At 37.2% G+C, this 72,089-nt stretch overlaps 2 protein-coding genes and 2 long non-coding RNA genes across 7 annotated transcripts; 3 read left to right on the top strand and 1 right to left on the bottom strand.

Moving 5' to 3' along the window:
• The first annotated feature begins 7,712 nt into the window (after positions 1 to 7,712).
• Positions 7,713 to 10,376, top strand: LOC130460991 (uncharacterized). 2 transcript variants are annotated; one of them, XR_008921272.1, is made up of 5 exons: positions 7,713 to 8,214; positions 8,325 to 8,370; positions 8,493 to 8,590; positions 9,102 to 9,165; positions 10,122 to 10,376. It is a non-coding gene; the product is annotated as an uncharacterized lncRNA (long non-coding RNA). The 2 variants fall into 2 exon arrangements; XR_008921273.1 differs by having other exon boundaries at positions 8,325 to 8,590.
• A 5,048-nt stretch (positions 10,377 to 15,424) lies between these two features.
• LOC130460987 (uncharacterized) lies at positions 15,425 to 18,095 on the top strand. Of its 2 annotated transcripts, XR_008921265.1 has the most exons (5): positions 15,425 to 15,927; positions 16,038 to 16,083; positions 16,206 to 16,303; positions 16,815 to 16,878; positions 17,835 to 18,095. It is a non-coding gene; the product is annotated as an uncharacterized lncRNA (long non-coding RNA). The 2 variants fall into 2 exon arrangements; XR_008921266.1 differs by having other exon boundaries at positions 16,038 to 16,303.
• Positions 18,096 to 18,883: 788 nt separating this feature from the next.
• LOC110795553 (uncharacterized) lies at positions 18,884 to 19,768 on the top strand. Its single transcript, XM_022000571.2, has one exon. The coding sequence runs from the start codon at positions 18,884 to 18,886 to the stop codon at positions 19,766 to 19,768; it is 885 nt and encodes a 294-aa protein (XP_021856263.2).
• Positions 19,769 to 21,202: 1,434 nt separating this feature from the next.
• On the bottom strand, positions 21,203 to 41,867 carry LOC110795546 (uncharacterized). Of its 2 annotated transcripts, none has more exons than XM_022000563.2 (18): positions 41,486 to 41,867; positions 39,503 to 39,690; positions 38,989 to 39,093; positions 38,756 to 38,827; positions 38,371 to 38,518; positions 37,335 to 37,417; positions 35,697 to 35,752; positions 34,763 to 34,899; positions 33,362 to 33,452; positions 33,195 to 33,260; positions 32,863 to 33,046; positions 31,793 to 31,894; positions 31,155 to 31,240; positions 30,943 to 31,065; positions 29,095 to 29,164; positions 28,873 to 28,964; positions 21,940 to 22,044; positions 21,203 to 21,842 (listed from the first exon to the last, which is right to left on the bottom strand). In XM_022000563.2, exons 1-18 carry the CDS (start codon positions 41,794 to 41,796, stop codon positions 21,729 to 21,731), a joined length of 2,133 nt encoding a protein of 710 aa, XP_021856255.1. In that variant the 5' UTR covers positions 41,797 to 41,867; the 3' UTR covers positions 21,203 to 21,728. The 2 variants fall into 2 exon arrangements, with proteins under 2 accessions (XP_021856255.1, XP_021856254.1); XM_022000562.2 differs by having other exon boundaries at positions 32,824 to 33,046.
• Between the last annotated feature and the right edge of the window lie 30,222 nt (positions 41,868 to 72,089).

Consider the following 72,089-nt stretch of genomic DNA (forward strand, 5'->3'; position numbering starts at 1 on the left):
TGTTAGACATATAAAATACATAAAAAAGAGGAGAAACAAAAATAAATGAAAATGAAAAATAAAAATACGCCTTTATTGAGAAATAATAAGAAGGAAAACAAAGTGCTAGGAATAAAAACAAACACAACTGAAATAAATAAACGGCACCTACACCCTAGCAAGAACTACACTACTCTTGTTCTTCCGGATCATCAAATAAAGTCTTGTAGAGGGCAATGTTCGCAGGATCCACCCCCACAGTCTTCTGCGCTGCCCCAATATCAATCTTCATAAGAACCGGCTCCTGGACACTGACTTCCAAAGATGCCAAGGCTTCAGAAATATTCTCAGTTATAGCCCGCTCAGCCTCAAGGGCACAGACAATGGTGGGAGAAAGATTATTATCAACCAGACTAGCCGCTGTTTCTACAGGTGGCTGAGCCTTCCTAACTCATACATTGTTCCGGCGACGATCTCCGCGAGAGCCTGTATTTCTTTTAACAACAGCAGGCCCCTTCATGTTAGGCATCTTTTTAGGCCTGAAACTGGAACGGGGAGGAACTTCCTTTCGCTTTCGATCAGGACGAGCTTTCACAGTCTGAATACTATAGGTACGAGGTTTGGCAGAATCAAGACCCTCATACTTAAGACGAATACGAGGTATCAAAAGCTCAGCCGACTCCCCATTACAAGCCTCGGTCCTCACATCTTTATCATCGGAGCTCATCCACAACTTGTAGTTTTCAGAAAGACCCACAAAGCCATTTGTAGCTACGGCCCAACGCGGGAGACCATCATAATACTTAGCCCACGCTAGGACCCGTGTTTGTGAAAAGGCCGCTACCTTAGGTGGTACCGTATCAGAAAAGGGGATAGTCTGCCTTAAACCATATTGACGCATGACTCGGTAAGGGAAAATATAAATGGGACGAGATAGCCCCAACAAAGAAACATAAACCGATACATCAGAACCCCCTGTCATATTAGTCAAACCCCACCATGGTACCACCCACTTAATAGAACAAATGCCATAAGTAAAAAAGGAGGTCCATTCGGCCTCGTCCTGGCCTTGGTGCAAGTATTTTCGGTTACCCAAGGCTATAGGGCGATAATGTTTAGGATCGGCAGGAGCTTCCAAAAGTCTAAGCTGTTCCGCAAGCCAAATCTGCAAAAACAGGTACGGTCGAATCAAAAGAATGAAAAGAAAGAAAAAAACGGTTCCTGGGGCGCAGTTTCAACGCCCAGGACCAGGCGCCGAAAATTCCAGCGCCCAGCCCTGGGCGCTGAAACTCAGCCCCAGGCAAAAATAAATATATGCAAAAGGGACGTATACGTGCGCAAGGAAAAAATCGATTACCTGCAGTAATAGGGGGCTTCCCTTAAAATGTTCAGATTTGGCATCCTTCTTCAGCTCATCCGCACTCACAAAGTCTCGGCAACAACCAACGGCATAATAGAATAGCAACTTTCCATCTGGCTAATCAAGGGGATCAACCTTATGTCATCGAACTCACCATTGTTATTCGACAGCAAATAATGATTCAACAAGCAAAATACAAAGGCTCGGATATTCAATTTCTGTTCGGTCATATTCTTACTAGGCCTAAAGTGATGTTTTACAAGTTTTGCCAAGTTAACCTTATCATCTACAACAATTTCAGCAAACATGTTATCATCTAGTCCTAGGAAAGCCCTTATGGTTGTTTTACCCTCTTCAATAGTGCCAAGGGTAACAGGAGTAGCATTAGTAGGATAACCAAGGATCGCAGCAAATTCATCGGGCAAAGGACATATTTCGTTGCCCCGAAAGGCAAAAACATGATGATCGGAGTCCCAAAAGCTTAGGGCAGCATGCAGAAAGTTATAATCAATATTAATTTGTTGTAAGCCTAAAAGTGCCTCTAAGTGGTATTCTTTTAACAAAGCCTTTTCTGTGGGAGTAAGGGCCCGTAGCCAACGCCTAACAGTCCGTTGGAGTGAGAAAGTAGGGATCGACATGGCAAAAGCAATGAGTAATTAAAACACAACAAAAAAGAGAGAAAGAATTTGAGAGTGGTGGAAAATAGGGACGTATCTAGCCCCTATATATAGCTGAACGCACCTAATGACATCCTGATCCCATTCGGAAACGTGTTAGGAAATCCGAAAGTCAAATATCACCAGGAAAAGACTTTCAGCGCCCACGGCTGGGCGCTGAAATGTTTAACGCCTGGCCTTGGGCGCTGAAAATGCAGCCCAAGGCCCAGATTTCCCAAAACACGGAACAGGAAAGGACTTAAAACCGTGTTGCTAAACACGAGGTCCTATTGCAAGTAGGATCGAGCCCAAAGCACCTTTAGCTCCCAAATAAGCAAAAAAAATAAACATTAAAAACTCGGTCGAAACTTAGACTCGTCTCAAAAATTGCTTATGTACACTTTTCAAAAAACAAAGTTAAATATCATGGTCATTCTTCGAAGCACCAAAAATATGTATCGTTAAGTCGTTGGTTTTCCAAATAAAAAATGATTGTCTGTCAAAGGATTAATCCGGGCCAAGCTAAAACTGGATGTCGCCTGAAAACTAAAGTCGCACTCCACGGCTTCGCTAAAGTAGCACACTACTATAAAAGGTCGCTCGCACACACGAGCATGACCCCAAACATGATTACAAGATGCGAAAAACGACCGACAAGCCCCAGTGCTTGGGGGCTCGCGAAAAATAGACTCCAACAAGGAGCGCACGATCAAAATCACATTCTCGGACTGCGCCATACACCATATCATGTTTGGATATCTCAAAAAAAAAAAAACAGGTTCGACCTCAGGGAAAGGTCGTTATTGACACTTGTGCACGGTCCTCTGATCAAAGACCAAGTAGTGGCAAAATTGAGCCGTAAAGTCTAGCTCAAACCACGAAACCAGACGGTCGCAAGACAAAGGTCCGTCTGAACACGTTGTCAGCCCACGTTCAGGTTACAACTAAATTCGAGCATCCCTCGAAAGAATTCGCTCTTGCAAGAATAAAAAATTCTCAAAAGAAATCACAAAAAACCAAAGAAATAGAACTTGCCCATCTTCAGTCGGCAAGATCGCGTCACAAACCGCGCGAGTTCCCAAATCAAAAAAACGAATTCAGGGACGTCCACCCTTAGCGGACAGGGCTCGCCCACCTTCAGCCGGCGGGGTCTGCGTCACTAGCCGCGCAGGTCCTCAGTTTTCGAAAAAAGAATCTTCCAAAACCAAAATGAAATAGGCTCGTCATCTTCAGCCGGCGGGGTCTACGGCGCAAACCACGTAGGTCCCTATTTTCAAAAAGCACAAACAAATTTCAAAATAGATTCGTCCACTTCTATCGGACGGGGAGTCCACCCTTAGAGGACAGGTTCGTCATCTTTAGCCGGCGGGGTCTACGTCACAAACCACGTAGGTCCTTATTTTCAAAAAAAAGCAAACAAACTTCAAAACAGATCCGTCCACTTCTATCGGACGGGGTGTCCACCCTTAGCGGACAGGCTCGCCATCTTTAGCCGGCGGGGTCTGCATCACTAACTGTGCAGGTCCTTAGTCGCTGCAGCGATAACTTTTTCTGGTTTTCCCTTTTCCAAAAATTAAAAGGATTGGTTTTCCGTTTTTTCCAAAAAAAAGAGCGATGTGGTGGATTTTCCTTCGTTTTACGTCCCATAAAAACAAGGGGGTTTTCATGTTTAGCTAGCCCTGAAAATGAGAATCTTTAAAAACATTTTTACCTCGTGATTGGGCTTGGCCAGGCCCAATTACACTTTATAGCTTTGATTTCGAAAATATCTGTAGCTACTCCCAATGACAAAGTGAGGGAGTTTCTACGCCTCTTTAGATACTTCCAATGACAAAGTGAGGGAGTTTCTACGCCTCTTTAGATACTCCCAATGACAAAGTGAGGGAGTTTCTACGCCTCTTTAGATACTTCCAATGACAAAGTGAGGAAGTTTCTATACTATCAGTTGACAATTCCCAATGACACGTGAGGGATATGTCGACACTTCAAGTGATGACCCTTAAGTCAAATGTTATCACTCGGGGGCTCGTGAGACCCTCGCAAAACAGGTCACATACACCATGGCTTGTGTGACGCACTCCGTCCAATACTTTGACCATCGTCTTACTCCAAGACTCAGTCAAAGTGGGGGCTACCTGTAGACACCTACTTTTGTCCTCATTCCCGAAAGGGAAAGGTTCGATGATGAAAGCATAAATTTCCACTTGACAACGCATCTCCTATAAAATAAACGAATCTCAATTCCCCTTTTCATTTCACCCGAAACCTGATATTTATAGAAAACTGCTATTTATGGAAACCTGCTAAAAATAGTAACTGCCGTAAAAGGTAGCTTCTAAAAGTGGCAAATCATAAAAGATAGAAACCTGTCAGAATTAGGTGTTTCATTCCAACATAAATCCTAAATGAGATAGAAAACTACGAGAATCCTATTCCTAATATGATTCGGAAATAAGAGTTACGTATTAATTAAAATCCTAACGAGCCTAGAGTTCGTAACGGGCCCAGACGCATTCCGTCATGAAATTGATACGCACTAAAAGACTCGATTAAGTCTCAAACACTACGGATTTCAGGAATCTGAATCTGACTAAGAAAACAGCCCAGACCCTATTTTCAACGCCTGGCTCTGGGCGCCGAAATCTTCGGCGCCCAGGCCTGGGCGCTGAAAATACCTGGGTACATGTTTTTTCCTAATTCTTTGTGGATTAGAACTCTGCAATTCTATCTTTCCACGAACTCTTCCCTATAAATACAGCCCTAAATTCGACGTGAAAGAAACACACACAACACAATTATATTCTGAGTATTGACTCCAACCCTTAGCCTAAGCCTCACGCTGCGAAATTGTTCACGCGTTCTGTCGCAATCGATCCATAAATCGAACAGAACGTATCCTGTCCCATAATTGAGATTCGTTAAATAAAAAGGAGAAATAGCAAAGTCAAAGTGGTTAGTTTTCTGAGAACCGTGACACACCTCTCAAGGGTGCGTCGTAATGTGTCCCTTTTTGATGATTTAATTGCTTTCCTCGCCCTTTTCATGAACTGTTAAACTAACTAAATCTGATTGTTCTATCACGCCTAACAAATATAATATTTTCGGGAAATTGGATTATCATGCTAGGCCCCTCAATGCTACTTAAATCAGATAATCGCGATCGATCTAGTATTATATGTTGCATATTGTTAAAATCAACTCAGATTAGTTTAATAGTTAACGCATGTCCCTTCAATTATTTATGCTGAGCTAGTAAGGATATCCTGCCTCTGGAGTTATCGACGAGCGAAGTACTCCTCTCGGTAGTTACAGTCCCCCGAACCCTCAATCTCTACCTTGCGGGTATATGTTGAGATATCCCCACACCAGGGATCACAAGGGAACCTACGGCCGTCGTGGTCAAACATAATTGCACTCCCTTTATGTCACGATAACCGGGTTTTGTCAGTTTTTCTCATTGTCGTTAAAAACTGAATGGCGACTCCTATATTACTAGTCAATTGGGTGTAAACTCACAGGAAATCCAATTACACTTGATTGAATAAAAAGAATTGTCACACCCACGAGGGACGAGGTCACGCATTAGCCTCGTGATTTTTCGACCCCCTCACAGTGCCCTCGGCCTCTTGGTGGAAACATTTCTGGGGATTACACTTTTTTCATAAACTCAAAGTCTTCTTTTGGAAACTGCTTCGTCATGGCCTTCCAGTGGCCTCGATTCTCCATTACCGGGATAGGCCTGTGGATCCTTCTTGTTCTTTTTGTCATCATCTACCAGAGGATAATGAAAATTTATTCCGGAATTGTTCTTTGATAAGTCAGGTTTGGTCTTCCTCTCCGCTTAGGCCTTTCTTGCCCGCTTTGTTGGGTTCGATTGAGAGTTGGTGTCTTGGTTTTATGACCAACTGTTCTTCTTCGTCTGCTTGTGCAGACCTTTTGGATCAATTTATTTCCTTGTTATGGTCTATTTGGATTTTGCGGAATAATATTAGATTCCTTCATGCGGTGTGAGATCCTGGGGCTTTGAGGGTGTTGCAGGATACCTGGCATTTAAGATGTTCTGAGGTCCGCTCAGTTCATTGGAGGTCTGTGTATCAGGTTGGCCAGGTTTCTGTTTTGCCTTTGCCTTTGCCTGATAGTTTGCAGGTCCCGACGTGCACCTTGGGTTTAGTAAATCCCAAAACCGTCTCCCTCATTTCTGATGGGGCTTGGTTGCCTACTTCTAATGAGGCCAGCCTGGGTTGGATTATACAGGATCCTTGGGATCTTCATCACATTGGTGGTGGGGCTGAGGCTTGCGTTCTTGGGTCCCGCTTGTCTGCTTGCCTCTGGGGCCTTAGGATGGTTATAAGACGTGGGTTTTCAAGAGTTTGTGTGTTTACTGATTCTGCTTTACTTGTTCGCTTGTCATTCGGGTCCAGCTTCGACTACTTGGGCTTTGCATGATCTAAGGTCTCTTCTGAGGTCCTTGGATTCGTTTGCCATCAGGAAAGTTTCTCGTGACTCCATTCTCCCTGCTCATGTGTTGGCTACTTCTGCTCGTCGGCGTCAGCTCATTCGTCATAGGTTTTAGTTGGTTTGTTTTGTTTGTTTTGCTTGTTTTGTTTCATAGTCTTCCTTTCAAAAAAATAAAAAAAATAATTAAATCAAGTTTTCCCTTTTCTGGCTTTCATAGCATGCAGAACTTAATTGGCAATGATCACATTGGTTTCGGCTCCCCTGCCCGAAAGGAAAAATATCATTTCACTTCCTATGTTTTGTAACTGGAGTAGTACACCATCTAGGTATCTCATTCTTCATTTAGTACTAATAAGTTAATCCACCGTATCTAGAATGGATTTGTATCACAATACTACTCCGTATTAATTAAAAACATTCATCTTAATTAAAAGATATTATCGGTGGAGTAATTAGTTAATTGATTAATTACTTGAGCTTCTAATGATTCGTGCCTCTTCACTACGGAGTATAATTCTAACATATTTTTTTTTTCTAATTATAACTTTTTTTTCTAATTGAAATTACTTTTAACTATCAAAAGTTTATTTTTACAGATTTTTTTTAATGTGATAGAACATTTATGAATTAAAAACAATATAAAATTCATTTTCACATTTTTACGAGTAATAATAATATTAAAAGTTAAAATTGTGTTATTTAGTTCTTCTTCGGTCCAGATTGGTTACAGGACTTCGGTTAGGATCGATTCGAGTTCAATAAAAATTCAAAGTTATTTGCGGTTCGACTTAATTCATTTTGGGTGAATATCGGTTCGGGTTACTTCGGTTTTGCGCGATTTGGGTATCGGGTCATTTCAAGACGTCAAATCAATTCTCGTTCGGTTTCGGTTTTTGGTGGGGTTAATTTGGGTTTCGATTTGATTTTAGTTCGTAGTTTTAGGTCGAAATCGGGTTACAGATCGGGTTAATCAGATCAATTTTTTGAGTTCGGATCAGTTTTTACAAGGTTTTTTTTAAAGCCAAAAGAAGAAATAAAATGGCTAACCGCTAAAAGTAAAATAGGAAACTGGATGAGTCGTGGCTACCGAATAATCTAACAAGAGCTAAGGGAATATCCTCCAAGATTATAATCTCGTGAGTTTGAGCTACCGGTGCTTGGCAAGCCAGTCTGCAGCGCGATTTCGTTCTCGATAGATTAGTTTTGCAAGGTATAATACCAAGTATATGTGTAATCCCCCCGTAATTTTATACATTTCATTTATATATTTTACCGTATATTTAATATATTTAAATAAGAATTTATGAATTTTGGAAATAAATATATAATTAACATATATTTATTTATTACATATTAATATTTTCAACGATTTACGAAATCGAAAATGATTTTAGAATTTTAAGTAGAAAAGAATTTGAATTACGAAAATTGATTGAATTTAGAAAACGATCCTATTCAGTTTTGGATTCGAATCATAAAAGCTAAATCCTAATTCTAGCCCACTTGGGAAAGCCCAATATTAAAACCCAAAACTCAAACCCTCCCTTTACTCTAATTCACGTAAAACAAAAATAAAAAAATAAACAAAGCCAAAACCCCATTTGAACTTCACGTGAAAACGCAAAAGAGAAAAAAAAAAGAAGCAAAACCTATCTCTCATTCAAACTCACGTAAACTAGCAAACCCTCAAACCTTGGTACTCTCTGCCCAGCCGCCAGCCACCATACACCCGCCGGACCTCCACCGTCCTCGTCACAGCCGGTAAGCTCTTCTCCGTCGTCCTTCCTTTTCTCTTTCGTTCCCCTTTTCTTTTCGTTCTTCTTTCTTCGTTTTCACCCCTCCTCACGTGATTATGCTTGAACCTCGCACAGCCCCAGCCGCCGACCACCTACCGCCGCCGCGACCGCCAGCTGCACGGTAACCTTCTTCTTCTCCTTCGTTCTTCTTCCTTTCTCTTTCGTTCGTTTCTTGCAGCTTCGCTACCCTTCTCACGATCTTTTTCGCTCTTGCTCTCCTCGCTCGTTTTGGTTTTTGCGCAGCAGCAACCGAGTCGCGCCACCCTCTCCTTGCTGTCGCCGAGCAGTGCTGCCGCCTCCGGCCGCGCCTCACCGCCTGCCACCGTCGTCCTCTCTCGTCGGTTAACTCTTAAAACCCAAAGCTAATCTTTTTATATCATATGTATTAATTTAAATATTGTTGGAGTGAATTAAAATTATGATTTTTAAGATTTATTTACTTATTTCAGATTTTAATATTTTATGATTAAATTATTAATTTTCAGATTTCATACATTGATTGAAACGAGAATTTAAATTAGTTAAAGCGGGAATTCTAAGTTTTTAATGATGTTGGATCATGGTAGAATGATTTGGAATGATTAAAACTATTATTTTTATATTCTAAGCGTGGTAATTTGGTGTTGGGGAAGTTTTTAAACAAATTTATATGCTTGAAATTTAAAGTACGATGTTTGCAAAGAATTTTCAACGAATTTCAATCACTAATTCAATAATTATGATGCTAAGAAATCAAATACTCAAGTTTTGATATTGGGGAAAGTTCTAAATATGTTTAGGATGTATTTAGAATGCTTTGTTATTGTTGTGAATGTTTAGAAGTTGATTGTGAATCCTTGTTGGTTGTTTTAGGCGGAGAATTCTCCTTAGGCGACTTTTGAATTATTAAAGTGGTCTTGCAGTTTGTTTACACAAGGTACGTACATACCTGTGTGCTTGGAATGTGTGCTAATTGTTGAAACCATGTTGAATTATTGATGAACTTGGTTATGTTGATGTTGTTGATGAACTTAGTCAGGTTGAAATTGCATGTTTGATACTGTTGGATGAACATATTAAACCTTTATTGCATTTTGAGGATTATAACATGTTAGTATGGAAGATTGATGCAAACATGTTTGATTGGGAACACTAGATTATTTAGTATATAATTCAGATCAGTTAATTGTTGTTCCCTTTTTAGCTTTTCACTACTTTATGAGGGCGGAGGACCTTATTTAGTAAGTTGAAACCTTATACCCATATTCAGGGGTTGATCAGTATTAAAGAAAAGATTGGAGTTAATTGGAATGAGTCTTGTTTGATGCCTTTGTGGTCACTTACTCAATTCCAAGATAAAAACAGTTATAAATAAATGTGAGTTGCATGCCTTATGTGATTGTTGAGTCATAACAGGGTGTCAATTTGTAAATCATGTAAAGTGAAACTGAGTAGCAATAGCTTTAGACTGTGCACGTCTAAAGTGACGGACAAACAGGAGTTGGGGTTCATGGTGGTAGCCCATGGCCTTTCATTCGGACCGGATTGATCACCGCGTCCTATTTTCAGTCAAACGTTCCTCGATATCGCAGGTCACTGAGGTTACGGAGTCGCGCCCGTACCTCGCTTAGCTAGAAAACTCGGTCCATTGCCTATTTCAATTAAAATAATATTATTGTTATAAAAGTCTAGTCCAGTCTAGCCTAGTCTAGTTAAGTATGGTCGTCAGATTATCATGCTTTGTCTGCCCTTAATTATGTTTAATAGTATCATGTTAGGATTATTATTGTTTTAGTATGTAGTACTCAGCTTTGCTGATTACGTGCTTTGTTTGTGTGTGTTGATCATGGCTATGCCTTATTGATCCTGTGATGACCCAACTTTGGTGAGCAGTCTCTAAGGATCAATAAGCGTTGCCCATCTACAGGTTTGAAGATGATGCATCATTGGGATCGGGATTAGAGAGCTTGTAGTTATATTTGTTTTATTAAGTGATTTGGGTTGTTAACTTATATTTGAAAGTTGTCGTACTATTCGTATTTCCTTATTTCCGTTAATTGGTTTTGGACTTAGTATGTAATCGATTATTTATGAACCTAAAAGTTAGTTTTATGTTTTCCGCTGCAAAATTCTGAATAAGCCGTACGTTTTCACACGGGCAATAATGCCTTAATAATTCTCTATAGTTATATTTATAAAAGGGTTGTTTTAGAAAAAGGGAATTGTCGGGGTGTTACAAAGTGGTATCTAGAAGCTAAGGTTTTACTTAACAATTTTTTAGGCGCCTAACTATCTAGTTATTTAAAATAAACTTCTTAAAAATCGAGCTTCTACGTATTATAGTGTTCAAAAATTGGTACTTTTTTTTCGGGGGCCGATTTCCTTTTATCTTGTTTGAAAGTATATAATATTTCTTATTTAAGTTCAGAATTAACTTATTTATTCGAAACTTTTCGTTTATGTGAATTAAGTACGTTTTTCGTTATTTTCGAAATTAAATTAAATATATTCGGAAAAAAAAAAAAAAAATCTTATCCCTTAAGTATATTTATTCGTTTAATATTTATTCGTTTAATAAAAAAAAATTCTTATTAATTATTCGTTTGAAAATAAAAATAATAATAAAATTTCTTTATTTTATTTATTCGTTTATTATTAATTCGTTTAATAAACTTTTTCTTACTAATCGTTCTTGTTTTATTCTTTAAATTCTTCAATGTTTGACCTATTATGATTTATTATGAGAGATGGGTAATATAGGAAAGGGCATATAGGATAGAATTATATGTGCATTAGTAGTTAATTGCTAGCATAAGAAGTTAATTGCTATGTGCATATGTTAAATGTTTAAGTGTTGCATGTAAATGTGCATAAAAATTGTGTGATTACACCAAACTTATTGTTTTATTGAATTCTGATTATGCTTTGGTTGGGAAATCGTTAGTAAGATCTTAAGTTGTTTGTTTCATGAATAAAACGCTTCTTTCCAAGTACACCAACATAGGATCCTTTGAGAAGATCGACGAATACTGAGGATCTAGATTTCACTTCACAAATTTCCAAAGAAAGAACAGATAGACAAGATGCCTTAAACATTTGAAGTTGTAATAGTTAGTTTGTTCTTAAATGTTTTGGAGAATAAGTAGCAAAGCTACAACAGTTTAAAGTTAAAGCAATAAGAGTTTGAGTTATTCTTTATTCTTTTCAAGGATGTATTAAACCTTTATAGAATTAGCAATAAAAGTTAAGGCATTCGTTTCCAATGTGAGAATTCTATAATTCGCCAACAATAGTTTATGTTTATGCCATAGAACTTTTAATTTTATTTTGAGGACATGTGTGTTGTGGATATTTAGGATTGTTATTAACATTCTTTTGAGGAATAGAGTTAGATCATTGATTATCCAAAGGATCAAGAGTTTATTTTGGGCACGCAAAGAGAATGTTTTCTTCTTTTATTCTGCCTTATTATTCGTGATGATTGAATTTGTTCCTTGTTTCTCAGTTGAATGTCATGTATGCGAATATCATTCATAAATGATTGTTTATGTATGTGAATTCTGGATGCTGGTGTGATATTACATTGCTAGGATAATGTTAAGTGAAGTTTTCGAACGTAAAATAGAATATATTACGTACAGGTCGCGCTTTAGGATGGCCAACAATAATGACCTAGCTGCTGCTATTCGCCTCTTGGCGGAAAAACTAGCTCAGGAAAGAACTGAGCGCCCCAATTCTGCAGGGGACATGTTTGAAAGGTTTGCGAAAGTTAAGCCACCATACTTCAAGGGGCAAGCAGACCCGACCTTCCTAGAAAACTGGATTAGGGAGTTTGAAAAACTATTTTGGGCGGTAAATTGTCCTGAAAATATGAAAGTAGGCCAAGCTGTCCTTTACCTAAAAGATGAGGCCGATCTATGGTGGAAAGAGAATGGAACTAGGCTAAGTGTTGTTGAAGGATTTAATTGGGACTCATTTGTCGTTGCGTTGAGGGAAAAGTTTTATCCTCCTTTCATAACAAAACGAAAAGCGCAGGAATTCATAAACCTGGGGATGGGGAGTATGACCATCGCTGAATATTATAGCAAATTTATAGCGCTGTCGGAGTTTGCACCTGAGGTTGTAGCCACAGAAGAGATAAAGGCTCAGAGGTTTGAGCAAGGGTTGACCGATGAGATCCAGTTAGGATTAGGTGGAGAAACCCTTACACCTTTAGATAATGTGTATTAGAGAACCGCTCATATTTATGGTTTTCAGTCCATAAGGGACAAGAAAAATGTTGTTGGAAAGAAAAGAAAAGTGTTTAATGTCCGGGAAAACCAAGGGAATTTCAAAAAGAATATGAATGAGAATAGGAATGGGAATGGAAATGGAAATTATCGAGGAGGAAACAGTCAGGGGCACAACAATAGGAGTCAATCCGTGAGAATGTATCACTGCAAGAGGTGCAACAATAATCACCCTGGTAAGAATTGCAAAGGAGAATTAGTGACCTGCAACTATTGTCAGAAAAGGGGGCATAGGGAGTATGAGTGCTTCACTAAGCACAGAAAGGAACAAAATAGTAATGGAGATGGGAACCAAGTGAGATTTAACCAGTCTGGAGGTCAAAATTCAAAGCCTGGAGGGGCACAAAACAATCAAGAGAACTATAATAAACCTGCAAATGATAACAACAACCAGAATAAGGCTTCAGGAAAACCGTTCATGATGACTAGAAATGAAGCTGAACATTCTGCAGACGTAGTTCATTGTACTTTTTCTATTAACTCCGTGCTAGTTAAAACATTATTTGATTCGGGAGCAACCTATTCTTTCGTTTTGTCATATGTTATTAAGAGTCTGAAGTTAGTAGATTTTGAAATGATTGATTTACCTGTTAGTATACCTACTGGTGTAACCTTAAGGTGTACCAAGTTATTTAAGAACTTTCCTTTGAAGATAAAAGATTGCGTTTCTGACTTGATAGAGTTTAATGGGAAACCTAGATGTAATTCTGGGAATGGATTGGCCAAGTTTTTACAAGGCTAAGGTAGATTGTGAAATTCCGAAAGTAAGTTTAAGGAACCCTATGGGAAGGTTGACCTCATGTGAATGTTTTGAGAAGTCCAAGAACCTTTAAGTGATTTCTATAATGCAAGTGAGGAAATTGATGAATAGAGAGTGTGAACTATTTTTCTGTATTGTGCTAGATGTGAGTAAAGAAGTTGGAGTGAAGATCGAGGATGTTCCCATGGTGAATGAATTCGTTGGTGTGTTTCCGAGTGAAATTGCGAGTACGTCACCAGCTAGAGCCCTTGAGTTCACAATAGAGTTGAATCCCGGACCGACACCTATACCCAGAGCACTTGATAGAATGACACCTCCTGGAATGAGTGAATTGAAGACATAGTTTCAAGAATTGTTCGATGAGGGGTATATTAGGCCTAATGCATCACCACGAAGAGCCCTGGTGTTGTTTATTAAGAAGAAAGATGAGAGTGTGAGATTGGGTATCGATTTTAGGGAGCTAAGCAATGCAACCATCAAGACCAAGCATCCTTTGCCTAGGATAGATGACATATTGGATCAATTGAATTGGACGAGTGTGTTCTCGAAGACTGATTTGCGTTTAAAGTACCACCAATTGAGAATAGCTGATAAGGGCCTAAGACCTCATTAGGATTCGTCATTGTCATTATGGGTTTAGAGTAACGTCTTTTGGGTTAACCAATGCACCTGCATTAATTATGGATTTGATGAATGAGATTTTCTACGAATTCCGAATTTAGTTCGTTATGATGTTATTGATGATATCCCTATTTATGCATAGAATGAGAAAGAGCATGACAAACACTTGAGGATTACTTGGAGACGCCTAGGAAGAATCTAGTTTTATTAAATGAAGTATACAAATCTTGAAGTCATATGTGTATAGTGACACCGACGGAAAAGTTAAGGACTAAATTAATTGAGAACTATGTTACGTAAGGGATTAAATTTAAGAGAAGATTTGAGTGGTCCAGGATCGTTAGAATCACTGTTGTCTGGAAAAGATGAAAAGAAATATATGAATTGGTGCAAGAGCTAAGAGTTAAGCCCAAAAGTTATAAACCCATGAAAAGTGTAATGAGGTTCGGTAACAACGAAAAGTTGAACAGAAGGAGTTTATATAGATCATGCTAAGATTCAAGCTGTGAGTGAGTGACCTACTCCAAAGAACGTGTCTGATACTTGAAGTTTTCTAAGCCTAGATGACCATTATAGGAGGTTGTGAAAGACTTTTCGAAGAGAACAAAACCATTGACCAACTTGTTGAAAGAGGAATCGAAATTCGAGTGGAGTGAGAAATGTGAGAAAGCTTTCTAGATTTTAAAAGAGCGTTTGACCTCCGCACCTGTTGTCGCGTCAATTGAAACTTTATGAAACCAATTACCCTACCCATGACCTAAAGCTAGCTGCTAGTGCGTTTGTTTTGAAGATTTAAAGACATTATCTTTATGGGAAAACATTTGAGATTCTTACCGACCATAAAAGTCTGAAACATTGGCAAAAAGGTCTAGTGAATCTTGGGGATGACATTGAAAATGAGTACTACTTTCCACCCTGCGATTGATGGACAACTGAGATTACTAACGGAATATATGTTGAAAGCTTGTGTTATTGACTTTAAGGGTAATTGGAAAAATCACCTAGGTTCGATTGAATTTTCGTGCATCAATAGTTACCATGCAAGCATTACGATGTCACATGTTGAGGCACTGTATGGAAAGAATTGTAGAAGTCTTACTTATTAGAATGAGATTAGTGAGAATATTGTATTGAGGACATAATTCGTTGAGGAAGAAATACCCAAAGTTATTCCCTGAGATGAGTTACGAGGGCGTAACTCGTTTTCTTTAAGAGGGGTAGAATGCGATAGAAATTCGCGCTTTTTACCTATTTTTATAGTATTTTTTATGCATTTTATGCTTATTTTTAGCAACTTATACATGTTGATGCAAGTAAATAGATTCTCCGCATAAGAAAATGTGTTTTTGAGTATTACAAGTAACTCTTAGTTGGCAAAATAATGCACAAGAGTGGCACAAAGTACTTCTACAATAAGAATAAGTTGAAAAGTTTGGAAAAATACGTGAATTTTCGTGTCAAGTTTCGGGGCGAAACTTCTTTTAAGAGGGGTAGATTGTAATCCCCCCGTAATTTTATACATTTCATTTATATATTTTACCGTATATTTAATATATTTAAATAAGAATTTATGAATTTTGGAAATAAATATATAATTAACATATATTTATTTATTACATATTAATATTTTCAACGATTTACGAAATCGAAAATGATTTTAGAATTTTAAGTAGAAAAGAATTTGAATTACGAAAATTGATTGAATTTAGAAAACGATCCTATTCAGTTTTGGATTCGAATCATAAAAGCTAAATCCTAATTCTAGCCCACTTGGGAAAGCCCAATATTAAAACCCAAAACTCAAACCCTCCCTTTACTCTAATTCACGTAAAACAAAAATAAAAAAATAAACAAAGCCAAAACCCCATTTGAACTTCACGTGAAAACGCAAAAGAGAAAAAAAAAAAGAAGCAAAACCTATCTCTCATTCAAACTCACGTAAACTAGCAAACCCTCAAACCTTGGTACTCTCTGCCCAGCCGCCAGCCACCATACACCCGCCGGACCTCCACCGTCCTCGTCACAGCCGGTAAGCTCTTCTCCGTCGTCCTTCCTTTTCTCTTTCGTTCCCCTTTTCTTTTCGTTCTTCTTTCTTCGTTTTCACCCCTCCTCACGTGATTATGCTTGAACCTCGCACAGCCCCAGCCGCCGACCACCTACCGCCGCCGCGACCGCCAGCTGCACGGTAACCTTCTTCTTCTCCTTCGTTCTTCTTCCTTTCTCTTTCGTTCGTTTCTTGCAGCTTCGCTACCCTTCTCACGATCTTTTTCGCTCTTGCTCTCCTCGCTCGTTTTGGTTTTTGCGCAGCAGCAACCGAGTCGCGCCACCCTCTCCTTGCTGTCGCCGAGCAGTGCTGCCGCCTCCGGCCGCGCCTCACCGCCTGCCACCGTCGTCCTCTCTCGTCGGTTAACTCTTAAAACCCAAAGCTAATCTTTTTATATCATATGTATTAATTTAAATATTGTTGGAGTGAATTAAAATTATGATTTTTAAGATTTATTTACTTATTTCAGATTTTAATATTTTATGATTAAATTATTAATTTTCAGATTTCATACATTGATTGAAACGAGAATTTAAATTAGTTAAAGCGGGAATTCTAAGTTTTTAATGATGTTGGATCATGGTAGAATGATTTGGAATGATTAAAACTATTATTTTTATATTCTAAGCGTGGTAATTTGGTGTTGGGGAAGTTTTTAAACAAATTTATATGCTTGAAATTTAAAGTACGATGTTTGCAAAGAATTTTCAACGAATTTCAATCACTAATTCAATAATTATGATGCTAAGAAATCAAATACTCAAGTTTTGATATTGGGGAAAGTTCTAAATATGTTTAGGATGTATTTAGAATGCTTTGTTATTGTTGTGAATGTTTAGAAGTTGATTGTGAATCCTTGTTGGTTGTTTTAGGCGGAGAATTCTCCTTAGGCGACTTTTGAATTATTAAAGTGGTCTTGCAGTTTGTTTACACAAGGTACGTACATACCTGTGTGCTTGGAATGTGTGCTAATTGTTGAAACCATGTTGAATTATTGATGAACTTGGTTATGTTGATGTTGTTGATGAACTTAGTCAGGTTGAAATTGCATGTTTGATACTGTTGGATGAACATATTAAACCTTTATTGCATTTTGAGGATTATAACATGTTAGTATGGAAGATTGATGCAAACATGTTTGATTGGGAACACTAGATTATTTAGTATATAATTCAGATCAGTTAATTGTTGTTCCCTTTTTAGCTTTTCACTACTTTATGAGGGCGGAGGACCTTATTTAGTAAGTTGAAACCTTATACCCATATTCAGGGGTTGATCAGTATTAAAGAAAAGATTGGAGTTAATTGGAATGAGTCTTGTTTGATGCCTTTGTGGTCACTTACTCAATTCCAAGATAAAAACAGTTATAAATAAATGTGAGTTGCATGCCTTATGTGATTGTTGAGTCATAACAGGGTGTCAATTTGTAAATCATGTAAAGTGAAACTGAGTAGCAATAGCTTTAGACTGTGCACGTCTAAAGTGACGGACAAACAGGAGTTGGGGTTCATGGTGGTAGCCCATGGCCTTTCATTCGGACCGGATTGATCACCGCGTCCTATTTTCAGTCAAACGTTCCTCGATATCGCAGGTCACTGAGGTTACGGAGTCGCGCCCGTACCTCGCTTAGCTAGAAAACTCGGTCCATTGCCTATTTCAATTAAAATAATATTATTGTTATAAAAGTCTAGTCCAGTCTAGCCTAGTCTAGTTAAGTATGGTCGTCAGATTATCATGCTTTGTCTGCCCTTAATTATGTTTAATAGTATCATGTTAGGATTATTATTGTTTTAGTATGTAGTACTCAGCTTTGCTGATTACGTGCTTTGTTTGTGTGTGTTGATCATGGCTATGCCTTATTGATCCTGTGATGACCCAACTTTGGTGAGCAGTCTCTAAGGATCAATAAGCGTTGCCCATCTACAGGTTTGAAGATGATGCATCATTGGGATCGGGATTAGAGAGCTTGTAGTTATATTTGTTTTATTAAGTGATTTGGGTTGTTAACTTATATTTGAAAGTTGTCGTACTATTCGTATTTCCTTATTTCCGTTAATTGGTTTTGGACTTAGTATGTAATCGATTATTTATGAACCTAAAAGTTAGTTTTATGTTTTCCGCTGCAAAATTCTGAATAAGCCGTACGTTTTCACACGGGCGATAATGCCTTAATAATTCTCTATAGTTATATTTATAAAAGGGTTGTTTTAGAAAAAGGGAATTGTCGGGGTGTTACAATATGCATATGTACATCATCCATGATGATCTAGAAGTGTATTATTATGACACAGTGGCAACTGGCAAGGTTCCGTTCATCCGTTGAATATGTTAGCGGATCAAAGATATATCTAATTATCTATAGAATTGGCGCTAGGTGGAGTGCATTTATTTCCATAAAAACGTACCATAATTCATTCGAGACCGTAATATTAGACCATAAACAACGTTTTTTGATGAAAATTCTGACGCAATGCATCTAGAATGTTTAGTCAGTAAATCTTTTGGGGGTTTTATATTCAAAACTTAGAAATCGTGGGAGTAAAGCTAAAGATGATGACACCACTTACGCTTATAATTCAACATTATTAGCCTCCTATTATTTATTTTTAATTCTATGTAAAACGCATCTTATCTTATTTAATTTAATTGTGTAATGCCAAAAGTCAAACATTGATCCCATATATAGAAACCAAGCAAAGAAAACAATGTATTATGTTGAGCGCAACAACAACATATTACATGGTACATACATAGGAAGTAGTACGTATTAGTGTATTACATATTACATATTACATGGTACATACATAGGAAGTAGTACGTATTAGTGTATTACATATTACATATTACATGGTACATACATAGGAAGTAGTACGTATTAGTGTATTACATATTACATATTACATATTACATATTACATATAGACGTACGAAAGAGAGAAATAATGGTGTTACTAATGCAGCGTCCTTCAGCGATAGAGTTTGATTTCAACAGCGGGCGGGCGTCTCCGTGTGGAAGCTCTCCATCAACTCCCAAAGGGTTTGGTGATTTCTACTTGAGCGCACCAACAACTCCATCTCATATGCTTTCTAATTGTGCTTTATCATATGCTTTCCAATTTAATACAAACGAAGAAACACAATCCCCTACCAAGTCCATAAACAAATCAGAAGCCGTAAATAGTCCTCTTTTATCCCCGAATTCTACAAAATCACCACATAAAAAGAGTTTTTGGAGCACATTTTCACCAAAATCCGATCATTATAAAACTAGAGACGGCATGGAAACAAAAACAAAAAAGAAAGGAAGAGGAAGAGTTTCAGATATATCTAACTCGAGGGATGGACGGAGGGTAATAAGGTCACTTTCTCCTCCCCGGGAGTCCAAGTATACATTATGGGAAGAAGAAGAAGAAGAAGAAGAAGAAGAAAAGTCGGGACAGAATACAGCATCAACATCAGCTGCACTAACATTGTCCTGTTGTAAAGGTAGTAGAAAGTGGAGGTTAAAAGATCTGTTATTGTTCCGTAGTGCATCAGAAGGACGGGCGTCAGAGAAAGATCCATTTAAAAAATATTCCTATATGCGCAGGAAACATACACTACCATCGCCATCACCATCACCATCACCATCACCATCACCATCAACACAAGGCTCCCCCAGTAGACGAAGAGGACCGGTCTCAGCTCATGAGATGCACTACACAGTGAACAAGGCCAACTCGGAAGATATGAGGAAGAAATCGTTCCTTCCATACAAACAGGGTATTCTTGGTCGCTTGGCAATCAATCCAGCAGTCCATACACTAGCACATGGCTTTGGTCTTTAGCTCCATCATCACAGTCATCCGTTAAATGTTACTAGTATGTACAGATAAATCCATGTCCCCAAATTTTGTAAATTTTATATACGTTTTTTATAAGCTGAATCCATTCTCAAATATGAAATTCAGCTGTTATTTTGAGTTTTAGAATACTCAAAGACTTACTAAGTACTCATACCAATTCCGCAATAATAAGGTTTGTTTTCGGTTGTTCCACTTGATTTGCACAAAAGTGCAATTATGTCTGCATTCATGACAAAATCCACTGGTGCTCCTCCATCTTTTAATACTCCGTATGTTTTATGCCCTCGTTTATGTATGTCTCTCATCTGTTGAATTCTGGAATCCGACCTCAGTTCTTGTTGGTTGTTTAATTCAAGTATGAGTATGTTTTAGAACGTACATGCCAGGCACCAAATCACAATTTATGCATCCTGTTTTTCATCCTTCGCTGAGAGGAAAGCCAAACCCGTTTTAACTAGTGACCAAAAGTACATCTAAACAAAACCAAGCTCAGAGTAATTATACTTAAATTACACACGTTAATTCGTTAAACAAAGATAGAGTTTTGCGTAGGTTTCCAATTGACGAAGATAAAAATTATCAGTAGCTTTCAGAATGGTACGTACTATCATGAAGCCAAGTTCACTGGTATGTCGGAGTATCAAACAACCCATAATTCTTAAATTGACTTGGTCCGCACTAAATTTATATGAACACCAAATGTCCCTATGTAATTAAAAAATAGTGCTAGAATTTTTTTTTTGATTTTGGGGTCCACGCTAATATTATTGTGGACTAGGCCCACAGAAGAATAATCCTCAAACAGGCTATCTATACTAATGACAAATGCAAAAGGAAATCTCTCAATCTTGATTTTTCACTTCGTAATCTTCATTTCGAGTTAGGTGCAGAATGCATCAATTGACGACGGAAGAAAGTCAAGAAAAACAGAGGAAGTCCAAACACATGCCCAGCATGTATTTGCAAAAACATGCCAACCCCAAATAAAAAGGTAAATGTAAATGTTAAATATTTTTGGGGGGAATGTATAAGGGAATTGTAAATTTGTAAAACGGGGTGGTGATTTGGCATTGCTAAGTTGGTATTGGTATTACAAAAATGGTATTGGTATTACAAAAATGGTACTAAACTTTTTTTAAATGAAATTCATTTTCCTTAAATGGTACTCGTTTTGTACTAAATTTTATAAAGTGGTATTAACATCACAAAAATGGTGCTAAATATTTTAAAATGGTATTCATATTACAAAATTGGTACTCAATTTTTCTATATGGGATCCAAGTTGGCAAACGGGGTTAACTATTCAACAATTTCAAAATGACTGGGAAATTACAAACAAGCCCATGGCATGTATTTCATAATACATGCTTGGCTGCGATTTTGACGCCCTCAGAAAAACATACATATGATGCAATATAAAAGCAAAAAAGACAACCTGAACCTATACTCACTTGTGAAAAGAAAAGCTATTCTTTTTAGTCATGATCCTTTCCAATTTGCAGAATGCTAAAAATTGAAAGTGACAAGAAGAAAAACCTAACTGTAGGTAAGCATATGTTTCTATGATTATACAAAGTTGAAATCATTGGGGACTTTCCCAGAAACAAGCATCTGAAACAGAACAGAAATAAGCAGAATATGAAGGCACTTTTCAGGGATGATTATCCAATCACTTCCAGTGAGGTGCTGCAGATTAACTACAAAGGACGTTTTCCACTAAAACAACCCCCCTCTTCCAGAAGAAAAAAGAAAAGGAAAATAACACTGCTGCTTACAGATTATACGCCTCAGCATAATCCAATGTTTCGGGAGGCCAACATCATTGCGTGTCAATAATATGAGCCACTAACCATAGCGAAAGAATCACAGGATCGCCATGGTCACTGTATAAGCCATGATTGAGTCAAACACCCCCCACAAAAGCAATCATACGTGGTGCAACTTAGTCAAAGTTATCAATCTTGATTGCAGTGATATCATCAGCCACTTTAAACTTTCCTATTGTGCGTGCAAAGAAGACAATTTGTTGCTCAATAGTGAATTGGATGTTTTCAGCCTGTGCAAAATCCAAAAAATCAAAATTCCCATTTGGGTTTGCATAATTTACATGTAGTGTATATTAAATAAATAAATAAAAAGAGAACGTAATTTACCTTCCGAAACCCATGCTGTTCACCTTCATACTCAACAAGGGCAACAGGCAAACCCTTCTCCTTCAATGCTTTGTAGATCACTCGAGCTTGATCAGGAGGTACAACCTGGGTGTGAAATTAGTAAATAATTATTTAAGACATCAAGCTCATGCTTCAAGATATAAATTCACTAAGCATAAAATCAGTCCTGTCACTCGAGTTTCAACGATCAATTAAAACCACGAGAAAAGAGGATGTGTCTGAAGTTGAGGTCTCAATTGGATGCTTATAGGAGTCAAGAAAGCGGTATCTCAAGGGTGTTTGGTTGCATGATATGGCCATCATGGTATAAAGTCGTGAACTAATAGAAAATTTCAGCGAAAATCATTGCAATCCATGTTTTAAAAAAAGTTGATGCATTATAGTAATAATAATGGCATTGAAAAAGATGGTATTGAAGAAAGCAGTAGGTCCTGAAGGCATCCCTATTAAGATCAGATCTGGAGATATTTGGGAGAGAGGAATTGATTGGTTGACAACCTTCTTTAACAAGATTTGGGGGAATAACAAGATGTCATGGGAGTGGAGGAAAAGTACATTCATCCCTTTTTGTACAAGAATAAAGGAGACGTCCAAGATTAGGGATCAAAGTATCAAACTAATAAATCATATACTATGAAACTTTTGGAGCGAGTGATTGAAGACACGACATGACACTTTACAAGTGTCCAAGGAAGTATCAACACTTGTGTCAGCAAAGGATCCAAAATCAAGACTCAAGAACGGAGGAGAACAAAAAAAATTACACAAAAACTAAGCAATTTTTGGCATCCAAGATGAAGATGAAGCATCACCGGTGAATAAATTAGTCTTATCAGATGCTACCCGGATTAAAAAGCTCTAAAGTAAAATAAAATATTGATGTGCCCTCCTCTTCCCTTTCTTTTTCTTTTTACATATTAAAATAATATGAGGTAGGAATTTCTGAGACACTTTATATGATAGTCGTGTCTAAAGAACTAGTCAAGACACCGTTGACCGTGTCTGCAAAATTTTGGTCGGAGTGTCAGACATGACACTAAATCCGTGTTTGAGCAACATAGGGAGAACCAATTACGGAGGTCATTCATTTTATGAGAGAACTAATGGAGAGCTATCGACATATGGTTTTCATTTGATTTGGAGAAGGCATATGATAAGGCACATAAAGAAGTACTTTAATGGGCTTTAATAAGGAGAAAGATTTTGCAGAAATATATTGACATCATTAAGGACATGTATGAGGGAGCTAGCACGAGTGTGCGGAGCAATGTTGGAAAATATAAAGGTTCCATACTTAGTCCTTTTCTCTTTGCCATATTTATGGACGAATTCTAGAGTTCGATTCAAGACAGTATACTATGGTGCATGTTGTTTGGAAAATGAAACGAAAAAAGGTATGGAAAATATATTGGAATTATCGAGACATACTTTAGAATCTCGCAGACAAAATATTTGTGAGTGTAAGTTTACAGTAATAGAAGCAGAGAGGTAGGGACAATCACTTTGGATGAGATACAGATTTCTTTCGCTACCTAGGATCTATTATACAAAAGGATGAGGAGTTGCATGGAGATGTTGCCCATAGAAGAATCAGATTGGTTGAAATGGAAGAGTGTTACACGGTTTCTAACTTTCTATGTAACCCTATGTGATCTTGGCATGCCCCATAGATTGAAGGCCGTACGGTAATTAGACCAGAATGTCAAGGTTGTGTCACATACATAAGATTAATGCGAAGGAGATGCGTATGTTGTGTTGGATGTGATCCAAATAGGATTGGTTGAGGAATGAGGTGATTAGGAAGAAAGAAACGGGTTACGCTGTTGAGAACGGATGTGGGAAAATAGACTAAAGTGGTTTGGCCATGTAAGACGGAGGCCAAATGATGCGTTGGTTATAAGGCTTGAAGAGTGGCAAACTGATGGAATTGTGAGGGGGAGCGGAAGACCAAAGCAAACACGGAAGAGGGTGATTGAGAGTGATATGAGTTTATTAGGGATTGAAGAAAATATGGCATTAGATAGGGCGAAGTGGAGGGAGATAATATATAACGACGACAACATGACTATTTTCTTCTCTTTTCTCTTTTTTGTGTTTTCTTTTTTTCCTTTGCAAACTTCTCTCATTTTCGACCTTCAATTTAATTATTTTTCAAAACATACTTACACCACTTTTTTAAACCGACCTATCTTGTTTCCTTTACTCGTTACCCTCACCTTCACTACCTCATCTTTGCATGTTACTCTCTTTTACTCTCTTTAAACAGAAACCTTTCACTTTTTTTACTTCACATTCCACATGTAGTTCCTCATGATGGTTCTTTATGACGGTTCATGTTGCCGACCCCAAATCATAAGGCTTGGTCGTCGTTGTTGTTGTATTACAGTAAGAATCATACTTTCCGCATCATCTCTTGCTAGATTATGAAAATATGAAAATGGCTCTAAATATTTTCATTATCTCAAATCTCAGATTTACTCGTTAACTTTTTCAACAAGTCAATGCCAATAGTTTGAGCATGCATATGGCAATTTTAATAACAAACGAGAGACTCGGTGATGCCCCAAGTAGTGATTGTGCAATGTCCTTATACACACCTGAATACCCAAGGGTACTTTTACTGATTCAGGAGATTTCTAAATGAGCAAAAATATTGCGGATGTAAAGTGTGCATGGTACTCCCAAGTGTATCATAGTCAATGGACACCCTTATGTTGTTGCATATCATACAATTTTCCTGCGTGGCTATTGATAATAAAAAAACATCTTAATTCTAGAAATGAGTGGCAGTAAAAGTTGATAGAACATCTACAACTACAAGCAGTTAAAATAATGAAAAACTATGTTACTTCGACACCTTGGTTGACAAACAAAAATGTTCAATTTTTGGCATCCAAGATGAAGAAGAAGCATCATCGGTGAATAAATTAGTCTTAACAAAAGTTTGAAAGTAGAAGTCCGGTGTTCAAGACTTGTAGTGAGAAAATATTTAAAATAGAAGTCTGTGTTGCTCAGACGCTGATTTAAGTATCATGTCCGACACCGGTGTCGGAGGATCAGACACTCCAATCAAAATTTTGCAGACACGGCAACACGGTCAATAGAGTGTCTTGACTAATTCTTAGACACGCCTATCATATATAGTGTCGGAGAAATCTCACCCCATATTATTTTAATATGTAAAAAGAAAGGGAAGAGGAGGGCATTGGAAAACAACTTCTATTTCCTAGGAGTACTTCTACCTAAACAGTTCCTAGAGACACACTTTTGAAAAACAGAAGTGTTTGACAACAAAATTTAAGAAGTATTTCTAAAACAGAAACAAATTTATGTTGTTTGGCTCATTTAAGTTTTTATAGTATTTGACTTGTGATAAATCTTTCAAATAAAAAAAATCATACTCCAAAGTAATTTGTTGAATATTTGTATATAATCATTACTAGTAAAAATGTATGGAGTAATAATATTATTATAGTAGCTTTAAAAAAGCATCGTATTTAGTTATATAAAAATATTGTTGACAAGAAAAACAACAAAAGACTACAAAATTAAAATGCTCATTCTTTCTTTAAGGTGAGAGTATACGAAAACTATCAAAACACAATAACCTTAAAAACAAAAAAAAAAGGCACCAACAACCAGCCACCCTCCCTCAGCCAACAACCACCTTCCCTTACCCACAAGTTGGGCTTCACCACCAACAACAGCCACCTTCCCTTACCCATAAGTTAGGCTTTACTACCAACAACAACCACCTTTCCAACCTCTTTCTTTCTCGATCTTTAACCAAACTGCCACCACCCTTCCACCATTTACACTACTAATAGGCGTCACCGCCATCAACATCGCCGCTGCCAACCTTCATTTATACCCCTCTCTCTTGCAATCAAAATCGCCACAACCTTCAGCAACGTTGCCGCCGTCAAATCCTCGTCGTATCACGACGATGGATACATGCATCTACTCATTAAAAGGAATTCAATCAAGTAATAATTATTTTATTTCAATTAATAAGTGATAAGTATAAACCTATGTTGCTATCTTGCTGGAAAGAGAATCAATTGTTCGATTTTTGGGTTTGTATTTTAGTAATTGAGTCTCGGGTATTGTGGATGAGGTGAATTTGTCTCGTTATTGGAGTGTTCGTGGTAGAGGTGAAGAAGAACTGGTCAAGCATATTTTATTTGGGACAATTGTGGATTTCTTGAACTGTACGAGGGTAATTATTGGCCAAAAGAAACTTTCATTAAATGAGAAAAATTGTTCCCCGAGAAGCTGTTTTCAGAAGCTCCATTTTGGAGCTTCTACTTCTACACCCTCTAGAAGCTATTTTGGGACTCTTTGGGCTTCTAGGAAAAAAAATTCTACTTCTCTAAAACATTCTGTTTGGCCAAATTTCAGTTTTTCTATTTGAGAAACATTTTCAAGAGCTTGGCCAAATACTACCTAAGTTAACCTAACTTTTCAACCTTTTATTTCACTTTAGGTTAGAAGTTTTGTTGTCTTTTTTTAAGGACAAAGAGTGCCACGTTGCGGATATATTTCGTGCTAGAATGCTTTTTAAAGTATAGATAAAGACTACAATGGTTCGGTATAGTACCATTGGCTTTGAAATGGTGTTACACGGAGGCTTCCGTGACATATAAAGCCAAAACTACCTTTACGGCTTTACTCAAGAGCAACCTTTATTTAACATGTTACTAATAATTTTGTTAGTTTGAAATGCTTTCAAGTGCCAACGCCCTAAATTCTCGTGTATCATGTATGTGACTATCCTACAGATTTGGACCATGTGATGGACTTCCATCCATAACCATTGGTATTTTTAGTTAACTATACTTATTCGGTACTTAATCGTCCAGCTTTTGAAGGAAAAAAAATAATCATCTTCCCTGACCACCACATATATCTTTGCTTGCAAAGTCAACCAATTCTCTCTACAGGCGGTATCTGAAAGACTTGAAGTGTAGAGATCGCTGGATTGGGCTTTGACCTATTGGCCCTGTTTGGTAACCAGAGGTTAGCGTTTAGTTGTTTACTGTTCACAATAGCAGTTAGCTGATTACCTTTTTGTTTAGCAGAGTTGACTGCGGATTTGACTAGCTGTTTATATAAATGTGTTTGGTAACACTTAGAGGTTTGTTAAAAGATTTTAATTAGTTTATTGTGTAAAATGACATTTATGGACATTGATCTTGTGTGACATTTATTTCCTTTTTTTTTTATTAAAATGTAAATGGTGAGTTGCTTTAAGTACAAATGTACAAATTTAGACAAGTATAAATAACTAAACTCCTTTAATAATTCATGACAAACTTAATGAAAATTTATTACAAAATAAATAAATCATAAGTAAATAGGAGTACTATTTAAAAAAAAGGTAAACAAACCCCTAAAAAATTGTTTTTGCAGAGTAATGAGAACTACTCCGTATTTCACTATTTCTCCCAATTTCTTCTTGTTTCCATCGCCTACAAACGGAAACAAAAATACTCCAGCCATTCAATCTCCACCTTACTTAATTCGATCGCCCAAATACAAAAAATAAAAACCAGCCTATTCAATCTCCTCCTTATTTCCATGGTCTTTTATGATTGACTTATCAAGCAGCAATTTTGATGAATTTGGGTAGGATAAACAAAATTTTCATGGTCTTCTTGTGTTTTGATTATCAAGCAGCAATTTTGATGAATTTTGGTAGGATAAACAATTGTGTAGTTGAGACTTGAGAGGGTAATTATTTATTTATCATCAGTTCCTATCAATTGTATGTTTTTTGTGGTTCTATGGAAAAGTAGTACTTCGTAATTTCTTACAGAAAAGTTTTCCAGGTGTGTTAATGGAGGCCATAGGAGTAGAGGATGAAGATGGGGGCAAAGCTGTCTTTCAATTTTACATAATTTCAATCCTCCATTTGAAACGCTGCTCATTGCAACGTTTTTGGAATTGGAGGTTTGAGCCAAATCCTCTCTTCAAATCCTCTGTTTACCAAACACCACAATTAGAGGTTTTGACTAGTCAAACCTCTAATAGTGGTCAAAACCTCTAATTTCTACTCAAAACTCTCTCAACCAAACAAGGCCATTGTCCAAGGTTCAAAATCACATACTCCCCTTGTTATGTTTGTTGATTAATAGCTTTTAAAAGTAATAACTAATAATGGTTACTGTGAGATTTAAGGTGTATTTTTTGGATTAAATTGAATTGGTGGTCATGGTGGTTTAGGTCAGAAAAAGGGTGCAAGGAGAAATGGTGGTCACAGTGGGGGCAAATGGTGGTCACAGTGGGGGCAGGGGGTGTGTAGTGGTGAAGCGAAGGGATGGTGGTTAGGGAGGGCCTTTAAGTGACTGGTGTTTCATGTTAGTTGTAATTCACAATAAATTAACAGAAAACTACTACTCCCTCCGTTCTTGAATGTTAGTCCTTTTTGGAATCTAAGACAATCCAACAAAAGTACAATTGTCACATGAATTTCAATAGAAAATAGCCCATATGGGTAGGAAAGCGAAATAATTGAGGGGTTTGGTGGGGATAAATTGTTACTTGAGAGTAAAAAGGTGGGCTTTTTGGATATTTACAGGGATATAAAGGGGATTAATGTTAAGGGACTAATATAAAGAACAACTAAATAAGGAAATGGGACTAACATTCAAGAATGGAGGGAGTATGGTTGGTGTACTGGTGTTGGGTAGACAGAATGTTAATTAGGGGTAGTCGGTTTTGTGTATTGTTTTAAATTAGGGGTGGTTTTGGGGATAATGCCCTACTTAGGGATGCTTCTTCCTGCTAAAGAATCCGAGAAATTTAATGACTAAATTCATTCATTTGAACTTGAAATTGTATGATACATTTCAAACTGCCAAATTCACACCCCTAGTAACTGGAAGAACAGAGCTTAGATCACACACATACCTTATCCTCCAATCCCTGGAAAAGAATAATTGGACAAGAAAATTTATCAACAAAGTTGATGGGCGACCTCTCGTGATAAGCTTTTTCATCTCCTACAATGGCAGAAAAGTTACAGTAACTTCAGTGATAGAGATAGAATCAACCAAATTGCTCAAAGACCAACGGAATGGCAAGCTAACTCATCTTCAAAAAAATCTGTTTCAGATGGCACAGAATAATTACCAACAAGATTGTCAATATAATGTGATTCAAACTTGTGTGTTTCAGCTCTAAGTAAGTTTAAGTCAGCCACCTGTTCATCAACAGAACCATATACAACAGGTTAGCGAGCAAGAGAAAAAGAAAAAAAAAAACACTAATCATATTGGGGGATGTATTAGGGATGCGGAGCTAAGGATATTTTTTGACAGGCAAGTAAAAAACTTCGCTTAACTAAAACCATACGGCATCTATATTCAATATTGACCCAAACGAGAGAAAATTTAAGAACATAAAACAAATTACTTTTCCAGAACATCAAAATATATACTCGACTTCGAACCTGGAGTAATGGTATAGAACTATATATAATAGAGACCACCGAAAAAATATTTCTGTGTCAAAGCCGTCACACGTATTTGGAACTACTATTTCTAATGCTCCCTCCGTCCCAAAATTATAGTCCTGTTTTCTAAATCGGGCGTCCCAAAATTATAGTCCTGTTTCTAATTTTGGCTACTAAGGTCCCCACTTTATCATGTACTATATTAATTAAAAATGTATTGAAAACCCCACCCATGTACTATATTCAACCTTCCTATGTACTATATTCTCATTCACATGTACTTTATTCCACTTTTCCATACAATTCAATCATCATTTGTACTTTATTCCACTTTTTCATGTACTATATTCCATTTTTCTTAAAACCCGTGTTTTTGGTCAAACGAGACTATAATTATGGGACGGAGGGAGTACTTATTTCTATAGATAATAGATTCCTGTTTTTTAGTTTTTTCATGCTAGTGGGGTTATCTCAACTGATATTGGGGCCTGCAAGCTTACAGTATGCTTGGTGGTTTTACTTGTATTATGCCGTGGCTAACAGCATGGCATTAGGGACAGTTTTCAGCTTTTGTTTAGAACGTCAGAGTGGTTAGGTTAAGTTATACTCCCTCCGTCCCTTTTTGTTTTCCCCATATTCCTTTTTGGGGTGTTCCTTTGAAATTGCTCCATACCTTAAATGGTAAGTTTTCCCACTTATCCTATCTCTATCTCTCTCCTCATATACCCACTTTATCATCTCATGTGCGTAATTTACACCCAATTCTTAATAAAGTGAATTTTAGCTATGGGCGAACAAAAAGGGACGGAGGGAGTAATACTTTACAGGCTTTGTGCCACGTCCTTTGCACAAGTTAAGCACAAATTATATCAGTCTTTACGACACAGAATCCCGATCTTTTTGTGAGGCCACCAACATATACTCCTCTAAACTTAGTAAGTATAGGAGAGACCCACTCTGAGATTCTTAGAGAGCTATGGGTTCTTGATTATTATTCTTAGTGAGCACTAATTCAGTAATTCCCAGTTGTTTTCATTGAGTTATTAGTCAACGAACATAAATATCTTCCCATTTTTCCTCCTCATTTTTTTGGGGGCAGGTAAGGAGAAGACCCTACCGGGCTGGAACCCTATTCGGGTCAACCCAGAATGGGCTAGTGCACTTTGGGGGGTGGGGGGGGTAAGGCAATCCCCACCCCGAAGTGCCCCCTAGTGGGGTTTGATGCCACAACCATAAACCAATAGGCCAAGCCTTGCTTGGTTGCCCGTTTTCTCTTTGCGTCCATAAGATAATAAAACATCCAATACTTCCAATATTATATTATTTAGACAGTGACTCTAAAGGTCACATCACTGTATAAAACAGAATAAGCAAATAAATCAAGGGAAACAGGGAAGTTATCCAAAGTTGTTCAAAAAGCAACACATGGGAAAAGTTAATTCCAAAACAGATAGCTGTCAGATTGATAATACAATTACTTCCATTAAACACCTAGAGAGGGGAAGGGGGGTAGGGGACATACTTACCCCATACAAAGAAGCCCCGGCTTTGAAAGTCTCCCTAAAAGCAAGAGCAGCTAATGTTGTATATCCACCAGCAGAACCCCCAGTTATACAGAGTCGATTACCATCTACCTTGCCGTTGCCCACCTGCCAAATCAAACAAATAGATTTAGTCTTACAGCATGTTGGACAACAACAGGTTTGGGATGAACAAAAGAGCAAAGAATAGAACATGCCAGAAATTTAGCACAACTGCAACAATCATCAACATCAACAATGCCCCAGTTCTTCAACAAACGCCCCCGGTATTCTCTTCCATAACCTATAGAAAAGGAAAGATTAAAATGAAATCACAAAAAGGCAAATCTCAGTTACAATACATGAGATTGAAAGTGGCTACTCCCAAGAGGTTTTTGTACAACACTAATAGATACTCCCTCCGTCTCTTTTTGTTTTTTACGTTTCCTTTTTGGGTATTTCAAAATGTTCTTTACATTTCCTTTTATATTATCACATAAATGATTTAATATTCTATCAAAATTTGTGCCCAATTATTATATTAACCAATTAAATCAATTGGGTCATTTAATCCCTCACACTTTTCCATAAAGACATTAACCTTTTCTCATTTTCCCAATATCAGAATTTTGATAAGAGTGAAAAACATTATAAATAAACGTAATTTTCCTCGTTTACATAAAAACTTAGAAGAATCTCAATGCACATTAATTAGTCGTTAAAACGCGTGCAAAATACCAAACGTAAAAAACAAAAAGAGTCGGAGGGAGTAAAAAAAATGACCATTAGTTTGGGTAAGCATAATAAATTGGCAGGCATCTGCATACAGGAAAGATTGAGAAATGGTTGACCTAACCTGTACTTCCACCATAATTAACGTCGACAAACCCCCAACCACGGCTGGTCCAGTACTGTATGCTAAGATTAAGGATTCCACGAGTCTCTGCAGTGGGTCCTCCTAAGGAAGTTGGGATTCAATGGAACTGTTTAGAGTCTCACACAATATGCATAAGCTTCTAATAAATAAATAAAGAACAATAACATAGCCTAGAACCTTATTGACCTATTTGAATTTTCTTTTTCAAACAGATTAGGATACTTCCTACATCATAAACAAAATAATACAAAGTAAAATACACCAACCAGAGCAACATGGCGTACTCTAAATATATTTTCGATAAAATATTTCCAGCAATGAAGCGCGCACAAACACCTACGGGACTCATTTTATTGTTTCTGAAACATATCAAAATTGAAATTCCTTTAACTCATGCAAAATTCCTCTAAGACGCACAAAGACTGAAAAATGTTTCATGTAGAAATGCATCTGACAGTAGGAGATGAGGGTGAAGTAGCTAGTGATTCACTCAGTCATACACGCGTCCAATTTTTCGTTTTCTCTTAAAGAAAAGGATATATGCCACTACCTGAAGATCACAACCAAAATCCATAATGCATCCTCTAATTTAACAAAATAAAAATAGCAACTTGCTAGTAAAAGCCTATGGTCCAACTCTTTAAACCAGCTCAACTATATATATGCTCGACACCTGACCTACAATCAGTAATAATACTTAAAGACACTTCACATTTGGCCAAAAACTATAAAAGAACTTCTTTCCTCCTAATTTATTCAAATGAAACAAAATGAAACAGAAGAAGGTATTCTTGTTTACAATTCCATATCCTAATTTTGGAGACGTGTGTCCCAGCACCTTCAAGCGAAGAGTATTCTGCCTGACTCTTAAATCAAGACCCTTATGCGAAACATATACCCTAAGGTCCTAGCATCACAGATTAAATGTAAGGCAAAAAGGGAGTGCAGCAATCGACAATACTACATGTACCAGCTTTGTTTCATATAGTAGCAAAGAAAATTTCATATACCATGACTTTTCAACAAAAGTGGAGGTTTTTCCCCAGTACCAGCTTGATGTGCAGGGCTAGCAGGAGGATAGAAGTATGCATAAGCAGTTTGTCCAGATGTCTCAGTAGGGAATTCAATTAACTCCGGCAAGCTAAAATATGACTCATATTTTGAACTTTCTGGTGACGAAGACCACATAATGCTAAAATCTACTGCTTTTATTTTCTGATCATCCAACAACACCTGCTCACCCAAAAAAAAAAAAAGCACGCACAGTAAATAAACAAACAGAAACTATCAATCAAACTCCCCAATGTAGTTGCACTACTGTAGTTAAAGCCAGCTAAAAAAGGAAAAAACAAAAGATATACTCAAAGGATAGCTAGTGCACCTTTGCCACTGATAATGGATGTAAAGCAGATCCTCCCTCAATATACAAGCAATTGGGACCTACTGTCTTCACACGAAAGAAGGCATATGTTATAAACTATCACACAACAGTTCAAGGTGGAACTTCTCAATCATCAAGAAAGAGAAAGTCGGGGAATGAGATGATACAATATTGCTTATATCTGTGAAAGGAATGTCAAGAAGAGATAAAGAGCTCTGAGCATCATCAAGGACTCCAACATATGATCTCCCTTTCAACCTGCATCACAACAACAAACACTTAAAACAGTATTAAACCCAGAAATATTTCTTCATAGAAAGAAAAACCCACCACATCAAAGAGTACATCGCTTCACTAAGGAGTATTTGTCAATTACTACCTACAACTACCTAGGCCAGAAGTGACATCATGATAGGCATTTCTTCATTTAATGTCACTTTTATGAAATATGAAGCCCAAAAACAATAAATAATTTCTCTTATCTCTTCTCTGACCTTTAACCTCTGACTTCTCACCTCTAATCTCTGTCCATTGTCTTCTCTCCTCTTTACTCTTACTCTCACCTCTAATCTCTCTCTTCTCACCTCTCGTTTTTTCTCATCAATTATCAATTACCATGAAATAGGGTACCATCAACCAATTGAATCAACAACAATCTAGCTCTTAAACCAATTAATTTACTAATTAATGAAATTAATTTAAATTTACCCAACCATTTCAACCAATTAACAATCGTAGAATACTAACTACAACAACAAAAGCTCTAACCAAAATTTAATAATCAATTTTGAAGTTCAAACCCAGCTAAATAATTGAAAATATTAAGCAAATAATTAACTAACTTATTCACCCAATCCTTGTTCCTCAACAAATCCAGAGCTCAAAATCATCATTACAAATCAAGAGTTGTTAACAAATTTTACAAGATTGTGAGCAAATAGAGGAGAACTTAAAAAGTAAAAACAAATTGCAAGAGAGAGAGAGAGAGAGATAATACCTAAAATGGCATTGTAGAGTATCTGAATTAGAGATTGAGACCCGGTTGATTTAATAATTTTTGCAACTAAATTTGATAATCAATTAATTGGTACTTAACCTTTTGGGTAATATTTTGGGAAGAAGAGAGGAGTACTTGGTAAATAGGAAATTAACTTCATTTTTTCTTATAATCTTATGTGAGTTTTTCTCTTTTTCTTTTTTACCCTTGTTTTATTTAAAAGTACATTAATTGAAATAATAGAGATAAAGGTACCGTAGTAATTTCTTTCCAGATTTCTAGGTAGTAATCGACAATTTTCTTTTTTCTAAGGTAATAAGTGACAAAGAGGCATATATGCTAGGTAATAATTGACAAATTTTCCCTTCCTTAATGACGCAGTCTCTTAGGTGTTTAACAAGCAGACAGTGATATATGGCCTAAAGTGTGAACCGTTTATTACATATGTTTCGGGACACCAGACCAAAATTCTTACAGGAAAAAAAATGCTATAAAAGCGAATTGATAAGTCATATATGGAACAACATGCATACACCAGTACAATTCTTCGTCAATAAAATCAGAGACATACCTATAGCTACAAGCAATTAAGTTTGTTTGATCACGACTGTTTATGACTTCATAAGAGCTCATGCCAAAAACCCACAAAGGCCTTGCGAATTCAGCTTCCATGGAATAAAGAGCAATGACCTCATTTTTAGATTCAATCTGTCAACAACAAAAATAACATATACAATTATCAATTCAAACGGCTATAAACCCTTTGGGGAAAATTGCCACACAACATTCAATATTTATTCAAGTACGATCCGCGTTGTGCAAACTTCCGAATCACTTTAGAATTTTCAATTTTTAATCCCATCAACCAAATGAATATTATTAGATATCTCGCTGAGATAAAAAAAGAAATGGCTCATTCTCCTTTTTTTCATGTTGGATTATTTGGATATTAATTATCAATAATAAAGAATCACATTAACTAGACACAAAGCTGCTCTCAGCATAAGCATCAGGTTCAAAAGAAAAACCACCAGGCCTTTAGACTATCATGAAAAATTCAACCATAAAATCAAAAATTCAACCATAAATTCAACCACCTAGGGCAAGCAAAGGGGCACACCACCCCCCCCCCCCCCCCCCATATTGATATCCCTTCGTTCATAAACAGTGACACGATCAACCTCAAAATCAGAGCAACTACACTGCTGAAATTTGCTGAAATTCGTTCTCTACTTTCTCCAATCTCCCTCTTAAATTATTCCAAACCTCCTTACTGACTTAAGCTTCGGAAAGGACCACCCGGACCACAAGGAAATCTACTCTTTACCAAAAGGGTATGTGGCATTACCAGCTTAATCCACCATCTTCTTCAGAAATTTAGATGTTACATCCCACAACACTAGTCTCTAGTAAACACAGCTCACAAGGGAAGGAGGGAGTCCAGAGAAATTATAACAAGCTAATGAACTTATAAATGTGAGCTGGACTAAAACTAAAAGCCTTACCCACTTATACAGATTCCAGAATCCATTTTTCCTGTCAGTGATGAAAAGTAGATCACCTGTGCCAATGAATATACAGTATCAACATATAGAACCAATTCTTACAAGTTTTTAACTTGTTATATTCTTCTGTCAAGTTGCCAAGTAAAGAATTAATTAATTCGAGACTACAACTATAACTGATACAAGTGCTAGGTTGCAAGCCTAGCCAAGGCAAAGCACAACTAGGATTTTTGTTACAAAAAACAATTAAATCTGATTCTAATAATTACCACAAGAGGAACAAAGAGAGAGAGAGAGGGGACTAAAGAAAAAAAAAACCAGGAATATGTAGGCAAAATCAAGTTGTACCACTACAAGAAAAATCTGAAGTTCATGCAATTCAACAAACTAGAGACGGATTACAAATCAACCATTACAACAATACCAGCTATGTCTTTGCTTCATCTTAAAATAGCAACATTGAAATGAAATCAGTTTAACCTAGTTGAACTTAGTTAAAGAAAGCACTTAGAGATCATTGTTCTAATTCCATATTCGGGAAATGTTCAACTGTTTCATAATGCCATTATAATAACTTGGTAAGAACTTTAAAACCATTACGACTCCCACCCCTCCCCAAAAACATAGAAATTAATAATGATGGCATCATTATGTCATTATTCAGAAGTATAATTATGACATGGTTAACTATCCCTCTCTCAAAGTCCCCAACAACAACAAAAAGCCTTAGTCCCAAAATGATTTAGGGTCGGCTAACATGAATCGTCATAGGAGATCGTCACTGTGAAAAAAAGTCTCTCTCTCAAAGTCCCCCTCCTTTCTTAATTAAGAAGAAAAGCAGATAATAAAATATGGACCCAATCCAACTAGAACAATGTTAAATAAGAGGCCTACATTTCATTAGTCATCATTTCCTAAGGGTAGAGCGGAGCTTATCTTGATCTCCCTAGAACTTAGCAATAGTGAAAGGTCTTAGTCACAATGGATGGCCTCTCCAAATGCTACATTAACATACATGCCACTCCTACACCTTCTTTGGACACATTAACCACAATCGCCAAGTTTATTACTACATCGTCTGCAACAGCAGCGTGACCCTTGGTACTCAGCTTACAAACAGATACAAGCACACACCATATACCTTATCACCGTTACAAACAAGATCTTTGAGACAATGCACCAAGATCTGTTTAAACTAATTAGAATTTTCTGCAAAGAAAAATAAAATACACATGCAGAAAAATAAAATACACACTAGCATTCCACCAGTTTTCAGCAACTTTCACTTTCAAGTTTTAACAGGATTTATCGCCATGGATCACAAAGTAAATTTTACCCTCTCGTAAACACATTCATTAAACAATAGCATTGGAAGGACACCAGTAAAGATGGATATTACCATTCCTAAACAATGACTCTTTCCACCAAGGCAGAAAATAGAAACAAAATTATGATTTTATTGGGAAAACCTTTCAGGTCCATTACAGCAAGCAAGTTCGTGATATTACTAGGCTATTAACCTCAAATGTTTATGAAGACCAATGAAATGAAAAATCACCAGACAAATATAAACCATATGTATATTGTAACAATTAGCATATCAGCGGTTAAAACTCGATCAACAATTATTGAAGGTACCTTCAGGTGTCCACTTGGGCTCAGTTGGAGACTCAACAAGGGTGTGATCCCCACCAGCGACACAGATCCGTTTGGAGATATCTCTACACACAAACGTACCAGCCAAGTTATATACAAAATACAAGTAAACATGACGGCACTGCAAGTACAAACGGGTTTCGGATCCTCTATAGTTTAAGGCAAACTCTATTATGTAGAGTTGGGTTAACCTTAGCCCTTACCTCATATCAACGGCAGATAACATGCAAGAATAAAATGCTAGAAAGGACAAAAAAGTTATCCTTAACTAATTCAAGAGAACTTCCAAAAAATAAAAATAAAAGAAATTCAAGAGATCAACCCCACGTCCAAAAATAGATGATTTAATTTAATGTTTTCCACCAAAATTTTTGTTCCATTATTGTTGATTAATACGAACTGCAATTCTTTTTGGCTAATTATGTGCGACTAATGCATCAAAATGATTTTCAGAACACTACGAATATACGTGAGTAGCGCAAATAAGTTTAATAAAATTAATTCCAATTCTATTTTCCAAAAGGAAATCAAACTAATGAGTTTATCTATCTTCTAAGAAACAAAAATGTATGTGAAGTGTTGTTTGTATTTGAAGGAAATATGTCCTTGCTCCAAGTATGCATTTAATGTATTTATACAAAGAGTAATAAATGCAGTTCAGATTAATTAACGAGTTAATTATTCAGTGAGATCAAGTATTTAAGGCGATGTTTGGTTCACCTGAATTTGACTGAAATTAACTTATCTAAACTTACTTTGAAAAATAATTCTTTTTTGCTAAAATAACTTGTTTTTGCAAAAAACAATTTATTTGTGTGTTAAATTGTCTGAAAAAACTAATTTTTGTTAAACTTATCTGAACTTACTTTTGCTGAAATAAGTCAAAACAATTTAAAATAAGTTGAAATAAACATACCATAAAATCTAAAAGCACAAGTAATGAACTTCATTATGTGCAACTGAAAATGAGGTAGGTCCTATAAGAATAACTCTAGTAAGAAAGTGGCATCTTACTCACCCATTTTCAGATATGTAGCCAACACAAAGCTCTGATCTGTCCCATGGCATGTTGGGATGCCCCCACTCAATCCAAGCAATTCGCTCCCCTTTAGAATCCAAGCGCGGGAAAGCATAGAAATCATTCCCTCCAACTAAAATTTTAGGTTCTGTAAATGACAACCAGTAGTATGATAGTCAATATCCAACATGGTTCTTCTTTTTATTTGAAATAATGACAATGAAAGACTGTGACAGTTAAAGAAGGGATTAGAAACAGAACATATAGTGGACATGGTAACTTTAGGCTCTAAAAAAGACAACCCTGCAGAACATGCACCCAAATAATGTATCTTCCAACACACAACACACGCATACACACACCAAACTGTTCCCTCCCTTCTTACCTTGCACATCATGACCTCCAAGGGTAACTGCTGCAATTGTGGTGACTGGATTTAAGTGACTTAGACGTTGATCTGGCAATATATGGAAAGAAAATAATCAATAAATATGGGTACAACAACATGATCAAAGACCACTACAACCCCCCCCCCCCCCCCCTCCACCCCTCTCCCCAAAAAAAAAAAATTAAAAATAATGTAGACAGAGAAAGATAATATGAGGAATGATCAAGTACCTTCCATTACAGTGATAAAACGGGGAAAGCGAGGATCAAACACTCCATCCGCATAGCAAACTTTTGGACCACCATAATCTGGAGTAATTGGTGAGGGAGAAGAATCTGCAGAAGGGAAAGCTAAAACTACATTACCTTATCCCAGTTCATCAGAAAGTAACACAAGTAAAGTCGTCATAACATCGAACCATAATTTGTATTACAAAGAACAACGCATCTAATCCAATGGCCCCACACCAACTTAGTTGATATTACTAGAAAATAATTTTGTTGATAGAAACACAAAAGAGCTAATTACTTGTAGCATGAAGCTGTTAGATATCAACGGTAAATGAATAAAAGAATCCATGCCCCACCATGAGGGGTCTACGCTAAAAGTTTAGAAAAATAGAAGAAAAAATGATAATGGAGGTGCATGACCTCGTTGTTTGGTAAATATGATACACATAAAACTATAACCTCGTCAAAGATGAGAATACTGCGAATTAATGTTCAAAAACTATAAGCAGGTTACCTCCAGGAGCAATTGACTGCAGGTAGAGTCTTTGATCCTTATTGTTCGAGAATATTACTTTATTTCCAGATATTGCAAAGGCACCCCCTCCATATTCCTGAGCACATGAGCGAACAGAAAATTCTTTGGGAGTGATGTCCACTGGTGCCATTTCCTCATCATCAGCTTCTCTAACAAGGACACCTCGTCTATCACCAAATTCATATTTTAATCAAAGATTGAACAATTTCCACACATGCCACCAACAACAATAATAACCGAAGACCTAATATAGACAGGCAAGGTAGTCAATTTCAGCAATGAAGGGAAAATGTTGAAAGGACAAATATGGAATAACCTTCTTTCTAAAATTTACACATAAATTTCAAAATCAAATTCTATTCGTCTGACACCTCGTCTATCACCTTCATTCCTTAAATATTGCACCATGTTGATTTTACACTTCCCAATGCATGACTTTGATTCTCAATCTCTTGAATTATGCATAAGTAAAAATTATAATAATTGATATTTAGAAAGTATATATCGTTACGAATCTAACAAGATCCTACATGATTACATATTTTCTTATGTATATATTGATGGTCAAAGGCACAACGTGAATATGTAAAAGTCAAAATGGTGCGATATTTGTGGAACGGAGAAAGTATTTTTAATGCTACTAATTTGGCAAATGAGAATGAAATAAGCTTCGACATCTATACCTAATAATTGATTTGTTATGCCATACAGCCTCACAGACTGAGAGTCCAGCACAACCCTTAATAATAGAATCACCATCTTTCAATAGCTTATCATAAGCGCATGAAATCTAGCAACTAAAGGGTTAGTCCAATTATCGTGACAGACATAGGAGCGTAGAATGTGTTACAACTAAAGAGGCAGCACTTTGGTAAGGAAGCATGCGTAAGGGTAACATCAAACTTTCATAGCTCTTGTTGTTGAGATAAATTCCGTTCACCTATCAAACCTTTAACATAGATCAACAATGCCCTACAATTACTTTGAAATCCTGATTAACGTAAATGATAGATAATGAATATGTCATAAGATGAGGACTGTTAAGGAGTTGCAAGTTGGTGAATAGAAGCTCGTCCCTCGATATTATAGGCCCTCGCAGTAGAAAATGGATTTCACACCGTATCTATTCACTTGCCTCCAAGCTTCCCTAAACTTCTAATCTTCAAATGATGAAAAGGATTATTTGGCATCCTAATGAGCTTCAAATGATAAGATGGACAAGCAAGGGAGCAACACTAACAAGTCATCATTGAATAGCTTATCAAATGGAAGAATAACTACAAAACATTAGAGGGACGAGAATACGAGATTTAAGACACATTTATAACCTTTAATTATTGCATTTTAGATTACTAGAAGCAAGTAAAATTGACAGGAAGTCGGATAACCACAACCCAGGCGAAGCATCTCAGCCAACAAGCAGTAGACGAAAACTGCAATAGAGTACAATCCATCACATGACAGACACTGTGGCGTTGTTAGTAACATCTCACGAAATTAAAATCATTCCGAGTACACTAACTATACCAAATATGTAGTAAGCTATAACGAGAAGAGAAATTCATGTGCTTTGGCATCCTCTGCGAACACTAATTCCATAACAAAGTGAAACTTATTAAATAATGTAGGCAATACAAAAGAAGTTAGAACACAATTCGCAATATGTCCTTAAATGGAGAGAGATGAAGCAAGTATAATTTTGTGGTTCTAATGATTTTTGTCCTAAGAATCAGCTCCCTAACATTGTGCACTTCATAAATTATCACTGTTCCTAATTAATCAACAATTCCAAATGATACAGCTACATGATCAATCAACCATAGCAGACTTCCTAGTTCTAAACATAAAACCAATTTCCCTCTTACTGGTTCTAAACATTCCAAGGTGTAGGGTTTAAGCAGCAAAATCAACAAAAACAAAATTAGTAAAGAAAACATAATGGTCAAAGGAAAGAGGACTTACCCTCCGTCAGTAGGACGAGACTCAAGCAAAACAAGGCGGCCATGACCATCGACGGAGATTCCACCGAGGCGCTTCTCGCCACCGGCGATAACATCGGCGGTGATTGGCGATTTCCACGAGCCGTATGGTGCCGTAACCTTCGCTTCGGGCGTCGCCGCCATGGTTATCAAGCTCCGGCGCCGGTAATGAGAGGTGGTGATGAGAGGATAGAAAGCGAAGTTGAGGAGAGAGAGTGTAGGAAGAGAATGCCTGAGGCGAGATGAACAGAGGAGGGAGCTTGTTAGACCAGTGGCTACTGTTGATAAAGCCATAATAAGTCAGAGCCTTGGACAATAGGCAGCTAACATTTGCACCGGTGAGTCGGTGACTGATGTGTTGCACACTTGCCCCCTGCTCAAAATTCTAAAATACTCCAGCATCTCTAATGGTAAGTTAATTTGACAAGGTGGGTACTAAATGTAGGTAGTATTTTATCTAAATGCAGAATAACTTAAAATCACTTAAATATCATTTTCCCTAATTGCCCTTAGTCTTAAGTCCAAAAAGGATTTTTCAACTCGGTCATTGGCGTCTTGAATCCTCGATATACCATCAAACAGGAACCTATGGAGGCCATGGACACTCCAAATTACAAGAACCTGAATCAGCTCTTATGACTGTTGAATACAAACAATATGGGAACTTATCTAGCCCAATTTGAGTATCCTAGACACAAAACTACTAGCTCTCTTTGCTTTTTGATAGAACAATAACGACATACTTTCATGTATTGGTCGTAATAGAAATTATAGAACAACACTAAATTCATCAAACGATGGAAAACTCATCCTTCCATACCTCCAGATACTAACACCGGCGCTAGCATCGAGCCTCCTTAAGACCTAACCGGAGCTTCACATGGACCTCCGGAACATTTAACCGGCAGCCTATCCAGACCTCCTGAAAACATATTCGGAAGTATGGTTAAATCTCCTGAAAAACTATCCGAAAGTTCTGTTAAGGCGCCAGTTTCTTGATCTGGAGCCCTGCACTTTAGTAAAAAAAATTCCCTGTTATTTTCTTTAGGAATATGTTAGAATAAATTACTTTTGTTTAATGTTTTTTTTTCTTTTTTAATCTTCTTTTTACTTTATTTGTGGTATGTTAGTTTATAAAAGAAATTCTAGCGTTGGTTTTTTTCTTGGGTTTTGGAGGTTTTAAAAGTTTAAGGGTGTTTTTGTCTATTACTTATTTTTTCTTAAGTCATTAAATGATTCTGCATTTAGGGATTTTTGTACTGCATTTAGTACTTGCGATTTGACAATTAGTTTGTTATGTCACATAAGATTTCAACTTATTTGATTATCTAGCTAATTTATGCTCCAATGGCTAGCAAATAGCTTGTTATTTAAATTGGTCCTGCTTGTTTCACTTGTCAATTATTTATTTGGCAAATTTGGAAGCTAATTGTCAAGCAAATTAGCTTGTTTAAGCTAATTTGCTTGACCAGGCTAATTTATTATCTTCACTCCAATGGTTTAGCTATTAGCTTGAAACTTTTATAAATTTCAAGCTAGTCCCTAGCTACAACCAGTGGAGATGCTCTAAGGTGTCTTCTGTTCACCTTAAAAAAAAAATCAGGTCAATTAAATTCAGATAAGTTTTAATAATTTCAGATACATTCTAATAAGTTTCAATATTAATAATAAGGGGTGTGCACCGGTCCAAAATCGGACCGGAACTGGTTGGATCGGTGGACCAGAATTTTCAGAAATCTCGGACCAAGGACCGGACCGAATAAAATCCGGTCCGGACCGGAAAATTTAGGTCCGGTCCGGTTTTGGACCGTCTTAGACCGATTTTTTTATTTTATTTTTTATTTTTATTTTTGCGATTTACGATCTTAAACTCCAATTTTTTCTACATTCTTCTATACCACCTATATTACTCTTTACGTATTAAAAAAAAAATCACTTCACAAAGTATCACATTGAATACCAATCTTCACAATACAAAGTATCACATTGAATACCAATCTTCACCAATCTATCGCAAGTAGTAAGCCTCCGTAACACCGCTAACCAACCAATAAATGTCTATTTATTGGTTGGTTAGCAGTGTTACGGAGGCTTACTACTTGCGATAGATTGGTGAAGATTGGTATTCAATGTGATACTTTGTGTTGTTTATGTAGCAGAGAACAACAAGGCATTGAGCATTTGTTTTTTTCGTGTTCTTGGTCTTCTGAGCTTTGGACTAAGGTTTTGAGTTGGATTGGGTGCATTAAGCAGGCAGAGTCGTGGTCTTTAGAGATTGATTTTGTGACTGCTCATGCTGCTGGAAATCTTGCCAAACACCAGATTTATAGGATGGCTTTGTTCACTTCTGTCTACTTTGTGTGGAGGGAGAGGAACCAACGACGATTTCAAGGTGTTACGGGAGATTTGAATCAGGTGTTTAGAGAGATTCAATTGGTTGTTTATAGTAGATGCTTCTTGTATAAAAAGCTCAGGAATGTTGGGCAGGAGTTATAGTTGGTTTTGGGGTCTTAGCAAAGAGGGGCAATCCTAGATTGGTTGTCTTTCCTAAGTCTTTCGTCCCCCATTGTGTTTGTTTGCGTCTTTTGTTGTTTAGCTTGTATTTTGTTTATTGAGCAATATAAGTAAATAGAGTTCTTAAAAAAAACAATTCATAAGATTAATATCAAGGGGATCAAGGATTCAAGGCCAATGACCTATAAAGAATATCCAAAGTAAATAGTTTAACAAAAATAATTAAGTACAAACACACAATAACGTTTCTACTATAAATCTGTCATAATTTAAGTTTTTCATCTAAACATTAATAACAACCGTTTAATGAAAAATATTACAATCTTGCTTGCTCCTTCAAACAGAACAAATCATATGAAGGAGTCGAAGAATATCACTTCATCACCATCATCCAAATTGTTGTTTTGAAAATCTGTTAATAAGAGAAAACAAAAATTACTAATGCAAACCAAAAAACTATATGATTTTCATTATAAAAAGAAATAAAGAAACTTATCATAACCTTTTTCAAGTTCCTCTAACTCTCTCAAGTTTTCTTCAACATCGATCATTGATGTTCCTCTTAGTCGAAGCCAATCTTGTGAAAAAATGAGAGCTTGTACCATCTTTCAAGAATATGAAATCCAAATACAACATGTTAAATATTAAAACATATATAATAAAAACGAAATTATATGAATTAAAAGTTATGCATTACCATGCATAGTAGTCAATGAACTCCTAAATTGATCAAGATGACGACCTCCGGCACTAAAGGCGGATTCAGATGCAACTGTAGACAATGGAATGGCTAACATTTCTCGTGCCATGCGTGAAACAATGGGAAAACGGTGCCAACTATTACGCCACCAAGACAATGCATCCATATATATCTTCTTCCTCTGCTCATAATTGTTCATTCAAGTACCTTTCAAACTCACTCCTTATATACCCACTTGACCCTTTCAACCTCTAGGCTCTTTCTTTAAGATTTTTCATGTAGCCCACCCCACTTCCCAAAATATCATCCTCATGAATCAATTGTCATAGAATCATTAGTTTGCCCGCTTTGAGGAACATAAGAAGAATACAAATTCCACTCATCAAATAAAGAGAAAGCGTATTTCTTGACCTCAATAGCAAGCATCGTACCTTTATCCATACCATACATATCGGTAAGTGTCAATTCAACAACTTCAAATTCAGAATGAGGATCAAGTATAGCAGCAATATAAATCAACATATTCATTTTCTCCACATTCCCCCAATACTTATCATACTTCTTTTTCATTGAAATAGCCATTGCTTTGAAATTTTCATCTGAATTTTTCATCTGAATTTTTCATCTGAATTTTTCTCCCACTTATTCAACATATCATATATGGCTGCAATTTCAAATAAACCTTTATTACTTGTCACATATTGAGAACCAGAAATGCGACGAGTTAAAAGGTAAAATCCTTTCAAGGTAAACACAAACCACTAAATACACGTTGAAAGTTTATAACAATGTCCAACATTGTAAAAGTCGAATTCCATCGATTTGAGACATCAAAAGACAATGAAGATTTGCTATCTATGTTTGCTTTTTGAACAAGATCTTTAAACCTTTGTATTCTAGCAGCATTTCGAACCCTGTCAATGCACACACCATGCTCTCTAATGCTATCCCACACAATAAGATTTATAATATAAGCAATGCATTTAATGTGGAGAAAATTTCCATCACTAACACATCCAGTTCGTTACACCATTATTTTTAAGTGTGCACAAGCAACATCATTAGAACTAGCATTATCAACATTAAAAGTAAAAAGTTTGTCCTCAATACTGTGAGGGGGTCGAAAAAGCACGAGGCTAATGCGTGACCTCGTCCCTCGTGGGTGTGACGTTTCTTTTTGTCAAATCAAGTGTAATTGGATTTTCTGTGAGTTTACACCCAATTGACTAGTAATATAGGAGTCACCATTCAGTTTTTAACGACAATGAGAAAAACTGACAAAACCCGGTTATCGTGACATAAAGGGAGTGCAATTATGTTTGACCACGACGGCCATAGGTTTCCTTGTGATCCCTGGTGTGGGGATCTCTCAACATACACCCGCAAGGTAGAGATTGAGGGTTCGGAGGACTGTAACTACCGAGAGGAGTACCCGCTCTTCGATAACTCCAGAGGCAGGATATCCTTACTAGCTCAGCATAAATAATTGAAGGGACATGCGTTAACTATTAAACTAATCGGAGTTGATTTTAACAATATGCAACACATAATACTAGATCGATCGCGATTATCTGATTTAGATTGTTTTAAGGGACCTAGCATGATAATCCAATTTCCCAAAATATTATATTTATTAGGCGTGATAGAACAATCAGATTTAATTAGTTTAGCAGTTCATAAAAGGGCGAGGAAAGCAATTAAATCATGGAAAAGGGACACATTACGACGCACCCTTGAGAGGTGCGTCACGGTTCTCAGAAAACTAACCACTTTGACTTTGCTATTTCTCCTTTTATTTAACGAATCTCAAATTACGGGACAGGATACGTTCTGTTCGATTTTTGGATCGATTGCGACAGAACGCGTGATCAATTTCGCAGCGTGAGGCTTAGGCTTAGGGGTTTAGAGTCAATACTCAGAATATGAATTGTGTGTTGTGTGTTCTTTCACGTCGAACTTTGGGGCTATATTTATAGAAAAGAGTTCGTGGAAGGATAGAATTGTAGAACTCTAATCCACGAGGAATTAGGAAAGAACACGTCCTAGGTATTTTCAGCACCCAGGGCTGGGCGTCAAAGATTTCGGCGCCCAGCTCTGGGCATTGAAAATAGGATCCAGGCAATTTCAGCTTCCGGGGCTGGGCGTTGAAATTGATGTTTGGGCCGTTTCTTTGTCCGATTCGGACTCTTAGAATCCGAAGTGTATGAGACTTAATCGAGTCTTTTAGTGCGTATTAATTTTATGACGGGATGCGTCTGGGCCCGTTACGAACTCTAGGCTCGTTAGGATTTTAATTCAATACGTAACTCTTATTTTCGAATCGTATTAGGAATAGGATTCTCTCGCAACTTCTATCTCATTTAGGATTTATGTTGGAGTGCAACACCTAATTCTGACGGGTTTCTATCTTTTATGACTTGCCACTTTTAACAACTACCCATTACGACAGTTACTATTTTTAGCAGGTTTCCATAAATAGCAGGTTTCTATAAATAGCAGGTTTTGGGTGAAATGAAGAGGGTGATTGAGATTCGTTATTTTATAGGAGATGCGTTGTCAAGTGGAGATTTATGTTCTCATCATCGAACCTTCCCTTTCGGGAATGGGGACAAAAGTAGGTGTCTACAGTTAGCCCCCACTTTGACTGAGTCTTGGAGTAAGACGATGGTCAAAGTATTAGACGGAGTGCGTCACACAAGTCATGGTGACCTGTTTTTTGCGAGGGTCTCACGAGCCCCCGAGTGATAACATTTGACTTAAGGGTCATCACTTGAAGTGTCGACATATCCCTCACGTGTCATTGGGATTTGTCAACGGATAGTATAGAAACTCCCTCACTTTGTCATTGGAAGTATCTAAATAGGCGTAGAAACTCCCTCACCTTGTCATTGGGAGTAGCTACATATTTTTTCGAAATCAAAGCTATAAAGTGTAATTGGGCCTGGCCAAGCCCAATCACGAGGTAAAAATGTTTTTAAAGATTCTCATTTTCAAGGCTAGCTAAACGAGAAAACCCCCTTGTTTTTTATAGGACGTAAAACGAAGAAAAATCCAGCACATCGCTCTTTTTTGGAAAAAACGGAAAACCAATCCTTTTAATTTTTGGAAAAGGGAAAACCAGAAAAAGTTATCGCTGCAACGACTAAGGACCTGCGCGGCTTGTGACGCAGACCCCGCCGGCTAAAGATGGTGAGCCTGTCCGCTAAGGGTGGACACCCCGTCCGATAGAAGTGGACGAATCTGTTTTGAAATTTGAAAATAAGGACCTACGCGGCTTGTGACGTAGACCCCGCCGGCTAAAGATGGCGAGCCTGTCCGCTAAGGGTGGACACCCCGTCCGATAGAAGTGGACGAATCTGCTTTTTGAAATTTGAAAATAAGGACCTACGCGGCTTGTGACGTAGACCCCGCCGGCTAAAGATGGCGAGCCTGTCCGCTAAGGGTGGACACCCCGTCCGATAGAAGTGGACGAATCTGTTTTTGAAATTTGAAAATAAGGACCTACGCGGCTTGTGACGTAGACCCCGCCGGCTAAAGATGGCGAACCTGTCCGCTAAGGGTGGACACCCCGTCCGATAGAAGTGGACGAATCTATTTTGAAATTTGTTTGTGCTTTTTGAAAATAAGGACCTACGTGGTTTGTGACGTAGACCCCGCCGACTGAAGATGGCGAGCCTATTTTGAATTTGAAGACTTTATTTTTCGAAAACTGAGGACCTGCGCGGCTAGTGACGCAGACCCCACCCGCTGAGGGTGGGCGAGCCCTGTCCGCTGAGGGTGGACGTCCCTGAATTCGTTTTTTCGATTGGGAACTCGCGTGGTTCGTGGCGCGATCTTGCCCGATTGAGGTGGGCAAGTCGTGATTTCTTTTGAGAATTTCTTTTATTCATTCTTGCAAGAGCGAATTCTTTCGAGGGATGCTCGGATTTAGTTGTAACCTAAATGTGGGTTGACAACGTGCTTAAACAGACCATTGTCTTGTGGTCATCTTCTTTCATGGTTTTGAGCTAGTTTTTACGGCTCAATTTTGCCACTACTTGGGTCCTTGATTAGGGGACTATGTATAAGTATCAACGGCGACCTTTGTCTTGAGGTCGTAAACCGGTTTTATTTTTTTGAGACATCCAAACATGGGAATTCGTACAGCGTAGTCTGGGAATATTGTTTTAACTTTGCATAATATATATTTTCCTTCGAGCCCCCAAGCACTCGTGCTTGACGGTCATTTCTTGTCAAAGAGGTTCCTTGGGGATACGCATTCTGTAATGTCCTTGATCGTGTTTGGGATTGTGCTCGTAAGTGCGAGCAACCCTTGTAGTGGTGTGCTACTCTTAACAAAGCCGTGAGGTGCGACTTTCAGTAAAGAAATCGGCAATTTTCAAGTCGAATGAATATGGCAGGGCCCTATAGAAGTCAGAGCTGTTTTTTGGGCCTGGGATCATTTTCGGCGCCCAGCGCTGGGCGCTGAAAATGATTTCTGGCGAGGTTTCTTGATGACACAGTTGGCCTCTTGTTCGTTCGTTTTTCTTTTTCTTTTTTTTCTTTTGAACGCGTTCGTAAATGTTCGATAATTAGAAAAGATGATATGTATGTGCGAACGAGCGTTCATAGAATGGCCGTTGTGTGCGGTCCATTAATCAGTTTGTTTGAATCATTTTTTTTGAGCAATGACTGATTTTGAACAGTTTGCTTAGAAGCTTGATAGGGTTCAGGCCCATTCACGAGGTGGGCTCAAACATCGTGCCCTTTCGATTGTTCAAACATTTGCTTCGAGATTTTTTTTATTTTGCTATGGTTGTTTCGTAGCTTGGAGCCCCCAAGTATGCATGTTGGGATGCTTCCTTTTGGCGTATGATTTTTGTAGGTTCTTTCGAGAAAGATGCCTTGGGGTTCCGCTCGTGTAGGTGCGAGCTATCCCTTTCGTGGTAGGTAATATTTTGCTACCTTTAATCCTTAATGTAGAAGTCGTGCGGCTTGCATTTGGGCGATAAGTAGTCTTTGCCTCTTACTCTTGGTCGTGCCCGCATTAGTGCAACGTACCTTACTTTTTTTAGACTTGTACTGTGGGATGGTTGATCTTATGGTGCAACGTAGGCTTGTGTGGCCTAACAGCGTGTCTTAGAACATTCCTCCAGGTGTTGGGATGTCATTATTAATTTTTGCATTGGAGTACTTTTTAGGTGCTCGAACTAGTGTAGCACCTTCTGCGTGGGTTTGCACGGCTTATTACTTCGTTCGATGCGAGGATTCATAGGTGTTTCTTTCTTATTTTTATATCTGGGCAAAACTTGGCTAGCAGAAAGATTCAGCGCCCAGGCTGGGGCGTTAAAGATATCGGTGCCCAGCTCTGGGCTTTGAAAATGATTTCTGGGTATATTTTGACAGTTCTTATCCTTGATTTTTCCTTTCGCTTTTGCTTTGGGACGAGGTAGACTGTGTAACGGGCGCTTGTAGGGCGAGCGTTATGTGCAGTAGTTTGATCGGAGTTTTGGTGACTCGCGATTTTCAGTTACCCTTGTTAGTGGGGTGACTTTATATATTCTAAGTAGTGCTTAGAATTTGGGAGGGGTTGTAGCCATTCTAAGGTTCGTTTTACACGATTAAAACTTAGGATTGTGCCCCTATGACGTGTGTATAGCATTAGCGTCGAGAATTTGCGATAAAATCGTCATTTCGAGCATTTTTAGAGTGTTTTTCTCAAGCCCCCAATTGTAGCTACGGGATTGGCTTGGTTCTATAATGCTTGGCATACGTTTTTATGCATTCATGGTGACATGGATCATGAATAGTTTGAACCAGACTCGTTTAGTGCGAGGTACGTTCGAGTAGTGATTTGCTACTTCTCTTGTAAATGTCGTATTGTGCGACATTGCCATGGTCAAGGTAGCCACATGTTGAAGTGTGCCTTGATCAAAAGCTAGGTGCCTTTCTTTGCCCATAATCATATTTAGAAATCTCTTTGACTCACTTGCAACATCGAGATAAATGCATACTTAGCTTAAACCAACGACACTTTATTATGTTTGAAGAAGTTTTTTTTGAAAATTATTTGAAGATTATTTGAAATCCGAGTCCTACTGTGTACAATCCGAGGTGTCCTAAGTAAGTTGACTTATAGAAGGGTTCGTACAGGATTACATGAGTGAATCAAAATACTGTTACGATTTTTGGAATGATGTCTAAGGATTTGCTGGAAGCCAAGGTGCAGGCGTCAAGATATTACTTGTGCCCGTTTGGCATATACTTTAGGCTTTTAGGGCCATCTTTTCCAGAATTGCGGGAATATAAACCGTTTTCAAATTGACTTAGATTTACTTGGTGTATGTCTGCACAAAAGGTCAAGGTATACTTAGTTTTTTCCCTAGCTCTTTCATTTCAATTTTTAGCCCCCAGTTGCTGTTATGTCTTCCCATTAATGATGCTTTTCAGATTTCAATTTTAGATGCCCGTGTCATATGTCTGAGTAGGGTGAGCCTTGGTTAAGTGCCAAGTCCTATTGACAATGTCTGATTTTTTTCAAAGGGGATTAGCAAGCATTTGAATTACCATGAACGGGTGCCCTGAGTTCGAAGGAACGATGGGGCGATGCCGTAGAACAATCTTTTTCATTGCAAGCTTACTGCCTTTACTACTTGTTGGCGATCATGACTTTGTCTAGTGGTGAAAGAAGGTCTTTAAGCGAACGACTATATCTAGTGGTGAAAAGAAGGTCTTTAAGTGAGTTAGTCCGCTTCAGGGAGGGTCAAGTCGAGTACTTTAGAGGTCATGGACGCTTGCGCTAGCCCCCATTCAATTGAGGCAAAGCGATCTTTTGAGTCTTGGCTGAGTGCCTAGGAGTGTGAGTGCTCCTTCTGGCAAGGGTACGTGCCCTTATTATTTTTCGATGTGTGCTCATTAATTTTGGCATCTGGATGACTTGGATTCTTCCTTTGACTTAAATTTTTCTTTCGACTTGGATTGCAAGTAATTAAATTTCAATAAGGGACTCTATTTTTTATTCTCGTTATTCTGTAGGCTTTAACATCTTTGCAAATTGGTTGGACCGAATCATGGATTGCCTACGTATCCTCCTTAAATAGATTTAATTTGGAATCAGGTCTTGCGTAGTTCTTAGCCTAGAAAATGGTTTCTTAGAATGTCGAATTCGATAAGTATGTTCTGAGGTGGAAACATATTATTTGAAACGGTGGAATAAGTGAAGTTTATTATTATTTTAATCTGCTGCCTTGCCGTAAGCCAAAAATTTGTTTTATATTTTTTGAGTACATGTATTTTTTGGTGGTACGTATATCTGAATACGTGTTGTACCCCTCCAAGTGTTCGTTATTTTTCCGTGCATGTGCGGATAAAATGACGAGCACTTCTGGACAAAATTTGGCGAGCAGAGAGATTCAGCGCCCAGGCTGGGGCGTTAAAGATTTCAGCGCCCAGCTGTGGGCGCTGAAAATTATTTCTGGGCGGATCTTTTTTTGGTGCGCTAAATGCTTCTTTTCCCTTTTTTAGACGAACTTTAAAGGCGCTTTGCAAAGTATTTTTTTTTATTATTATTTTTGTTAAGCGTTAAGTGTAGAATGTACTTTTCATTTGTCTTCTTTTTTTATTCGTGACTCAAGACGGGTTGAATGAGTTGTATAGGAATTAGTCAAGCACGAGGATTACATCAACCAAGGCCAATGAATAGCATGGGGACGGATCAAGGGTATATCAACAGGATGTATTCAAACAAGTTATATGGTCATTATGCTAATGGTGATGTAAGAGCAGGTTTTGGAAATAATGGCCGTACGTGGTTTGCAGTTGATAACAAGTTCAAGAACAAGGGTCGAGGTAATGGTTTCTTGGGTTATGGCAATGAGAACATGGATGGGTTAAATGAGCTGAACAGGGGCCCCAGAGCGAAGGCGTCTAAGAACATAAGGACTGGAAAGGGTAGACATCGTAGAACTTTATGTAGCTTTTGTGGCATGATTTGGATTGGTTGACTCAATTCTTTTCCTTCGTCTGTTTGGGTAAATTTCGCACTTTGGGAGGTACGGGCTAAGTATTTCATGGCTCGCTCTTTTCGCTCTCCCTTTTCTCTTTCTATTTTTTCATTTTGCTTTGGGATTTCTCCCCAAAATTTTGTATTTGGGTTAAAAGGTAAATGGTTGTGGTCTTTGAGTCACGAGGCGAGACTGAGTGAGCCTCGTTTGGTAGGCCTATAGTGGACCTTTAACTTTAGTAGGCCTAGGGTGGACCTTTAGCTTTAGTAGGCCTAGGGTGGACCTTTAAATTGTCTTGCTTTGCAAGCGTATTTTGTCGTTTCTTAAAATGTGCAAATAGCGTAGATTCAAAATGTTGTTTTTACTTTATTGAAATTTAACGAAAGAATTACATCGAAAATAATTTTTTACAGTTTTCGGGATTTAATTGGAAGTTGTGATTTAGACTCGAACTTTCATTAATCTTTCTGATTATAACCCGTGTAAGGAGGTGGCCTAGACTCAAAATAATGACGTGGCGTAAGCCTATAACACTTGGCCAAGCGACTCTCGGACTTAGGCTAATTGGACCATAACTTTCGTTGGTTGACACTTTAGATTTTAACCCTTGGGTGTTCATTTGTCATGCGCCATTTTGCTTAATGTTGGTAAGGTAGTTAGTTGGGGAGATCGAATTTTTATTTTTGCAAGACTAGAATCATTAGTGCGGCTTCCCTCTTAGTGTGTATTGCTTTACCCACTGGTAGCCTTATGGTATGCCGATTTGGGCATTTTCATGGTTGGTCATGTTGCATTCATGGAAAATCTTTTAGTCCGTACTTAGTAGTATTTCAAGGAGCGAGTGACTCGAGAGGACTATGATAGTCGTGACCCAATGTGATCATAGGCCTTGAGGCCATTAATTTTTCTTTGCCAATGGTATTGACTCCTTAGGCTCACTTTGGGGGTTGTGCGACTATGGGGGAATAATTTTCAGAATGTGACTGTTTCCATTTTGCAAATACTATAATATATTCTTTTTATTGGTGAGAGAGAGTATTGAGGCCGTAGATTCTTAGCAAGGGATGACAATTACATATGGGTGCTTATTGATTTAAATGTTAGGAAGGGAGACTCAATATGTTTTAACCTTTTAATTTGCAGAACGACACCAAGCATCTGGACCGATTCTATGGATAAGACAACTAAGACTTAGGATTTAGATTGTGCTTTGGCATAGCCTAGTCTAGACTCGGATTTATTTTTTTTATTCGAACATTATTTTTCCTTGAAAACTTCATTTGAACATTATTTTTTGAATACTTTGCCCATGTGACATTCAAGGTTATTTCAATTAGCGTGCTCGATTTTGGTGCCGAGCATTGTCGTCATAGGAGGCCTAACAACGACACAAAGAGTTATTTATTTTTTAATTTTTAGTCGCTTTTAGAATCGAGTGCCTTTTCATACGCCCTTGCAGCAATTTTTACGAAAAGTTTTTTTTTGCTACGTATATTTTTTTTACGCGGGCACCGAGGCTGCTGCGCCTGACCAAAAGGCCAGGCAGCAACTTCAGCGCCCAGCGAAGGGCGTGAGAAATATTGACGCCCAGCCTGGGGCGTTGAAAATGCGTCCCTGGCTGATTCTCGTTTCTTGTTTGCGTATACTTTTGTTTATGCGACTTTGATTTTGCGTGCTTGCCTAATAACGTCCTTTACGCGTTGTGCAGCGTTGTGGGATTCGTAACGGGCCCTCCTGAGCGTCGCTTATTTTTGTGGCGATCGTTCAGGGTTGCGGAACACGTATTCTGGTATAACTCTTTGGCCAATCGGTTTATGAATGTTTGGGGAATTTTTAAGGTCGTTGGTTTTCTAACATTGTTTGTCACACACAATCATACATTTCGCTACACATAACTAACATTACATCATGAGGCAATAATAATATGTCATGTAGTTTATGATAGGTTTCTATGGGTAGTATTTGCGCCTGGCTTGGTACCGCTTCTATCGCAGATCCAACACATGCCCCGGTCGAGGTAGTGCCTTCAACAGACGAATTTCGCCCAAGAGGCCAATCACGATGTAAGCCAAGGGGGCATGCACCAATGAGAGGGACCTAATGGGCGAGCGATTGGGTTTGGGACGGGTGTACTACTAGCGAAAGTGCCGAGTGGACAACATTCGAAGCGTATGCACCCCCCGGTTGGCGATGGGTATCCTTAGTCCCAACTCCCGAGATGAAACATCCAAGGGAGCCAAGATTCGTTATGCGGTTCTGTCCGTTCACATTAATATGCTGATTTTCAGGTCGTCGCAACTTGATGGGGAAATAAACGCGGGGTAGGATCGTTTCACCCTTCGGCTATTTTGATTACCTACGAGCACGGCTATTTCCTTCACTATCCCCAGTGGAGTCGCCACTGTGAGGGGGTCGAAAAAGCACGAGGCTAATGCGTGACCTCGCCCCTCGTGGGTGTGACGTTTCTTTTTGTCAAATCAAGTGTAATTGGATTTCCTGTGAGTTTACACCCAATTGACTAGTAATATAGGAATCGTCATTCAGTTTTTAACGACAATGAGAAAAACTGACAAAACCCGATTATCGTGACATAAAGGGAGTGCAGCTATGTTTGACCACGACGGCCATAGGTTCCCTTGTGATCCCTGGTGTGGGGATCTCTCAACATACACCCGCAAGGTAGAGATTGAGGGTTCGGGGGACTGTAACTACCGAGAGGAGTACTCGCTCTTCGACAACTCCAGAGGCAGGATATCCTTACTAGCTCAGCATAAATAATTGAAGGGACATGCGTTAACTATTAAACTAATCGGAGTTGATTTTAACAATATGCAACACATAATACTAGATCGATCGCGATTATCTGATTTAGATTGTTTTAAGGGACCTAGCATGATAATCCAATTTCCCAAAATATTATCTTTATTAGGCGTGATAGAACAATCAGATTTAATTAGTTTAGCAGTTCATAAAAGGGCGAGGAAAGAAATTAAATCATGGAAAAGGGACACATTACGACGCACCCTTGAGAGGTGCGTCACGGTTCTCAGAAAACTAACCACTTTGACTTTGCTATTTCTCCTTTTATTTAACGAATCTCAAATTACGGGACACGATACGTTCTGTTCGATTTTTGGATCGATTGCGACAGAACGCGTGATCAATTTCGCAGCGTGAGGCTTAGGCTTAGGGGTTTAGAGTCAATACTCAGAATATGAATTGTGTGTTGTGTGTTCTTTCACGTCGAACTTTGGGGCTATATTTATAGAAAAGAGTTCGTGGAAGGATAGAATTGTAGAACTCTAATCCACGAGGAATTAGGAAAGAACACGTCCCAGGTATTTTCAGCGCCCAGGGCTGGGCGTCAAAGATTTCGGCGCCCAGCTCTGGGCGTTGAAAATAGGATCCAGGCAATTTCAGCGCCCGGGGCTGGGCGTTGAAATTGATGTTTGGGCCGTTTCTTTGTCAGATTCGGACTCTTAGAATCCGGAGTGCATGAGACTTAATCGAGTATTTTAGTGCGTATTAATTTTATGACGGGATGCGTCTGGGCCCGTTACGAACTCTAGGCTCGTTGGGATTTTAATTTAATATGTAACTCTTATTTTCGAATCGTATTAGGAATAGGATTCTCTCGCAACTTCTATCTCATTTAGGATTTATGTTGGAGTGCAACACCTAATTCTGACAGGTTTCTATCTTTTATGACTTGCCACTTTTAACAACTACCCATTACGGCAGTTACTATTTTTAGCAGGTTTCCATAAATAGCAGGTTTCTATAAATAGCAGGTTTTGGGTGAAATGAAGAGGGTGATTGAGATTCGTTATTTTATAGGAGATGCGTTGTCAAGTGGAGATTTATGTTCTCATCATCGAACCTTCCCTTTCGGGAATGGGGACAAAAGTAGGTGTCTACAAATACCCCATGTTCTCAAATAATGATTGGAAATCGCAAAACTTACATTCGGCTCGTATGTTTTCTTTACCGTCGTTGAACTCGATATAGCAATCCCAAAAAGATGCCTTCTTCTTACTTTTTCTAAGCACATAATGACGTCCCTTAGTTAACTTCTTTTCTGGAGGCAGAGATTTACACAACTCTTCAATATCTATCTTATCCAATATTGTTTGTGTTTGTTTGGATTGAGAGCTCTCCATCTACAATAAATTTCAGAATATTATAACAAAACAATTAGTAAATGTATGAACGATTAACGAAGTAACAACCACGTATTGAAAGAGTGTCTTACATTGCAAGAAAATGAATCAGTTGTCCTCGTCTTGTTTGGATCTTTCGAAATAAGATTTTACTACTGTCAAGAAGACCACACTTTAGAATTTGGTAATTAAATTAATTAAACAAATAATAATAAGATAAAAAATAAATAAAAATAAGGCTATTATTTAATAATAGATAATTAGATACATTGATATACCTATCTTTTAATTAGCATGATCTTATCAAAACAAACAAACAAACAAAAAGCATCTCCATCACTATTTTCTTTCGGTTTTGTAGTGATGAATGATGATAATTTTTTATTATGCTTTTGCACTCTCTCCAGTTAAAGAAATTAAATTGTAACAACTAACAACACACTAGATGACCAGATAGTCTACACAGGGCTATAAAAACATACCAGATACTAAACGGGATTGATAAAAAACACATCAGATACTCGCACAAGATATAAAAACACAGCAGATATAGAGTCACTGACTATGCCTAAAGGAATAAATCACATCGAATCCATGCTAAACGACTACTGCCCACAAACAGTATCAGATTGCATAAGAGCTGCAGCTTCAAGTTAAAGTGACAGACGCCTCATTTTTTCTAGGTTTTTTCCGCAATTTTTTTTTTTGGCAAATACAGATATTTTATTACCAAAGGGGAAACAACTAGCATAAGCTAGAGCAGAGTTAGGAACAGACCACCAGAACACAAATAACAAGAAGCAAATCTTAAAACAATACTAACACAAGATCAACACCAGCTTCTGGCTATCAGTAGCCCTACAAGCTACCCTAAACTGGATATCAAGCACTATATCAGCAGGGCTTCTACAATTTTGATTAAATTTTTTCCGCAATTGATAGGGATACACTCCCAACTCTAACGACGAGAAATTGTAACGATTAATTTTTGGAACTTCTATGTTTTGGTATAAATCTCGTGTAAAAATGTAAACAAATTCCGGTACTCATACATAGCACTGGCCAATTGGTTAATCAGTCGTTGTAAATTGTAATGACTTATTGCTTATGGAGATGTAAACGAAGATCATTCGAAAAGGGAAATGTACCGATCATAAAAACAAACATATAATTAAGCTTGCATAGTACACAAATACGTAATTAGAATAAACATAAAATTTCATATACCCTTAATTACCATGAGTCTATGGGATTAATATAGAGTACACATGGGCACATGGCCATATATTCATTATTCATATGCATAACAGGGTAAAGCACACAAAGTCACAACTCACAAAGATTCATAAAACATATATAGTAAATAGTTCCTTTATACTACTGTCAAAATTCATAAAATACTTCAATAATTTTTGTTAATTTAAAATCAAGAGAAGACTTACTACTATCAAAATTCATAATACACGCATATGCAAATGTTTCTTGCAAAACTGAGAGTTTGTGACGATGCAAACTGCTTGTGGTGGTCTACTTGTGGTGGATGACGGCAGAAGATGGTGTATACGTACGACCAGTCGATAATGAACAATTGAAGAAAAGGAGAGGCGAATAGTGAATATGAACAATTATGTTTTTTTCCCTAGAATAAAAAGGCAGAAGGTTTATTTTTTTGCCGTGTAACCCGTGTTGGACCTGGGGAGATTAATGTATGGGCTGTAAATTTAAATTTTTTAAAGAAATTCCGGGACACCGGTCTCGACCGGAAAATTCCGAATTTTGACCGGACCAGAAACCCGGAATTGCACATTTTCAAGGACCGGATCGGAATTTATTGGTCCGGTCCGATCCGGTCCAAATTCGGTCCGGTTCAGGTCCAAATTCCGGTCCGGACCGGACCATGCACACCCCTATTAATAATATTATTATTATTCTTCTTATTATATATTATTATTATTATTATTATTATTAGTATTTTTTTATTTATTTATTATTATTATTATTATTATTATTATTTGTTGTTATTTTGTTATTAATAATTATTACTCCCTCCGTTCCATTATGATGTTCCAATTTCTTTTTTCACGTTTGCCAAAGCACGTTTTGTATTGTTTTTATCTATATTTATACAATATCAAAAATTATAAAATTTTGATATTATTAAAGTATTCAGTTAGAAGAATCAAACAAGATCCCACATGAATATGTTTTCTCTTATATATTGGAAATAATTTAGAAGTTTATGTTCTACTGTGAATAGTGTCAAAAACCTAAATTGGAACATCATTATAGAACGGAGGGAGTATTTGTTATTATTTATATTATTATTTATTTTTTAATATTGTTATAATTATTAGTTATTAATTATTAATTATTAGTTATTAGTTATTAGTTATTTAATATTTAATATTTTTTATTTTTTATTTTTTATTTATTTTTTATTTTTTATTTTTTATTAATTATTAATAATTTTTTATTTTTTATTTATTACTTATTAATAATTAATAATTATTTCTTATTTAGTATTTGTTATTATTATTATTTATTATTTGTTATTTAGTATTTATTATTATTATTTATATTTTCATAATAATAATAATAAGTTCCAATAAGTTCAAATTAGATAGTTCAGGTCAAATAAGTTGAACAGAACGCACCCATAGTATGTATGACTACCATAAGGGAATTAATAGGCATTGGGCCTTGCGCTGGGCCTTGCGTCTCGCAAGCTCGTTCGTCGAGCATTCGCTCGTCGTGTTTCCGGTTCGTTTTCCGATTCCGGAATTTAATTCCGATTCGAACAATGTTCACGTTTCCGTTATTATTTCTAATTCCGACAATATTTCCCGATTTCGACAATATTTCCGATTTCGGTAAAAATTCCGTTTCCGGCAATATTTCCGATTCCGGCAATATTTCTATTTTCGATAATATTTTCCGATACGAATCATATTTCCGTTTCCGGCAACATCTTCGACTTGGATAATATTTATATTTCCGTCTTGAACCATATTTCCGTTTCCGGTAATATCTTCATTTCCGGTAATACCCTTTCTTTGCCTTGTGATGATTTTAGCTCCCACTGGAACCAAGATCCATCATTTTCGAATGACCGTAAATAGAGTACTTAATGAATATTATATTCACTTAAATACTTGATCCGTTTACATACTATTTGTGTGACCCTACGGGTTCAGTCAAGAGTAAGTTGTGGATTAATATTATTAATTCCATTTGAACTGAAGCGACCTCTAGCCAGGCATTCAGATCACTTGATCTCACTGAACTATTAACTTGTTAATAAATACTGAACCACATTTATTAGACTTAGCATTAAATGCATTAAGTGCAAACTTGGACCCAGGGCATTATTTCCTTCACAAAGTTCTTCGAGAACCAACCCAATGTCTGAGTCAAAAGGTCCAGAAGTAGTTATCGCACTTTACAGTATCGCACAAACCCATTCATTTAAGTTTTCTTAATAAAGTTTGGAAGTAGTCATCCGGACCGGTTTTAACTTTAATATTTTTCGATGTAGTTTCTTAAATTTAAATTCAATAAAGGCAACAATTTAAGTCCACACTGTTTTCACGAATTAATAATCAATGAAAAGAAAAAAAAATGCTTGCGAAGTATATATATATATATATTTAAAGACAGCAAACGTAGATTCATTCAATATGCTGAAGTGATTTAAAGACAGCAAAATTGAAATTCCATTTCTTTCATTAACCAAAAGAAGCCCAAAAAAATATACAAAGCAAAAAATAGAACCATATATAACTTCCACCATTCTCAAATACGAAAAGGAGAGAAAAGAAAAAAAATATATATAAAGAAGACAAAAGAAAAAAGAAGCCCAAAGTGATACCCATACAAAGAAACAAAGCCCAAATACCAATCAAAGATTTTGGCCCAGAAAATAACACTTAATAGAGATAATGGGATATGAGGACAATCGCCTCAGACGCCTCCCAAAATACCCACAGAAAAAAGCCATATCTTACTCATCCTAATTCCGATTTTGGAACTGTCTTAAGTCACGAATAGAAAAAAAAAATTGGATGATTGAGCATTTCCCACTCAAAGCGCAAAAGGCTTCGCAAAGCATCCATGCACAACAAATAAGTGCACGGCATAATAGTCTCAAATCTTGCAAAGAAAACAAATTAACGCAAAAAACAAAGGAACCGCGTTGTACCACCCATGCACAACAAAAAAAACTGCATAGGCATGCAGGCGCCAAATGACATTTGCGCTAACATTTTAGCGCAAGAAGGAACTAACGCTTAATAGTTTGGCGCGATGAAAATCTCACGTTGGCTCTGTGGCGCAAGAATTTCTTCTCGCCCAGACCCACGTGCAAAATACTTTATACGCTGAAACTCAAAGTTTTTTAATTTATTTTGCATTTACGGAAAAATGTTAAACACTTTGGGGGTACATATACGCAATTCTAAAATTTTGCGCAAACTTAAACCAATTTTGACAATAATGTTTCACCCAAACTTATTTGCTTAAAGTCCGGCATTTAGAAAGACTTTTTCTAACTAGAACTACGCGCGACCTCATTCCAAATTAAGTTTACTTAAGGCGGATACGTAGGCAATCCAGTCTAGATTCGCCCCAAATAATTTGCAAGAATTTTGTAAGCCCGCAATTGATGACGAAAAAAAAAAAACAAATCAAATTATGTATTATTTAAGTCTACAATTGATAATTAAGATGAAAATAAAAATGCCTTTATTGAATTTAAAATAAGTTTACGAACAAAACGAAAAGAACTAAGTGCAAAAAAGATAATGAAGCCAACATCGAAAAATAAAAGGGCACATACAACCTATGAACACCTAGAATTATTCCAACTCTTCGGTGTCAGAAAACAAAGCCTTGTGGAAATCGGCATTCGTGGAAGTTACATCAATGGGCTTCTCTACTGCTCCCACATCAATGTCCATAGAAGCAATGGGATCTTTTGGGCTTACTTCCATGGTCGCCAGAGCCTCAGTCACTTTAGCAGCTTGAAGACCTAATACCAACTCATTTTCGGGAACAGGAGTAGTAACAGAAACAGGTGCAATAGAGATCAGAACCTCAACTTCCTCAGTAACAGAAAGCTGAGTCTTTTCCGCCCACACCTGTCTCCTACTCTTCTCACGAAGGCGATTTCTAGTAGAAACTCCCGCACCCTTCTTGGGCGCAACCACATCACGCGTAACGGGTACTCTTCGTGGCCTAGCTAGAATCGGAATGTTGATGATCGCCCTTACGCTTGTGGTCGGAATGCTTCACGGGAGGCCTAGAGTTTGTCTCTCGAGGCTTGAAAATATTAGCACGATCATACTTGGGTCTTCCCCGTGAGTGTAATAATTCGGCCGGTTCAACATTTCGAGCCTTGGTCCTCTCAACAATATCATCAAAATTCATCCAATCCTGGTAGCTCTTCGAAAGAGAAATTGTAATACCTCGTATTTTTATAATATTTATAAGTATATTTTATTATATTTATAAATCATTTTAAGATTTATTAGCATTTAAATAATATTTAAATGTATTTCATTCAATGTATTTTAATTAATTAGAATATTTATTATTTTAATTAATTACGAAACGAATTTAATTATTGAGTCGGGAAATTAAATGGGTTGCAAATGATTTTTAAAGGCTTCGGGTTTTTAAATGAAAAGTCCAATTCGTTTTATTCAACGAGCCCAATCAAAATAATTTAATTCCAAGCTCTAATGTTAGCCCGATCATTTATTCCTAAGCCCAACTCAAATCTCCTAAGCCTAGCCCATCAAGGGATTAGGGAGCCTATAAATAGGATTCCCCTTCATTAAATAAATCCCTATTTTGTCATAAACCCTTTTCTCTCTTTCTTGCCCATCACTCCTCTTTCCCTCTCATCTTGTCCGGCTCGGTCCACACACAGCAAGCACGAGCCTTGCTCGCTGCTACCCTCTCGTTGTTGTGTGGTGCTGTCGCTGCTGCCCACACACTCGCACACTCCCTCTCTTCCTCTCTCGTTCCGCGCCCAGCAGTGCTGCACGCTGCTGTGTGCCTTGCCCTTCCTCGCCCACTCGCCCCTCGCATCCCCGCACCCGTGCACCAGCGCCCTGCCGCGTGCCTTCGCCCCTGTTGCTGCTCTTCGTTCCGCGTTGCACACGCACACACGAGTGGTGTGTCATGTGTTGTGTTGTTTCGTTGTTGTTCGTTTTTCAATCTCTTTTTCGCCCAATCACTTTAATTCGTGATTGTTCCGTGCTATAGGCCGGATTGGTATAATTCTCTTCTTCCTTGCCCTATTCTATTTAAATTCCGTATTTTAAATTATAATATTAATATTATTTTGAGTAATTAAAATGCTGAGAACCGGTTATGAATACCGTGGTTTGAGGATTTGCGTGTTGTGATTCATTAGGTTTGTTTTAATTATTAAAGGATGAATTTTCAGATTTGTTTATTGAATAAAGAATTGACTTTTATGATAATAAATTAGTTTTATTGGGATTTTCAAGTTAGGGTTTTAACCTAGACCTAATGAGTCAATTGATTAGCATAATTAGGTGATGATTTTAATTATGATAATCAATTATATTTTCAGATTTGAATAAAGGCTTGTTGAATTTTATTGATTTTAAAGGCGGAAAAAGTATGTTTTCGTACTAGGGATTGATTTTGCAAATTGAGACGATTATATTATTGAAAAACGATTGAATTCTAAAGTTTAAATGAGGTTTTAAATTTTATCAAGTTGCTGGAAATTTAATGAACATGGAAATAATTTAAGTTTCATTATTTTGATGATAGGAGGTGATTTCTAGTTGAGTGCTCGTTATTGCAAAGTGGCCCCTACGCTTAGGTATTCAATGTACTTACAAGTCTAGGGCGACCACACCTTTTGTCAATGACATTACACGATTGTTGATGATGTGAATTATATTATGTGGAATCATGTTTATTTTGGTGAACGAGAATGTGATTTGTAATGTTGGATTTATCAGATTAATTGTTGAACAAGCATGTTGAAATTATTATGAGTATGGATTTCATTGCCAATCATGTTGTTCAATATTTATGCATGTATGGTTTGTTTCACATGCAAGGGATGGATTTTTTTATTTGTATGCTATTGTACAAGATGTCTAGCATACTTTGAGCCAATTATTCGAACCTCGTTGTACTATTTATTTTACCACATGTGAAGGGTTAGCTCACGTAAGCCACCGCACATGTAGGGTTCAGTTGGGAATATTATGTATGAAATGAATTAGGATTTGTCGTGCAAGAGCACAACCCTCATGTTAATATGCATGATGTGGAGTCTCACTTTGGTGAGGAGGAACATGGTAGTAATTTCACAAGTGTCTTGCCTTGTTGATCACAAGTCCTAAAGAATTTAAAATAAGATTGTTTTGGTTGTTGTTTATTAATTGTATGTGTGCATGTTGGTGAGTCTTGAGTTCGCCTCTAATAAAATATTAATAAACGTAAAGTGCAACCAGAACAAGCTTCAAAACTCTTGGAACGTATATACCTTGAGTATGAACTATGGGGGGAGTCTTGCCGGAAAGCTCGTACTCCTACTAATGATACAAGACGTTGTTTCATTTATAATATGCGCAGGAATTCCGTCGGTATGGCCCGACACTCGGTATGGCCCGAATTTATTATTTATTATTTGGTGTATGGTTGGCTCCCATCACCTTTTTCCTTTATGGAACTTTCTTTGGCCCGTTCGAAGCTTATTCTAATTAAATTGTGAGTCAAGAGTCGAGTCAAGAGTCGAGTCTTGTATTCATGATTTGTTTGTTAATTATTATATGGCTTTTGCATGTTGATTAGTACTTAGTGAGTGATGCATGTCTTTAGTTTGATTTCATTCTATTCTTGTAAGTACTCAGCTTTTGCTGACTACGTGCTTTGTGTGTTTTTGGTCATGGCCTTTGCCTTAATGACCCTATGATGATCTATCATTTGCACTTGCATTGATGGGGAGTAGAATAATATAGCAGGTTGGTAGATCGGAATCATGTGGCTTGGGATGATCGAGAGAGTTGCAAGTTTTCGTATTTCGAACCATTTAATAATACTTTAATTATGTTTGAAATGTTTGAACTATTTATGTTTTGGTTTTGGGCCATTATGGTTCCAAATTGTAGGAGGCTTCGATAATTATTAATTATGTTTTTAAAAGTTAGTTTGACATTAAATTCCGCTGCGTAATTCTGGTAAATAGCCTTAACCGTTATCACGGTGGCGGTAATACTTTAGTAATTCCTTTATTTTAAGTTGGAAAATGGTTTTATAAAAGCAAGGAATTATTAGGGTGTTACAGAAATGTTCCCATCTGCACTAACCGTCCAACGGGGTAAATCGTTATAGTACTTTACCCACACAAGGATACGTTTTTTGTGAAAAGTCCATCATACTTGGTGGTGTAGTATCCGCAGTAGGTATAATCTGCCTGATACCGTATTGTCTCAGGACTCGGCACGGAAAGATGTATGTAGGCCGGCTTAACCCCATCAACCTAGTAAAACGGGTAGTCTCTGAGACACCTACCATAGAGTGCAGGTTCCACCACGGTATCACCCATTTGATAGAGCAAATGCCGTAGGTAAAATAAGAAGTCCACTCGGCCTCATTTTCCCCATGGCGCAGATACTTCTTATTGCCAAGAGCCTTAGGACAGTAAGTGTGAAAGTTCATGGGAACCTCCAACAACCTCAAGCGCTCCATAATCCATATCTGAAACACACAGGAAATTAATCATTAATTACGAACAGTTGCAAAAGATAAACAAAATAAAAACGAATATAAGCACAGTGAAGCAATTGGGCGCGACAAAAGTGTTGTCAAGAGAGGCAAGGGAAAGAAAAACCTTGCGTTTTACCTCCCGTGCGAAATCCCTTGTTGCACCTGGTTGCAACTTTTATTATTCGGATTACGCGCGACAAGCTTGATGCGCCCAGTTTCAGGCGAGAGAACATTGTCGCGCGCACCATCAAGTAGTTAAAAAAATATATACATATGTACCAATGTTCAAAAAAATATAATAAAGCAGCGTATATCAAAGATTAATTACCTGCAACAGTAGGGTGCTTCCTCCGAAATTTTTAGATTTGGTATCATTTTTTACGGCATCCGCATAAAGTATGGTTTCAACAACAACCATGGTCATTATAGAGTGACGACTCTCCATCTGGCTAACAATTGGGATCAGTCTAATGTCTCCCCACATGATATCATTATTGTGGAACAAGAAACAGTTCAACAAACAAAAGCAAAGTGCCCTCATATTAATTTCAGATTTGTTATGTTCATTGTGGGGACACTACAATGTTTAATGAGTTTAGCAAGATTAAAATTTTTCTCTCCTAATATATCATTAACCGCATCATCATCTAAACCAAAGAGCTTCCCTATTATATCCCTACCCTCTTCAACAGTAGCAGGTGTGACAGGAATAACATTGACAAGGTAACCAAGTGTTGCCGCAAATTCGTCAGGCAGAGGCACTATCTCATTATTTCTAAAGACAAAGTTATGATGATCAAAAATTCATAGCAGCATGGAAAAAACTAAAGTCTATATTTATCTGTTGCAGTCCTAAAAATTCATCTAGAACATATTCCTTTAGCAGAGATTTCTCAATGGGACTAAGTGCACGTAACCACTTTTCTACATCAGATTTGAGAGACATGACAGGAGCAGACATGATGAAAACTAGAAAATTGGGGGCTTAATATTACTCAAACAACAAAGCAAGACAAATAAGCAAGCGAAGTTGAAGAATAAAGAGCACATCGAGTTGGTATTTAAATAAGTCGAGCCAAGGCATTCCCTAAATCAAATCAAAAAAAGAAAGACTTAAGAATCAACTGAAAGAAAAAGACAGGCGCAAGGAGGAGTGTCGCGCCAAGGCACCCAGCGCTAAAGAATTCTCACGCCCACGTTGCCGCGCGAAATATCTTCTCACGCCCACTATGTGTAATCCGTATTGGATTCCAAGAAGGCTGCGACAAATTGGAATTGTGTTTCAAACTTGTTCCAACGCAAATTCTTGTATATATTCGACTAACTTTAGGAAAATTTTGGCTTGTATGAGATATCTAAACATAGTCGGACTCGGTTTCTTTTTCTTTTTTTTTAAAAAAGAGAGAGATTTTTGGATTATTTCTAAAAATTCTGAATTAATAATAAAATTAATCGTTGACTTCCAATAAACGAAAGAAAAAGCGTCTGGAATTTTGTGTTTATTATGATCTGTAATATGCTTAGACTAAAAAAATAAATCATGGCCCATGAAAATAGGCCTAAGTCATCGCAAAGTTACTTCATTCGGAAGAATGAAAGAATAAAAAATGGTCATATGTATGTCTGCCGAATGAATACATATACGAAGACATAAAATATACTCATACTGACGGAATGCGTTTCTTGGATGCAACTAAGTACCAGAAACCAAGTACATAAAGCTCCGATCGCCATGCTACAGCGAATGTGCATAAGAACATGCATATGTCTATTCGCACAGCTTGATCATTTGTCAAAAAAATGAACATGGAAATAGATCCAAACCAAGAAGTAATTGATAGGGCGATTTCCGATCGTTGAACGAACACCGCTATACCAAACAATATTTATAGAAACACCTAATCCATCACACTATATTGGTTATAGTGGCAAGTTAGGGATTGTCCCAAGAGAATGGATATATTTTATTTTTCAAACTAAATGCATTCACAAGCTAGCTCAAACGGAAATGTATGATGTATGTATGAATCTATTGAAATCAAAAGGTATGAAATATGAACAAGTAAAGAAACTCTAGAGATTTCGGGAATTGGCAATGGAATTTGAATTGGGAGTTCCGGAGATTCTAAATGCTCATGATATGCAATGACTAATGAATGAATGCAATGACCAATTTGTGGCTTCGACAAGCACTACTCAAATAATCCAAATCTAGCTCTCGCTACAATCAAGACTCAAAGAGGAAATTATGAACGAACGATCAAGCCAAAGTAATGCAAGCAATGAATCACGCTCTCGCGCCAATTCGAAGCCAAACACTCCAATATTCTATCAATTTAGGTTATCTAATCCTAAACTAACTAGACATGGAATCAAACATCAATTAATCAATTTAATCACAAAATCAATCACAAAGTAATCTCCAAAATCCCCAATTCTACATCCAAGGCTTCAACCCTAATCTCTAGCTAGACTATGAACTATTCAATAAGCATGATTAGAACTAAGATTAAACTAAATCTAATCCTAATTATGAAACTAATTGCAACAATTAAACTAATTGAGTCAACAAAATTCAGAAAATTCAAACATGAAAATTAAGCCCAAATTCAACAAAATTCAATCTATGAAACTAATCTAAAATCAAACAATGTAATCAATGCATAAATGAATTCTATGAAACCATTAAAGAATCTAAGAACAAATTAAAGAATAGAGTAAGAAATTATACCAAATGAAGCTTGAAATTGAAATTCAAAAATATTGAAAACTTGAAGAACAAATCTGAAAATTGCTTCAAATGAGCTATGAATTTGATGAACAAAACTACATAGTTTCAGTGTAGTGAGTACCCCTATGGTGGGTTTGATTGTTTCAGTGTAGTAAGTACCCTTATGGTGGGTTTGGTTTTAGTTAAGTTTTGTGTGTTTAGTTTAGTTCAGGTTGTTTCTTTGGTAAAGATTTATGCGGGATCGAAGAGGATGTCAATCTTTCGACTACAATCATCTGACGGAAATCATATTTGTCACGGCTACAACAGATCTATAGACCCCCTCGTCAATGAGACCGTAAATCACAGCGATATAAGTACAGAATGTTTGATATACTACGATCGTAGCTATGGTGAATGGAAGTTTTTTTTTGATTCGATTGTTATGTATTTGTTATATTTAAATCTTTATGTAGATGTCGTATGACTTTTTATCAATGAATTAATTTGTTTGTAAAAAAAAAAAAGTTGATGAACGAAATTGAAAATTAAAGTGTTTGATTTGTGGAATCAAAGCCTAAAATCTACTCCTAAACTTGCTATAATCTCGCGCTAATTACTTCTCTTCGCTGCTCTGATTCTATTCTAAGCTATCCTAATTCTAATTACAAAACTAACTTCTAAACTAATTACTGAAATGTTGTTGCGATTTTGCTTTTATATCATCAGCCCCGTGCTTCTATGCGCCCACACAAGGGTCTGTGCGCCCACACAGACCTGTGCGCCCACACAGAAACACTCCGCGCACGCACAACAGACTCAAGAACATTCTCCCAAATCTGTGCGCCCACACAGCCAGGTTGTGCGCGCTCACATACCTGAACCTGCACCATTTCTGTTCTGTTGCTGTTCGCGTGTGCAGCTGTGGTCTAGTGTTGCTGCAGTGGCTGTACAAGGCAGGTTGGTGCTATGTTGTTTGATGCTATGGAGATGTTGCAATGTTGTTTGTGTGCAAGGTTGCAATGGTCTGTTGTTCTGGTGATGTTGTTGTACAATGTTGTTGTTGCTAGGTGGTTGTGCAGTTGTTGTTTGCTACTGCTGTTGTTGTTCGTGTGGGCACTGCAGTGGCTGCAGTTGCTGTTGTCAATTTATCCCCGCACATTATTTTACGTCGCTGCACCAAGCAAAGTTGTCACTGCACGCAAACAACATAGTGTAGCCAATCAATAAAATCATAAAGCACATTTATTAAATCGTAAAGCATATTATTAATTCGTCTAATATTTTCACAAATCATAAAATTATTTTAGTTTTTGTCAAGCATAATGACACATTATTTAACACGTTAATACTCTAAATGACCCTACGCAATGAAAATGATCATAAAAGGCACGTTTAGAGCAAAAACGACTAAAATATACGCAAGACGAGAAAATGTTACAATTAATGCAAATATGCGATAAACGAACTAAAAACAATAAAACTAAGTAAAAATAATAATAAAATGCTAATAAAAGGAACTAAAATCCTAAGCTAAGAGCGACATAAATGCTGCCCATCAGTAATAAAAAAATGCTAAAGAAATGTTAAAACAAAAATCGTTGAGCGAAAGCAGCACCTAAAAATATTTGAGCGAAAGCAACACCTAAAAACTGCGAAGCGACTGTCAAAATGTTACAATTTCCCTTCCTTGGGAAAAATAACGGTTTCTCAAAATTATTGTTCAAAGGATAATAATAAAAGTTGTGGGCCCACTAACCGGCCACGATCTCTCGGGAAGTAATCAAGATCCACTAACCGACCCCGATTCCGATCATCTATTTTTTAAAAATGATATTCTTAAAATCATTTCAAAAAAAAATCCGTTTTCCAAAAACGAGAGACCAAAAAAAATTCGTTTTCTAAAAAACAAGAGACAAAAAATTACCGTTTTCTAAAAAAATACGAGAGACCAAAAATTACCGTTTTCTAAAAAAACGAGAGATCAAAAAAAGAAAATTACCGTTTTCTAAAAAAACGAGAGACCAAAAATTACCGTTTTCTAAAAAAAAAGAGACCAAAAATTACCGTTTTCTAAAAAAAAGGAGAGAAAAACATTTCGTTTCTAACAAATGAGGGAAAAGTTTCCCGCCTTCTTTTTCAAAAAGGCGTGAGAAAAAAAATGTTGTTTCTAAAAAACGAGGGAAAAGTTTCTCGCCTTCTTTTTTCAAAAAGGCGAGAGATAAAAAAAAATTCGTTTCCAAAGAACGAGGGAAAAGTTTCCTGATTTCTTTTTCAAAAAGGCGAGAGAAAAAATTTCCGTTTCTAAAGTACGAGGGAAAAGTTTCCCGCCTTCTTTTCAAAAAGGCAAGAGAAAAAAAATTCGTTTCTAAAAAATCGTGGGACAAGTTTACCGCTTTCTTTCCAAAAAAGCGAGAGACAAGTTTACCGCCTTCTTTCCCAAAAAGGCGAGAGACAAGTTTTCCATTTTACTTCAACAAAAAAACGAGAGTGAAATTTTCCGCTCTCTTTTTCAATAAGCAGGACATTCAAATTTTCAATCCAATTTAAAATAAATCTAGCAAGTTTTTCAAAAAGCTCTATCTTCATCTGAACACCTCCAATGACATTATGAGAGGTATAAGTTCATTCAACAAAGTATTCAATGACTCGTGAGGAGAAATGTTGACATTCCTAGTGATGACCCTTAAGTCAAATGTTATCACTCGGGGGCTCGTGAGACCGCATTCGAATCAATTTTCCAAAATTAGATTCATTAGACGCACTCCGTCTACCAATACTTTGATCTTCGTCTTGAACAGACTCAATCAAAGTGAGGGCTAACTGTAGACGCCTACATTTGGCCTCCGGCTAGAAGCGATAAGTTCGATGATGAAACATGACAACCACTTGGAAAACACTTTCCTTAACAACGAATATTCTAAGACTCTATTTGTAGTAATTGTTATTTATAGTAGATGCCTCTTCAAGTATCCGCTAAAAATAGTAAGCCTTCCAAACATAGATTTGTGGCAACGAAATTTTAATTGCATTCCGATTAAAATTCTAAGAATTATGGGATTTCTAGTTGAACTCCAATTAGAATACTGAGAAAGATTGAAAAGCATTGGAGAATTCTGATCGCATTCCGATTGAATTCCTATAATCCTAAAAATATTGAAAAAGGATTGAAAAGAGTTCTAGTTGAATAGATTAAAAAATACGGATTTTTCATGAAATGACCCCGAGGTTTGCGTTAATGCACCAAATACCCTTAATGTTTCCCGAATGCACCAAATACTCACGAGGTTTAAAACAATATCATCAAATGCCCTTAACGAGCATTTTTCGTCCATTCCGTTAAGTCTCTGTTAGCGTGAATTTACATTTTTGCCCTTACTCAACCATTTTCTCTATTAATCCTAATATTAACACTTAATTAAACCCTAAAAATAATAATTAACAACTATTATTTTAAAAAAATCTGTAAACTTTTATTGGGCTCTTCTCCTCCCTTCACGCCATCAATCATCAACATCATCATCATCTTCTTCTTTCTTTTTCTTTTTCTTCCACCACCATCATCTCTAATTCTCTACAATCTATTGCAAAACCCAAATTATTTCAAGAAACCGGAAGAAACCGACGCTCCCCGTAAGAAGCAGCTTCTCTGAGAGATGGGAAGCTCTGGGTGTTTGTTTTGGCGGCGGTTGAGGTTGCGGTGGCTTCATTTTCTCTCTCCACGGCTTCTTGTCGTTCGGCTTCGGCGGCCCAAGAGCCGACAC

The sequence above is a fragment of the Spinacia oleracea genome, chromosome 5 (genome assembly GCF_020520425.1).
Source record: "Spinacia oleracea cultivar Varoflay chromosome 5, BTI_SOV_V1, whole genome shotgun sequence".
Classification (NCBI taxonomy): Eukaryota; Viridiplantae; Streptophyta; class Magnoliopsida; order Caryophyllales; family Amaranthaceae; genus Spinacia; species Spinacia oleracea.

Bases quoted from the DNA above. Each gene is read 5' to 3' on its own strand.
- LOC110795546 (XM_022000562.2), bottom strand. From the start codon at position 41,796: ATGGCTTTATCAACAGTAGCCACTGGTCTAACAAGCTCCCTCCTCTGT. The intron at 38,519-38,755 runs GTAAGAAGGGAG...TGTCATTTACAG, and splicing joins TGGAGGTCATGATGTGCAAG to AACCTAAAATTTTAGTTGGA. The intron at 34,900-35,696 runs GTAAGGCTTTTA...TGTTGTTGACAG, and splicing joins TCTGGAATCTGTATAAGTGG to ATTGAATCTAAAAATGAGGT.
- LOC110795553 (XM_022000571.2), top strand. From the start codon at position 18,884: ATGGTGTTACTAATGCAGCGTCCTTCAGCGATAGAGTTTGATTTCAAC.